This window comes from Pezoporus occidentalis, unplaced genomic scaffold (assembly GCF_034315485.1).
Source record: "Pezoporus occidentalis ecotype Australia unplaced genomic scaffold, CSIRO_AGI_Poc_V1 ctg163, whole genome shotgun sequence".
In the NCBI taxonomy this organism is placed as follows: domain Eukaryota; kingdom Metazoa; phylum Chordata; class Aves; order Psittaciformes; family Psittacidae; genus Pezoporus; species Pezoporus occidentalis.
The window spans coordinates 1388001-1458379 of record NW_026913457.1 but is presented as its reverse complement, the minus strand read 5'-3'; the positions used below and the strand labels follow the sequence as shown (position 1 = coordinate 1458379).

The following is a 70379-nucleotide window of genomic DNA, read 5'->3' as shown; positions in this document are numbered from 1 at the left end:
ACAAAGCACGGTAAAAGTTTCTTCCCCTACAGAGGCGTTCAAGTAGAATGAATAAAGAAGAGAAATTGTCTTTTAGAATGGTGGGAGGGTTTCCAATATGCACAACAACCATTATGGCTTTATGTCAAGCAGTACTGGGGGCAAAGAAAGAGTTCTCTTCTGTGAGATCTTTTCTTAAAGGATATGATAGATGAGTAAGGTGCACAGAAAGCTTCAATAGGATATACGTGAAAGTTCTCCCTGCAAGGGTTCATTGTAAAACAAATGTGCTGCTTTAAGGATAATGGCATGGTATTATTTATATAGACAGTTCCAACAGTTCCCAAAGAGGAGTAAATGCTGTAATCATACCCATAAAGGCCTGCCTGCTTGCTTGCACATTATTTGGCATTAGTTTTAGTACAGAATAATTATCAAAGGAACATTTGGATTTATTATCTGTAAAGGCAATTTTAAATGAGGTATGAATTCAATACAGTAAGCATTCGCTCAGCAGTGTGAATCCAAAACAGAGTCGTTGTCTTTCACCCCTAAGTGATGCTGTGCCTGAGCATATGGAGATTTCATCACACATTCTGTTCAGGGGTTGGAAAGCAGTAAATATTTGTGAAAGTGATAATCAGCTGCGAGCAGCGCTGATGGTCTGAAGATTTGGAAGTGAGTGCTAAAGTCAGCAATCCTGCATTGGATGCTGAAACCTTGGCTTGGCTCTAAGGTGTTTTGGAGGGCCAAATGAGGCAGGAGGGTGGGATGTTCACCACTGGGAGCCTGAGTTACTGCTGCTCAGAACAGTGATCACCTGCAGTGAAATGTTCACCTAAAATTCCAGGGCTGCCATTTTTCAGCTTTTAAAAGTAAATGGCTTAGGAGATGACACAAGGCATCTGTACTGCTGCAGACCATAGGTTTTATTGGGCTATTTTTGATCTCACTGGACTAAAGTCTGCGCCTGGTGTGCTAGACAGCGGTGAAAAGAAGTGTCCTTTTCCATCTGCCCAAGCCAAGTCATTTATTTTGCCATTCAGGATTGAAATACGCTTTATGCCCTCAACACATGAGGCTTGGCAGTGCTGTAATGGGCATTACACAAAGCTAACCAGAAAAGCCGTAGCCAGAATCAATCCAGGTCACCCCACTTTCAGATAAGAGCAAGCCAGCAGAAGCGTAACATCTCCTTGCCTCACACACCGGTATTTGCTGGCACTCACACAGGAACCCATGTGCACTAAGGAGATGCTGTAAGTGTTTAGTGTTTTCAAATGCCTTTCAGATGATTTTTCAGCAATTGTTTCTCCTTCAGCAATCCCCAGGGCTTTGGGAAGATCTGTAGAGAGAGACAGTGAAGCCTGCTCTCCTCTTCCTCCTGCCACTGGCTGTCAGGTCATGAATCGGGGTGGTTTTGAACAAGACCAGATACTCTTCTGCCTGTGCAACTTCTGTATTTATTTACCTAGGTATATATTTATTCAATAAGAGTGGTAGATGGGCTGGGCTGGCAAACTTTGCCCCCTCAGGGTGAAAAGGGCCAGCACACTTGTAAAAGTAAAGAATGGTGTTGAGCAAATCAAAACTGGCAAGCGCTTGGGACCCAAATCCCGTTTGGAACTTCTTGTAGTGATAGAATTACCTTTAAAACCCCATGGGGCATTGTAAGTTCTTAGGTAGGAGAAGAGCAGTATAGCAGTTCTGAACAGCAGTGAGCAGCACTGCCAGCCACGGACTGTGCTTTGAGGAGTTTCTCCTGAATGCGGAAGCAGAGGCAGGGATGTACCTGACCCCCCTGAACAGCACTTTTGTTCCATGTCTTGAAATTACTGCTTAAGAGACAAACCTTGAAAACTGAGGGTTGTGGTGCTCACACAGCAGAGTGATTGGCAGAGGATCAGCTAACTCACCCCTTTTCTCTGTTCATGACTGCTTACAAGCAGTGAGGCACTTCCCAAGGGGGTGGTCCTCTCTGGGAAAATGTCTGCTCATCTGGAGCTTCTCTTTGTCACTGGTGACCTCTGGGAGGCAAGAGCTAGGAGAAGTAGCTGAAACAAAGGCAAATCAGCAGAGACCCTTCTGTAGATGGTGCTGTCATGAGCAAGATATTGTCATCTGTCCCTAAAAAGCAGAGTCAACAGGTGGATTTGGTCAACCAGCACAGAAATAATGTGACCACGAAAGGGGAAGGGCTGAGGACAGTTTGCAGAGAGGATAGGGAAAGCGATAGCTACAGAGCTTCATGGGATGGAAAGGTAAGAGCAAAAGGAAAGCTTAGAGAGAAGGACCAAGCAGAGAAAGCACGAGAACAGAGCTGCTTCAGTGAAGAGAACAGGACTCATGGCACCGCAAAAAGAGAAGGTGTCAGGCCAGGGTTACCATGGTGCTCTGGCCATTCTGAGTTGCACCAGGGGAGACCTTATCTCAGCTCTTGCAGAGGAGTGGCTGGACTGGGCTGGCTGTAGTGTCCCTGTGGTCAGCAAGCAGCAGTACCTGAGGCAGGAGGCTCAGCGGGTCCAGTCTCCAGCTCTGTGCTGGAGGTCACAATTAGAGGGTCATCATTTTTCCTTCTGGCTTTAAAATCTATTAACAGCTATTTTATGATGCTGATCATTTATCATTGCACCGCAGACTGCAAGACCAGGACCACCGCGATATACTTCATAGTTAATTTATTTCCATTAGTTCACAGCTAAACTTAATTTAAAAGAATCTCTAAAAATTTGATTAGAAAGCAGAAAACCAACATACTTTCCATTGTAGAACTACTTGGGGGGTGGGAGGAATTTCTGGAGCAGTGAGTTGGTGTGGGGTCTTGGGTGCAGCAGTTTGACACGTGGTTGTGGCACTGGTACCCTGTCCATGCTGGGGCTTGGCCTACAGAGCCCTGTTCAACACTATCCAGTGCCTTCAAAGGGAAAAGATGTCTCTGGATCTGATGGCAAAGCAACAGACAACACAGCTACTCCAACTCCAAATACAGCAGCTACACCAACCCCAGTGACAAGTACAGCAGCTACTCAAACTCTGACTACAACAGATACTGCAGCCACTCCTACCACAGTGATAATCACTGCAGCTAAACCAGAGGACCAATTCATGTCAATATGGGTTGCCCCTGTATGCAAGGGGAAAAGCAAAAAAAAAAAAAAAAGGCACAAAAAGCAACCTGTACAGTGAAGAAAGAAGAAGAACCAATGCACTTAGTACACAGGACAGCATCTGAACAAGACTTATTATGTGGGTCAGAGGAACAGGAAGAAGAAGAGGTGACTTCTCAACCCTGGACCTCAACCAAGCTATGGAATATGCGAAAAGATTTCACCCATCATCCAGGGGAGCATATCATCACCTGACCCAAACTAGCCAAAGGAGTATCCCATACTGCAGCACATCATGCCCAGTATATAAATTGGAGGCAGTTACCCAGAAGGGCTAGATCACTGCTCAGGTCAGGCTGGGTATTGGTCAGTGGGTGGTGAGTAGTTGTATTTTCTTCCCTTGTTATTTCCCTTATCATTATTATTATTGGTGGTAGCAGCAGTGGTTTGTGTTATACCTTAGTTATGGACTGGTCTTATCTCAACCCCTGGGAGTGGCATTCTTTCCATTCTCCTCCCCATCCCTCTGGGAGCCGGGGGAGGAAGAAGGCAGGGGAGTGAGCGAGTGGCTGCATGGTTCTGGGTTACTGGCTGGGCTTAAACCACAACAGTTCTTTGGGGAATGCACCACATCTCCCAGGAAATTATAGGGAAGATTAACACATGTGCCCAGGCAGAGATATGCTAAAGTCGTCTTCAGCACAGCTGTCCTGATGGTTGGAGCTTTGCTAATGAAACTCCTTTTGCAGGAAGGACTGGTTGGCAGTTCAGTTTTTCTTTGTCCTTCTGATGGGAAATATTAACTGTTCCTGAAAACAAAGCGTGTCCTGCCTCTTGTGCAGAGCTGTCAGTGCTGTGACACACTGTCCGTTGGTCCACATCATCCCTTGTGTGCAGAGACAGCGTGCTGCTGATGTAAATGAGAAGGGTGACTTGCTCTGGAACAGTGTGGAGGGGGGATGGAGGCAGGCTTGGTGGAGGACAATGGAATAGTTGCACCATTTTCCTGTATTGGTTCTACAGTTCAGTCTCTTTCTGCCCTTTTTACCCTTTCTCTTGTCATGACCTTGCTGCAACATGGGGAAAGGGATCCTTGGGGAAGTGGCCTGGTCACTTCTCCAGCTTAGCTGTTCTTCTCCGAGTGCTTCCAGGAACTGGGTGGTTTTAGCTCCAGGTCAAATCTCACTGCACAGACATGGCAGGATTGTCTCAAAGAGGATGGGGGACTTCTGATGATGATAAAGGAAGAAGTTAACATTTTTTCCATTTGTGTACATTACAGTGATTCTTTTTTCCTGAGAACTTAATCATCTATAAAAATTAAGTCAAATAATCCTCTTGTCACTAGAAAAATAATTACCATAGCTTTTTGAAAAGAACATAGGAAATAAAAGATTTTTAACCCCCAAACCCTCAGCTTTTCTTTTCAGCATTATTTTAATGAGCACAAATAGTGTTAGATTTAAAACTGCAATTAAGATGAAAGTACAGAAATTACCAGCTTTATTTTTGTACTGTATACGGTGGTGGTGCTGCTGCTAATATGTTCCACAGGCACTAGGACTAATTGATCTCACACCAGATAAAATTAGGTTTTCTGTTAGGCAGATATTTTTTTAAAAAGGTAGAAATCAGTGAATAAAACCTTCTTGTTTTTCAAGCCTAAGAACTCCAGAGACGAGGAATCAGCTCCTCCAGGTCTTGTCTCATCACTGAATATCCTCCCCTGCTCTGTTACCCACCGAGGCTCTGTCTCCAGCCCCAGCTAGCTGCCTGCATGATACACTAGGCACAGGAAGAGTCCCACTGGAGAGGAGGCAGTGACCCTCACTCAGCAGAACACCTTTGCCTCTGTCAGGAGCAGCAGCACTGGGTTTAGCAGTTTTTCTTGTCAGAATTACTTATATTCTTGTGCTTTTTGACACAGAGCCGTTAACCAAACGTACTTCATGTCAGCTTGTGGCTGTTACAAAACACAAACTGAGCTAACCTGACCAGGTTACTGATTGCCAGGGCACACAAGGCCAATCCCTGATGGATAGATGGAACTACTCCCTCTGCATAGGCATTTTCTGCATCGGGACCATAAGCCTTAACAGAGCTTCCCAGCACAACCCCCAGTGGGAACAGATAGGGCTTATACAGCTGTTACAGGCACCAGTCAAGCAAGGACTCGCTTTCCAGTGTCAGGATGTCTTGGCTTATTCCCCAGCCATGGCTAATGATGTCTGCAGCACTGCCTGTGCAGCTCTGGGATTTGTTAGCCTGCTTGTTTGTTCCTAGCAGGAGCTTCAGCAGGAGCCGGGAGCATGAAGCATCATGCAGATATGTAAAGGGAGCCAGAGCCTTTTGTAATCTCTTGTAGCTCTTTCCAGTACATCCATTTGCTTGACACTGATGCTGTTGTATATTTTGACCAAACACACACACACAGAGAACCCTGTCCTGAAGACTTCACTTATTAAGTGTCTGGAAAAGAAATTCCAGATGTTCTTTGTAGGCATTTGAACTCTTCTGATGTAAATTTGAATTTTGGATCTGAAATCAGAGAGTGTAGCTCCCTGATCTGGAGGAAGAAGTTTAATGATCATATTGATGCCAGCTAGCAGAAGCTCTCCTGAAATATTTTCACATCCAGGAGATGATGCCAGCTTTGTACTCCAATTACTTTTAAGATATTCCTAAGCCTCACTCTGCAGATTTATTAAAGTGAAGGATGAGTGACAATATCCACATTGCTTTTGTGGAGAAAATTCTCTAAATTTAGAAGCAAGTTTTCCTGCTTCTTATGCCATCATCTAGCATTTCATATGATTTCCTGTTTGTGTGGTATCGCTGATTTGGTGACCTGAAAGCCCTTTTATACCATTCCCACCCACCACAAACTCGAAACATTATGCTTGTGTGTGTGTTTTACTCCTTTATGTTTTAACTAGACTTACATAAATGAATACTGACTTCAGGTCTAATGCCCGATTTACACAGATGCAGATGGGTCATTATGCCTTTAATCTTCAAGCATGGTCAGTATAATTAAAGGCATTTGTGCTTTTTAGCCACACAATTGCATATGGCTTTTAAAAAGAATGATCCTCTGGAAGGATTTTTCCCCACTAATGAACATAATGATTGAACATCGTGTACAGAGCTGCCCTGCAGGCGAGGGAGTCATATTCTTGTAAGGGGAGGTCGCTCAGATGGGTTGGTAGCGCACGAGGTGAACATAGCCTTGTTACCAGACAGACCTGGGTTCTGCTGACTGTTCTGACATGCAGCCTTTTCTTTTGGGTGATGGAGGGAATGTGCAGAAGGACAGATGTATAATAGTCAATAAATAGAACACTCCTCATTTGTGTAATCTCTTCCAAAAGTACAAACTTTCCTAAAAAATACTTTAATGCCATATAAAGTGTTCCACTTCCTGGGTAAAAGCAGAAGCAGCTTTAAAATGTCAATAATTTTTCGTAAAATATTCTAAGTCATTTGTATGCTGGCTTTCCACTTGATGCACTGTGACACTGCAAGGTACCTTGTCATGCTCAAAAGCTGACATAAGGCTCTACTGAAAACACTGCAGGGCTCTGCACAGAGAAGAACAGTCACCCAAGTAGCTAGTGAGGGTCCTGTGGGTTCAAACACAGGCACCTTTGGTGCTTCAATACTATTAGAGTTTCAGAAGACAAGAATCTAGCCCATAATATTCATATCCTCTATAAGTATCGTGGAGGAAAAAAGAACCAAAGCTGAAGGAACGAAAGGTGCCCCTAAGGGACAGAGGGGTGCTGGGCAGCACACACGTGCTGGGTACCAGCCTGGCTGCTCACGCTGGACCACGGGAGCAGGGTCCTGTGCACAGGGACAGGCTGAGCCCTGCTGGCTCCTGTGGTCTCCTGTCGCAGGCAGTGGCTTGTGACAGGGTCACTCACAGTGTAGAAATGCACGCAGGACACTGCAAAGTACCCCAAGTGCAGCCTGCCAGTGCCTCGGGTAGCGCAGAGGGAAAAGCTCACCGTAGCACTACTGGCACCAGATCTGTCAGAGCATGCAGCAAGACGAAATGAGGGATAATCCTTAAAAACAACAAGTTTTTGATATAAGAAGTGGGGTGGTTTTGAGGTTTTATCTTCCTGCTTTGTGCAAAATTTGGTATCTAAATTGTGACTTCATCAGGGAAGACTGTACTTTCAGATACTGCCTTTTGTTTTCAAACAAGATCGCAACATTTCCTGACTGGCTTTTCAGAAGCTTTTGAAATTGGATCTGAATTTCACATGGAATCAGAAATAGTGCTTATGTAGATTTAAAAAAAAAAAAAAAAAAAAAGGGTTTAAAACATCTCCCAGTGGCTAAATCCCTTGCTTCCTTTGATAAGGAAACATTTCTTTTTGCTAGCAGTTTACTGCTGTTTTCATGCTTTGTAAATCTAAGCTTTAGTTTATCTCCCCATTTGTGCTTTTGTCCAAAGGTGTTAAAGTTGAACCACTGTAAAATTAATTGAGTCAGGCAACACAACACTATTTTTCTTCCATCCTTGGTGTTTGCATTGCTACTGAGGGAGGGAAAGAGATGGAAGAGGAGGTGTCTGAATGCTGTGGTAGTCAAGCTGCTTGTTTCCTTCACTGATAGAAAGAGTGATTCTTTCTATTTCGAAGTGGAGCAGGAGTGGCTTGGAGCTTTTGCTGTGAATAACAGCACACACGGCTGCACTAGGACTGGAGTGAGCACTGCACTTTGTGAGCACCAAGTCTGGGAATTGGTGCTTTATGATCCTGTTTAGGGGAGGCTGGGCCAAATCTAAATAAGCAAACCTTTGGAGAATCTTATACATTCTGTGCTAATAAGAAGTGCAGTAAAAAATGACTCTGAAGATTTACACAGACACATAAACACATGTAGATGCAAATCAGTGGAATAGGGGAGGTAGATTTATATGTGAATACAAGAAGGAAAATCTAAACACAGTTGGACTGCTATAGCCAGAAAATTAATTGTTACTCTATTTTTCTGCCAAACACAGAATGTGCATCTCATTTTTACTTGTCTCCTGAGCCATGGATATACAGGTAAATAGATGTGATAAGAGGTCAGGGGTTTAAGCTCCACACTGAAACAATAAAACAGACAGAACTAATTGTCCTGAGACCTTCTGCATCTCTTAAGGACAAATAAGACAACTTTACTGTGGTAATTGAGATTTGATTCGGCCTCATGGAGTTCAGAACATCCTGCCCTTTCCCTGCCCCATGGAGGACCAGATTTCTTCCTCCCCCAAACATTGATGAACTCTTGGCTCAAGCACTTACCAGCCAGGACAGGAGGGTAGAGCACACCATTGCCGACAATGACGCTGGTAAACCTCAGATGATTTACAGATCTATCCATCTTAATTAACAGTCTCCAAACTTTTATTTCTCTCTGGAGGCCTGCTGTTCTCTCGAAATCTAATCTAATAAATCCTATTCCTCTGTCAGAAATGACAAAACCACAGGGAGAAAAGGCAGTGCTGTGAAAAGAGTAAAGGACCAAATCTCATGAGAGTATCCGGGGCTGTGAGAGCCTGCCCTCCCTGCAGACAGACTCACCCCATCTGCAGAGGCTCCAGAGACGACTTCTGAAAACATCATCTCACTCTTCCACTGCCCTGCCGAGGGCCCCAGCTCCTTTCCCTCGGTGACCACCCCGAGCTCTCGTGGCTGCTGCCTTGTGCCAGCCTGCCCAGTGACTTCCACTTCTCCATGAGCTCTCCCCCAGCCACAGCTCCCCACGGGGGCTCTCTGCCCCCGGCCCTGTGCACCCTTCCCCAGCCACAAGCACCGGTCACTGTGGATCCCGGCACCGGGGCAGGCCAGTGGTGTGCTGCGGGGCTGGATATCTGTTGGTGCTGCCGAGGAAGGGTGGTTTGGGGGTAGCTCCATGGCAGCAATCCAGCGGGTTCTGCTCCACACCTAGCGACAGCGGTTTAGGAGGGGAATCTCTTCCCAAGATGGTTTGGAAGAAATGACTCCGGTATTGGTAATTATGTGTTTATGGATGGACACGGATACAAAAAGCAGGGATTTATGTATATGTATGTCTATATATAGTTCATATATAGTTTTTTCATCAATTCCCCAGGATAAAAGGAAGGACCCTAAAAAGGCTAGGTGGATTTGGCAGGTTAATAAATGGTTAAAAGGGTGGTGCCATAGTCAGGGGTTTGGGTATTTAGAACATGGGACTCAATCTGGGAGGCCAGATCTACTGGAGGTTGGTGAAGCTGCTCTAAAGGGGAAGAGCTTGTTTTGGTAGGAGTCTTGCCAGGCTGGTCAAGGCAGCTTTAAACTAGATGTGTTGGGGAGGGGGGCATCATTCCATCCCAGCATTCCCAGTCAGCTGCCAGCACCTATAATAAATGCTCGGGACAATGTAGAGATATCCCAGCCACTCCAGCCAATGAGCCGGCTTCATTTGGAGCTCGGCTCAGATGCCTCCATACAAACGCCCGTAGCATGGGGAACAAACAAGAGGAATTAGAGATGTGTGCACGTCTACGGGGGTATGATGTAATGGGCATCACGGAAACATGGTGGGATGGCTCCTATGACTGGAGTGTTGGAATGGAAGGTTACAGGCTCTTTAGAAAAGACAGGCCTGGCAGGCAGGGAGGGGGAGTTGCTCTTGATGTTAGGGATGGGCTGGAGAGGTGTGGAACTCTGTCTGGGGACAGGTGAGCAGTCAACAGAGAGTTTGTGGGTCAGGGTTAAAGGGAGAACAGCGATGGGAGACATTACTGTGGGGATCTGTTACAGACCGCCTGATCAAGAGGAATCTGTGGATGAAGAGCTTTATAGACAGATAGGAACAGCCCCACGCTCACAGGCCCTTGTCCTCATGGGGGACTTCAACCACCCTGACATCTGTTGGAAGGACGGTACAGCCCAGCACAAGCCATCCAGGAGGTTCCTCGATTGTGTGGAAGACAACTTCCTTCTGCAAGTAATAGAGGAGCCAACAAGGAGAGGTGCCATGCTTGACCTCGTGCTCACCAACAGGGAAGGGCTCGTTGGAAATGTGACGCTCCAGGGCAGCCTTGGATGCAGCGATCATGAGATGCTCGAATTTGAGATCCTCAGGACAGCGAGAAGAGTGTGCAGCAAGCTCACTGCCCTGGACTGCAAGAGAGCAGACTTTGGCCTCTTCAGGAACCTGCTCAGTAAGGTTCCATGGGATACAGCCCTAGAGGGCAGGGGGGCCCAACACTGTTGGATGATACTCCTGCTACAAGCTCAGGAGTGTTGCATCCCAACCAGAAGGAAGTGCAGCAGGAGGGCCAGGAGACCTCCTTGGGTGGATAAGGAGCTGCTGAGGAAAATTCAGTGGAAAAAAAAGAGGCTTATAAAAGGTGGAAGCAAGGACAGGTGGCCTGACAAGAATACAGGGATGTTGTCCGGGAAGCTGGGGACCAGGTTAGGAAAGCTAAGGCCCAGTTAGAATTAAACTTGGCTAGGGATGTGAAAGGTAACAGGAAGGGATTCTATAGGTACGTAGTGAATAAAAGACAGACTAGGAACAAGGTGGGCCCCCTCCAGAAGCTATCAGGAGAACTGGCTACACAGGATTTGGAGAAGGCTGAGGTTCTCAATGACTTCTTTGCAAATGCTCTGACCACACCACGCAAGTCTTGGAAGGCAGATGCAGGGACTGTGAGAATGAAGACCTGAGGCCCACTGTAGGACAGGAACTGGTTCGAGACCATCTTAAGAACCTGAACATACACAAGTCCATGGGACCTGATGAGATCCATCTGCAGGTCCTGAAGGAGCTGGTGAATGAAGTTGCTAAGCCACTGTCCATCATATTTGAGAAATCATGGCAGTCAGGGGAAGTTCCCCATGACTGGAAAAAGGGAAATATAACCCCCATTTTCAAGAAGGGGAAAATGGATGACCCGGGGAATTACAGCCCAGTCAGTCTCACCTCTGGCCTGGCAACATCTTGCAGCAGATTCTCCTGGAAGGCATGCTAAGGCACATGAAAATCAACAAGGTGCTTGGTGACAGCCAGCATGGGTTCACTAAGGGGAAATCCTGCCTGACCAATTTGGTGGCCTTCTATGATGAGGCTACAGAACTGATGGACAGGGGTAGAGCAGTTGATGTCATCTACCTGGACTTGTGCAAAGCGTTCGACACTGTCCCACACGACATCCTTGTCTCTACATTGGAGAGACATCAATTTGATGGATGGACCACTCGGTGGATAAAGAACTGGCTGGATGGCCACACACAAAGAGTTGTGGTCAATGGCTCAATGTCTGGCTGGAGACCAGTAACGAGTGGTGTCCCTCAGGGATCGGGGTTGGGACCGGTCTTGTTCAACATCTTTGTCGCTGACATGGACAGTGGGATTGAGTGCGCCCTCAGCAAGTTTGCCGATGACACCAAGATGTGTGGTTCGGTTGATACCCTGGAGGGAAGGAATGCCATCCAGAGGGACCTCGACACGCTTGTGAGGTGGGCTGATGATGCCAACCTCATGAAGTTTAACCATGCCAAGTGCAAGGTCCTACACCTGGGTGGGAGCAATCCCAGGCACAGCTACAGGTTGGGCAGAGAAGAGATTCAGAGCAGCCCAAGGAGAAGGACTTGGGGGTGTTGGTTGATGAGGAAATGAACATGAGCCAGCTTCAGTGTGCGCTCACAGCCCAGAAAGCAACCGTATCCTGGGCTGCATCAAAAGGAGCGTGACCAGCAGGTCGAAGGAGGTGATCCTGCCCCTCTGCTCTGCTCTCGTGAGACCTCACCTGGAGCATTGTGTGCAGTTCTGGTGTCCTCAACATAAAAAGGACATGGAACTCTTGGAACAAGTCCAGAGGAGGCCACGAGGATCATCAGGGACTGGAGCACCTCCCGTATGAAGACAGGCTGAGAAAGTTGGGGCTGTTCAGCCTGGAGAAGAGAAGGCTGCATGGAGACCTCATAGCAGCCTTCCAGTATCTGAAGGGGGCCTATAGGGATGCTGGGGAGGGACTCTTCATTAGGGACTGTAGTGATAGGACAAAGGGTAATGGGTTAAAACTTAAACAGGGGAAGTTTAGACTGGATCTAAGGAGGAAATTCTTTCCTGTGAGGGTGGTGAGGCACTGGTTGCCCAGGGAGGTTGTGAATGCTCCATCCCTGGCAGTGCTCAAGGCCAGGCTGGACAAAGCCTTGGGTGACATGGTTTAGTGTGAGGTGTCCCTGTTGGAACTTGATGATCTTAAGGTCGTTTCCAACCCTAACTATTGTCTTATTCCATGATTCTATGAGATATGTGTTTGTGTGTGTATATATATACATATATATATATATATACAACATCTCTGTGTAACAAACACAAAATTTCTCCTTTTATCCCTTTCCATTTTCTTTTCCCTTGTGGTCATATTCTTTAAATTTCAGCATTATCATACAGCATTTCACTTACTCTGTTTAGTGTTGGAGTGGTGCAATACTGAGATAAAGTTACAGGGATCTGAAGTCAAGAAGCTTTTTATCCATTTTGAGAGCTGCTCAGCCTCATCCTGAAGTTGGGAATCATGCAGAAGGTATACCCTTTGGAAAAGGAGCAGACATTTCACTGCAGTCCATTTATTCCTCTTTCTTTGTAAGTAAGTCCTCCTTTCACCATAATAAATAGAAGAATTAATGAAAGCTTTTTTTGGCACCATGGCTATTACTTTTATACAGCCATCAAAAGGAAATGTGAACAGGATTGACAATTTCATTTATCTTTGTGATCAAAATGCAAAGTAAAGAATTTGTACCAAGTTGTGTGCACATCATAATAAAAGGGCAGCAAGAAGCCCTTTGCCAGCCAGTGCAATATATTTACTTCTTTTCAAAATCAACCTCTCATTGTGTGCCTACAAACGTGCCTGCTCTGAATATGCATTCAAAGAGAAAGAAAACAGGACAGCTTTGAAAGGGTATTGCACAGAAATTGCGAAGAGTACTTATAATAATTTGGAAGCTTTGTCACATTGGGCACAGTCTGTCTGTGCATTTCAATAGAGTGTAAAAAGCCCCCAGTCGATGGCCATGCAGAAGGGATGCCCGTGTGGGACCCGCGAGGTCCCCTCTTGCTCAGAGCAGTACTTATATGTGTGTGTTGGCCAAGGGAAGGCAGTGCTGCCCTCAGAGCTGGTAGCTCTATAGCGTGCTACTCACGGAACAGGTCCCACAGAACACCACTGCTGTTCTTTTCCCCAGAGATAAGACAGTCTCTGCACAGAAGACTATTAAACTGAAGGCTCACAAACCTGCTGTCCAAAGACAGGGGTAAAACCAAAATCATTGCAGAGTCCAAGATAAAAAGGGGTTTTGGCATTCAGCTTAGCAGCATCAGCAAATGCTGTCACAACGCCTTCCTTCCCTCTGCCTCTCAACAACAGCACAGGCAAATATAGGAACAGCACCAGCCCTTCAGTAGACACATGCTGTGTTTCCTGTGCTTTCTGTCTGGTGTTTCACTGAATGTACAAAAACCTGGCAAATGTAACAACCATTAAAGTGTGTAATAACAGCAACAACAAAAGCACGTGCTCTGTGCTAGAGCACACACGTACATGCAGCCAGTGAAGAAACACCAATACAGTTTCTGACTCATGAGACAGAGACCGAATAATCTGGTCAGAGTTCAGTTCTTCATCGTTTCCTCATTAACTGCACTGCAACATCAGCTCCCGTTCAGCTGGAGTACAATGGCAAAGCACAGGGCACAGGCCAAGGGCTCGCTGGAGGACAGATTTAGCACAGGTCGTTACCTTCATAAACTAGGAAGGTGGGGGTAAGTCTGTGTGGAATATTACAAAAACATTTATGTGCAGTACAACTGAACAGTGTACGTGGTTACAGCCCAAACACAGGCACAGTGGTCTGGAAGCAAATCTGTGTCAAAAGGGCAGCTTGTTTTTAATACCCAAGTAAGCCACAAGTTCAAGAGCACCCGTGTGAACATTTTAGTCTTAGCTTAACCTCACCCCCTAGTCGAGGAGTCTGGAAAGCTATCAGCTATTGCTCAAGGAAAGGTCAAAGACAACTGCCCAAAAGACTGAACTTTTGTTGCTGGATATACAGGGAGATCCAAGTATAGCCAAAATGACAACCAAAAATAGCCTGCACGAAAAGCTAAATAAAGATGACAGGTTCTTCCTTCCCACAGCACCTGTGCCCTTTCTGCAGGGCCATGCTGTAACATGGGAATTACTTAAAACATTAATTAGCATGGTTTCTTTTAGCCATGACTGCCATCATCAACTTCAGACCTCTGTTTTCCAGAGATCTGCTTTTAACCTAATGGTATCACATTGACAGAGAAATTATAGATAACTGAAGTGTTTCCTAATATGAGAAACATTGCTTGTTGTAGCCAGGGATTTCAATAATCATCAGTTGATCTCTGATTCAGTGCAAGGCACTTCACCAGTCCTGCCTGTTTAACTTGGCATTTGTCATCCACAAAACAAGGCCATGAAGTTGGACTTCAAAAGACACCCTCCCTGACAGCAGAAAGTATTTCGTACTTCATAAGCATAACGCATAACATCATAAGCAGCAGTGAGGAATCACAGAATCCCAGAGTGGTTTGAATTGGAAGGGACCTTAAAGCTCATCCAGTCCCAACCCCTGCCACGGGCAGGGACCCCTTCCACTAGAGCAGCTTGCTCCAAGCCCCTGTGTCCAACCTGGCCTTGAACACTGCCAGGGATGGGGCAGCCACAGCTTCTCTGGGCACCCTGTGCCAGCGCCTCAGCACCCTCACAGGGAACAACTGCTGCCTAAGATCTAACCTGAACTTGCTCTGTTTCAGTTTGAACCTGTTACCCCTTGTCCTATCACTCCAGTCCCTGATGAAGAGTCCCTCTCCAGCATCCTTGTAGGCTCCCTTCAGATACTGGAAGCTGCTCCGAGGTCTTCCTCTTCTCCTCACCCATAAGATAAAATGATACTCTATCAAGCAGATAATGTAATGCTGATCATCAGTATGAGATTAGCCATGGTAAATTACACTTTGGAGTTTCCCATTCAAAGTCGTCTTTGTAATTTTGGGGGTGGTGATGGTAGCAAAAGCCACATGTGCCACTCAAGAAAAAAACACAACATTTTGGTGAGGTTTTGGCTTTCAGGAGCAGGTGTCAGGCACAGCCAGGTCAGGAGGGTGACGCAGGCTCCGTCCAGTGCAGCCATCATCCCTGCAGGGTGGCTTTGTCTCTGTTGTCCTAGTGCCAAGAAAGCCAGGGGTGCTCAGCCCCGTGTGCCACAGGCTGCAGGGTTGGTGCAAACGTGCCCAGGGGTGCACACGTGCTTCTGGCACTTCTCCCCATTTGTCAGAGCAACCATCTGGGCAATGGCTTGTTCTGAGGTGCAAAGCACAGCTCAGAGAGGCTTTATTGCTAAGAAAGATGCAATAAAAGTAGACAAACAGAAACACCACCTGTAGAGCTTTCAAACACAGAATAATAATGCTGTGAAAACAAAGCAGAACTTCCACATGGGGAGGTTTAAGTTGGAAGCGCTGGAGCAGATCAGGAGTGCACACACAGCGGTGAGGAAGATACTGATTTTGGTGGGGTAGAAAACACTAATCAGTGCTTAGTGTTCGTGTGCCGACAGTACTGTGTCTGAATCCATTCTGGTTATCCCTGCAGTTAATGTTTTCACAACTACTTCCTGTTTTCCTCCTGAAAACCTAACCTCCACAGTAGAAAACAGTGAGTGGCAGCAGGATAGCTGCTGAACGCCAAGAGCTCTAAGGGAGAACATGTACTGTAGTCAACTTACTGCAGGATTATGAGGATTATTTCCTAAAAAAAAAAGGTCAAAATAAAGCAGACCTGAACTGTGGAAATGCCAATGTCTAACTAGCAGTGTGGTCAATTTATTTAAACAAATATCTGTTTTTACACAGCAGATTAATCTCAGATTAGTGAATTAAAAGCCTTAATGTTGAAGTATCTGTAAATAGTGGAATTCTAGCTTTTATATTGAGTTGTTACTGTTCATTTCAAATACCTTTCTGCTTAGTGATATTATTTATTCTGTGGCTTTACCTTCTACCTGTTGGTTGCAGGATGATGAGGGCATGTGCTGCCCTGAGGTGTGTGTCCCTGGGGTTGGGATGGAGCCTTGGCTCAGATGGGTGAGACCTGTGGTCCTCCAGCACCAAAGACTGCTCAGCCTACTGAAGGGTGCTCAACTACTGAAATACCCACAGATGGCATCTGGCAGACTGGTTCCTGGAGACACAACTTCACCCGGTGAAGCCTGTCCCTTCACCTGGATACCTGCCATGGTGTTTGCATGTCTGCCTGCACTGAAATGGGCATGGCTGAATTACAGCTTCAGAAATGTTCAGCCTGCTCGAAAATGTTCACCATGGGGAAGGCTTAAATGAGAGCACAGTCACAGCTGGGGATCAGGACTCTTACCCACATCAGAGACAAAGAAGGGAGAAACGTATTTATGTGTCCAAGTTTTGTTATCTACAGATTATCACCAAAATTAACCTTCTGGCGGTCGGTCGAGCATTCAGAGGGAAGCATCTAAGTCAGACACATGCTTTCCCTAAGAGGAGCCATTTTGAACAAAGGTGTGTTGCAATTTTTTTTTTTTTTGAAAACTCTGCAAATAGAACCATTTGTGCCTGAAACACTTTCTGTGTACTTGCTCACTTCTAAGGATTCAGTTTGTGAAGATCTTTTGTCTCAAACTCTTTTCCAGGATGCTTTTGCAACAGATAGGGAATCAAGAGCAATCTGCCTTTCACTTCCCATCTTCTCTCTTTGGCTTGTAGCGACATCTCCCCAGGTCTTCTGGTGCCACAATCTCTTTAGGAGAATAGGAGAGGCTCCTATTCTTGGGCCATTTGCAACAAAGCAAGTGGCGGAAATCCCATCAGTTCTTGAAATGTTATTGGTCCTTTGGGGTTCTGCAATGCTTTGCCTTTGGGGAAAAATTATTTTAGGCTTGTGCACTACAGGAAAATGACCCAAGAGAAAATTCATCCTGGCAGGAATGGGCTCTGACCTTCCCAGCCACAAGTCTGGCCCCATGTTTCTCTTTATTTCAGATAAAGAAAAGTAATATCAACAGTTAAGTCAGAGCATCTAATTCATCTGTACAGCATGAGGTCAGGTGTTTCAGCTGATAAATGAAGACAGCAAGTTATTAGCCTAGTTTTGGCAGAATTATTAAGAGCATGTTTACATTCAGGCTCATTAAGGGAGACATCTAAAACCAGAAGCATCCAAAATTAATGGATGCTTTTTGAAACTGTTGGCTTCGCTGAGCTGTGTTGCATTGTTGTGTTAAGTGGGAAGGTTTCAGTGGTTTAGGCACAGAGCAGCTGCAGATAATTCCTTAAGAAATAAAAATAGTCTTGATCTGTAAAGGAAAATTAATTGAATACTCAGCAGCCTTCCTGCGCGTCAGCCATCAGTATGGTGAGTTTTAGGCACATGGTGTTTGTGCCTAATATGATTTTCCATTCTCTGTGTGTTTTATATAAGGCATAACATTCTGTTCTACTTGAACTTTTTCTTGCATGCTGTTCTTTTATTTTTTAGTATGAACTGGAAAGGCAGAGTTCCTGTGCACTTGCTGGTTGCACTGATTTAACAAAGGTCCTGATTTTGGCTATATCAACAGCAGATTCACACTGTCAACACCTATTCTCCTGCTACCTCTCTCACTGGCGTGCTAAGTACTTAAATCCCTAACTGACTGCTGCAGTAACTAGTGTCTGTTGGGAGTATTCCTCTATGTTCTCACAGCTTAAGTGGCATTTATAAAGGTATTTAGTATAGAAAAATCATATGAAATATTTAAAGCACAACCCTGAATATTGACTATCTGTATATACAGAAAAATAGATCTATATAAAATAAAAATTTATTTTATGTTAAACTGTTATTAAAACAATTAGTCCTAGCAAAAGGCCCACAGGTGGGTTCAGGAAGAAGGAAAAGGAGTAGAAAAAGAGAAAGAAAAACTGAAAGAAAAAGGAAAAATAAATCAATGCTTTGTAAGAAAATAAAATTAATTTCCCCACCTCTAGTTAACCAGGCTTTATTTGCTTAGTGTCTGTGATGTTGCAGTAATTATACTAATTCTCCAGTCATTCACTGAGTCTCTCTTGAAAAACTGGATAGATGTGACTTGAATTTGTAATCCTTTTGACTTTCTAGCCTGTATTAGTGGAGAGCCCAGCATGACGTGACCCTGGCAGTGCATAAGAGGAGAAAGGAAAGGAGAAACCACCTCAGCTCTTTTGAAAAGCCAAGTAAACTCCCCGGTTCCACACATGGAAAACGTGTCTTTTTCTCCAGCATCTTGCACATTGGCTCATCTCCTGGTCCTCTGCACGAGGAGGGGGCAGACACTGAGGCACTTGCAGTGCAGCGCACACAGAAGCACTTGAGGCCTGAGTGTTTGAGAGGCTGCTGCAGACCTTGTCTGACTGTTGGTTTCTTACATGGATTGTTTTCCATCTGAGGTGCTGGGAGTTCTTGAACATCAGTATATGTTAGTTTGCTGCGGGGGTATTACTGGTTCTGGAGCTCAGTGGGAAACACAAAGTGCTGCCCCACTCAGTGGTGTTCTCTCTTGGACTACATGTTCCTTCATTCAGTAACAGTTTTATTAGCATTCCTTTTAAGTCTTATTGATAATATATTGGCTTTGATTCCCCATTAATTATACTGCCTTAAGAAGGTGATGAATTGTTGGGAAACAATTGTTAAAATTATTTGGTAGACCCAAATGGGAAGTGTTCAGAGTTTTGTCAAGGTGTTTATCTCTTTCAAAGAATGTCTATATTACTTTTTCCCCAGAATGTGTTCATTTATAATCTATAATATATTATTTTAACAATTATCTTTACATTATAAGATATTACAAGATAGTGATCTAATATAGATTATGAAGATTCTGGTGTAAGTTAAATGCAAACATGTTACTCTGAAGGAGTAACAACAGCATGTAGGTAGGAACACTTGGAGGCAAGCAATTGTCAGACGACAACTTGCACGTTACCTTCTCTTGCCATCCTACACTTCTGTCCAACTGCTGGGCAGCCAGCATCGTGTCTGTCGTTAAAACAAGCTCTATGCCCTAAAATTCAGGTAGATTTTACAGTGTGAAGTAATCTGATTTCCTGACTGCTTTTGATTTTGTTGTAAGCACGGTGTGCTAGAAGATGAGCTATTGCTGCATTATTGTGAATACATGTTGCCTTCTCCTTCCTTACATTCTTGTACAAGTGTCTCATACGGTTAGACAGCTTAACAGGGAGTACTGGATAAGCAAACTAGATAAAATACAAACCAAGGCAATCAAAAAGGCATTTGCTGCATAAAGTGAGAGTTGTGCCCAGCTCTGCACCTTAGCCAGAGTCATGGAAAGTAAAATGAAGTGTTTTGGCAGCAGTATCACCTATCCAGAGTAAGGCTCAGCAACAAAAGGCTAGCACAGTCCAACTGTTTGAACCTGGATTTCCTAATGTAAGTCCAGACACTTCTTTCACAAACACTGTGTCAGACTTCTACCCATCACGTGGAGCCAGGAACAATTTCTAGGCAGCACAGCCCCTGCTTGCAGAGGGGAAATGGAAGTCACCATGTACATGGAGAACAATCCGGGTTCTCAACTGGCAGCATTCCTGACCTTTTACAGCCTTCTTGAGGGAACACAAAGGCAGCGTGGTTTGGGGCTGACTGGGATTAGAAATTGGAGGTGGGGAGAAGGGAGGAAAAACTCAATTATACCTCTTGAATAGATGTTAAACCAGTGACATTTTAGAGGCACCCTGGCTGGCAGTTACCAGCCTGTTCTTAAGAGCTACTCTGAGGCAGAAGCTCCACAGTGAAGGTCAATGTGCTGGAAGCAGAGATATGAACATTTAGCATCTCTCTCTTTTGCTTTCTCTAGATTTGTGAGCTCCACTTTCACAGGAGTCCTTTGCAAAAGCATTTACTTCTTATCAGTAGGAGCAAAACTGGCCACTCTGACTATGAAAACACGTCAGGGTAATGAGAAACATAAGAAGAAAAACCTTGACAAAAATCTAAGAGTAGTGTTGAACAGGGCTTATTTCTGCCAGAGGATTTAGGGCAGAGGTGAAGGTTGCTAAAATACAGTAGGAACACCACATCACATGGAGCATGTTGCGGGATGTTCACACCAGCTCAAGGTAGATGTCTCATCACATACACTTTGTGTGTGTGAAATTGGGTGGTTTTGCAGCTTTCTCCTTTCCAAAGGTGACCTGTGCTGGTTTAATTTCTGAATGAATTAACTCCAAGCAGCAGGCTATGAATTAAAGGCTCCTCAAGCAGCCATTAGAAAGAATTTTGGCTATTCAAATAAAGGGGTTACCAGTCATTTAAAAAAAGTGCAGGGAGAAATGTTCTTAAATGTCATCAGCTCCACAGAGCTGGAATCACTTCAGGGATTTCATGAGTTGCCATAAAGCATGGTGCAGAGTAGCACCAGCACCAGCACTGTGCCACCCCTAGTCCTGCCAGCCCCAGTGCCCGTGCGAGCTCCAGGCCCTCACCCCTGTCAGTGGGCACCCCTCGATCTCAGTGATGCTCCCACTCTTCACATCAGAGGGTGATTGGGGCTGACAATGGAATATGAGAGCAGGACTGATGACAAAGGTGACTGTCCCTTCAGGAGGAATTCGGCTGGTTTCATCCAATGGCTCCTTCAGGCTCCTCCTGGCTTCCCTGGAAAGGTGCTCAGGAGCAAGGAAGAGGACTTCAGAGCTTCCTCCTGCCACCATCTCCTTGGGCATGGCTTTGGGACAAAGCCATGTGGATAAAGTGATGAAGAGTCCTGTTGCCAGAACAAATGCTCTTGCATTTTGGCTTGTCCTACAGCGGAGAGAATACTCTCCACATAAATCTGGAAGCGGAAAGCTATGGAAATGGCATGGGATTTCTCCATAAAGACAGCCAGTTTCAGTTTGCCTGGGTGTAAAATAGTTACCCCCCGCTATGCAGCTTAATGTGACATCTGGGGCAGTTACAGTACAAAATACAGTCACCACCAAAACACGGTCTTTGCTTTAAGCACCAAAACAGTCTCCCTGATCACACCGAGTGATGTGTGGATGGTGCTGGTGTGAATGGTGCTGGTGTGGGTGATACTGGTGTGGATATTGCTGCAATATCAGTGACTACAAAGGGAGCTTCTCCCAGTGGTATTCCAAACATTCCTCACCTGTGGAGGCAGTGACAGCTCCTGCACTCTGAAGTCCCTTTTGCAGACAGGACTGAATCAATAAATGACTTAAATGTTGTTATGATCCTAAGAGCAAAATGATTTGCACAGAGTACTTGCCAGCCAATGTAGAGCACAATAGCCCCCCATTACAGTGTTAGTAGAAGAGAAGAACATAAAAAGAGTGTTATTAGTTTAACTTCAGCCTGTGGAAAACACTCTTGTGTTCCTAATGCCTTACTTTAATTGAACACAGAGATGTCAGTGCTTCAGTGTTCAGCTGCTACATATAAAATCAGATTTGGTGGGCAGTAAATACAGTAGAACTGAAGGTTTAATGTTATAAATTGAGGGATGCATTCAAGATAAAACTGTCTTCACTTCAGCAACGCTATTACTATAATAACAACCTTAGATTTATTAAAACAGAACTAAGTTTAAATGCATTTGACTTTCCTTCTCGTTTTTATTACTCACTTTTTATATCTAGGAAACAAAACTGACTTCACATGAGCTGTCTATTTTTACATCCCCAGCCTTTATGAATTTTCACAATGCAGCAATTTCAGAAGAAATTTTTAAACATCAATTTTAATAACAACTTAAGTAACAGTTTTTCAAATATGATATGTCACTAGTAATTTGATATAAAAATTGATTGTGTTTTGATTCTCTTTATCCATCTGGAGTTTTCTAATCAATCCTGCTGCAGAGGGCACCAAGTCTTGGATTCGCCTCACTAGCAGGGACCCAGTGGAGCTGTTCCTGAGGTTGACTGGAAATCTTGTGCTGCTGGACCTACCCCAGCTACCCCCAGGCACCCCACAGCTACCCCCCAGTACATCTTTCCCTGTGTGGGGCCTAGAAGGAGAAGCACAACACGGGGACTCTGGCAAGCGCTCATAGAACTGACTGCAGCGCTAGGGGACTTGAGGCCATGTCGGAAAAGCAACACTGACCGTAGAATCATAGAATAATTACGGTTGGAAAGGAGTTAAGGTGTTGCCTACTGTGTGAGGTTTTGGGTGGAAAAGCAAAGTCTAAGTGATTATTAGGCTATTTGATTGAATAGTTATTACAATAAAGACTTTTATGATTGGTGGGGTTGCTGCAGCTGCCCAGTGAGCTGGGCCCTGCAGCCTCCCAGTAAAGACTGGAGAAGGGCCAGGCGCTGTCGCGGACCTGCCAGAGGCCTGTCACAGGATTTAAATCACAGAACCAGAGAATTCCAAAGTGGGTTGGGCTGGAAGGGACCTTAAAGCTTCTCCAGCTCCAACCCTGCCACGGGCAGGGACCCCTTCCACTGGAGCAGCTTGCTCCAAGCCCCTGTGTCCAACCTGCCCTTGAACACTGCCAGGGATGGGGCAGCCACAGCTTCTCTGGGCACCCTGTGCCAGCGCCTCAGCACCCTCACAGGGAGAAGCTTCTGCCTAAGAGCTCACCTCGATCTAAAACTACCCTCTCAGTTTAAAACCATGATACCATCAGTTTTAAAATTCAGTTTAAAACCGTGATACCATCAGCAGGAGCGGCTGAAAATGCTCTGAAGAAAAAAAAAAAAATCCAACGGGAAAACTGATTTGGTGCAGTTTCAGCCCTGTTCAGAACCACACAAATTTTCCTGAAACTCCCGGGTGGAAGCCGTGCCGCGGTTTTCCTGGTGGGAGCTGCCAAAGCCTCCAGGCGTCTCCCCACCGGGCAGGGGTTAGCTGGGAATGTGGCTGTAGCACCCATCTGAGAGCGGGTCCTACTGAGCTACTTGGAAAGAGAAATTTTCCAAGTAATGTGCTCCCTGCAGACCTTCGCGTCCCCAGCTTTGCACCCCGGTGCAGAACGGAACCACTGAAGGCACAGAGGAAGCTTCCTGCAGGCCAGGACCCGCACCGCCGGGGCGCGGGGCCTTTCGGAGCTGGGCCTGCACCGCACGGTGACGTCTGGCGGCGTTTCAGCGCGGAACCCGCGAACCTCTCAGGGCGGCCCCAGGCTCCCGGCAGCGCAGACGCCGAGCGCCGCGGCTGCAGCTCCCGCCCGTGCCTGCGCCTGGGAGCGCCTCCGGCTTTTAACCACGACGCTCCCGGGTCCTGCCCGCGCGGGGCAGCTGCGGAGCGGGCCCGGGGCCCCCCGGGGGTGCGGGGGGGAGCGGGCGGCGACTCGCGACGGAGGCGGGGCTCGGGGCGGTCCCTGCCGCCGCTCGGGAGGTGCCGGCGCCGGGAGCGGAGCGTGGTCACGGTCCGGAGCCGGTTCCCCGCGAGCGCCGAGCGCCGCCCCGCAGCGCGATGGGTGCCGGGGCACAGCCCGGCTTCGCCTGCCCGCCTGTGGGCAGCGGGAGCGCCCGCGCGGCGCGGGGCAGCTGAACCCCGCGGCGGCGGAGCGGGGAACGGGACGGGTTTGTCGCTGCCTTCCCGGGAACGCCGCGAGTGAGCCCGAGCGGCCGCTGTGGATTTTACGTTCGCTTCCCCGCAACCCGGGGCCGGTCGGGCGGCTTTCCGGGAAGGAGCCCAGGCGCTGTGCGATGGATTGAGCCCGGCCGCGCCCGCAGCACACGCAGGTGCGATGGGCAATCGGGGGCTCCGGGGCACCCTCCGCTGCCTGCTGCTCGGCGCGCCGCTGCTGCTCCTCGTCACCGGTGAGTCCGCGACTTCTGCCTCTTCCCGCGGGGAGCCGCCGCTCCGGGCGCCGCTCGGTAGCGGGGACCGTCGGGGCTCGGGGAGCCGTCGGGGCTCCGGTGCCGGCAGCCGCCGCAGGCCCGTCCCCGCGGGAGGGGGCAGGGCGCGCAGAACAAGGTGTCTCTGTTGCGGCCGCAGCTGCCGACAGCGCGGGGCCGTCCCCGCGCCGGATGTGGGGAGCGGGCGGCGGGACCCGGGTGTCCCCGCACCAGCCGAGGGCTCTCCCGGCAGGAGCAGGGGCTCAAGGGCTTCTTCAAACGTCCCCTTTCCGCCGCAGGGGGCAGGGTGGCGGGGGCCGGCCCGGCGCTGGCCCCAGTGCGCTTATCCTGCGGTCGCCAAACTACGGGGAAGACGTGTGTCGGTGGGCACCCAGCCCTGAGCTGGAGCAGCTTGCGTTGCCCTGGAAAGGACTGATCTGCCTCTTAATCCCTCCCGTTAACTAGCCCTTGTAACTCTCTTCCCCTCCCAGCTACCTTTACCGAAGTTCCCAAAGATGTGACGGTTAGGGAGGGAGATGATATTGAGATGCCTTGTGCTTTCCGAGCCAGCGGATCCACTTCTTACTCCTTGGAAATCCAGTGGTGGTACCTTAAAGAACCAGCCAGAGAACTTGCACACGAATTAGCCATCAGTGTCCCTGGCAGCAGGAGCAAGGTAATGCAGTGCTATGGAGATCTCTCTCCATCGCGTGCAGCGTGGTCGGAGGGTGAGCAGATGAACTCTGCAGTCCCAGAGATCAGAGCACTTCCCTGCCCAGTGCCTGAAAGCAGGTGGAGGCACCGGGATCCCTGGCATTCCATGGGATGGAGGAGGACAGGGTATGCACCAAGGGCAGCTTAATTTCAGGAAACTGCATCAGTGCTTTAAGCATTGTAAATAGAAAATTATAAATGTCCTGCTGCAAGATCAGCAGTGAGGACCCGTGAGAGGCAGTCAAAAATAGATGAGCATGAAGTGGGGATAAGGAAAATCCTGTGCTTTTGTGGACTAAGCTTGTGAAAGGTGGGAGAGCCTCTGTTTGCTCCTTGATAGAGCAGAGGGAAGCATGAGGGATGATCCTTTCCTGTTGGCATGTTAAGTACATATCAATCTGCATAGACAAACGCACAGTTTCTTGGGGTGCCTGTACACTCTCTATATCTGGAGCTCAGCAAGACATTTTGAGACAGTCGGATGTGGCAATTAAAATGCATGAAGCGCAGTTAAATCCTGCATTCCCTTTCCCCTCCCCCTAGCAAGCCGCCTGGCTTGAGGGTAGGCTCTAGTCTAAATTCTTCAGCTGCATTTCCCCAGCATAAGCCCGTCCATTCTGCAGCTCCCCCAGTTCAAGACACCTTGTTGTGCAAAACGGGGCTGTACAAGGGGTGGGGTGAAGCAGGACTTGAAGCCTTGCCACCCCCTGCTCAGGCCATGTCATCTCCATCCCTGCGCAGCCCCCCTGCCAGCTCCCCTCTCTGTGGCTTGTTTTCCTGCAGAGCTCAAATAGAGATGCAAAGCAGAGATGCTGAGCTCACGCGATGCCGCCTAGCTGAGGAAAGTGTAAGTCAGTTGTCAGACAGGGAAGTAAATCGCTTGGATTTAAATGTCTTCTTTAACCTTATATAAAACCCCTGAGTTGCTTTCACAATAAACGATGGCAGGGCATGCCTGGAGAATAATGGCATCTTGCTGGGAGGTGCATCGCCGGGATCCCAGGCATCGCTTGGGTTTACAGTAGTTGGCTGGAGATAAAAAATAACCAAGTATTAGGTGATCTGGCAGTAACATGCAGAGAGTGATAAGAGCTCCCAGGGTGTTTCAGGACTGAAACTCTCCCTGAGCAGTGTGGGATCCTGCTTGCCCGAGCTCTGCGCTGCTGGGCTAACACTGCTGGTAAAGTGTCTCCCTCGGTGTTTGTCAGCAATGGGAGCAGCACAGCTTGCAACAAGCGTTCCCCTGGCTGCTGTTCTCACCCTTGGTGAAGGCAACACTTCCGTGGGTGCTGCAGGCACTTTACCAGGACTGTCCCCCAGGCTGAGCACCGGTTTGGTGCCTTCCCATCACCTAGGGAGCTCCACAGCCACACACGGGTTGTGTTTATGGTGAGCAGAGTCCACGTCCTGTCCTTAAACTGGGCTGGGAATATGAGCATCTTGATGTGCTGGCAGAGCTAAGTCTCATCACGCTTTTTTTCTGTCCCTTTAGGTGACAAGTAAGGATGCGACCAAAATCAGTGTAAGTGCAGCTCTAAGCGGGGCAGTGCACCCTCCTCCTCCCGCGCGTGGGGTTCCTGCGGGCCCCTCCTGCCCCGACACACGGGTGCCGCCGGGCTCGCGGCAGCCCCGCTCCTGGGGCACGGTTTTTCTCTCGTTCTCAATCCGCTGCTGCTTTCGCAGTCAGGTCTCATTCCTCACAAACCGGGAGGTGATGCTTGCCTTGCAGCCCGAGCTTAGCCACGCTTGGAAGAGACAGTGGGGTGGATCAGGGGAGAAGTTTGCTTTTTGTCCCTGTCCTCTGCAAACCTCCGGCGCCTTCGCTGCCGATCCTGCAGGACATGGGTGCAGCTGCGGTGGGGCATGGCCTGCACAGCGGTTGCGGGGGGGGGGGGGGGGGTTGCAGCCCGCCCGGCTTTTGGGGGCGCTGCGGGACTCGGTGCGGGACTGGGCGAGGAGGAGGGAGCAGGGGCTGGTTCTGGACGGGGCTGCAGCAGCGAGGTGCTGGGCGGGAGCGTCCGGTGCGCTCAGTCCGGTGCGCTCAGCCCAGGCTCGGGGTTCTTGACCGCGGAAGACTCGTCCGTGGGGCAAGAGCGATCGCTGCGGGGCCAGCGGGGTGGCTGCGGGGAGGGCCAGGGCTGAGCCGCCCGCTCTTTTACAGACCGTCCGCGTCCAGGGCAACGACATCTCGCACCGGCTGCGGCTGTCGGGCGTGCGGCGGCAGGACGAGGGCGTCTACCAGTGCCGCGTGGCGGACTACAGCGACGACGAGACGCGGGAGCACCGGGCCCAGGCGCTGCTGCGCGTCCTGTCCCGCTTCGCGCCGCCCGACGTGCAGGCGGCGGAGGCCGTCTCGCACATCCAGAGCGGGGCGGCCCCGCGGCGGCACGGCCACAACGACCGCCCCACGCCGCCGCCGCCGCCGCCAGGGCCCGGCAAGCGCCCGGCCCCACGGGATGGCGCCGCTTCCGCCACCGCCCCGGCCGCCGCAGCAGCCACCTCGGCCTCGCCGGCCCCCGGACAGGCTGCGATCCTCCGCCAGCAGCACGGGTCAGGTAGGGGAGGCGCGGGGCACCGTGGGGCGGTTCGGGTGGGACGGGACCTTAAAGCTCGTCCACAGGGAGGGACCCCTTCCACCGGAGCAGGGTGCGGCAAGACCCGTCCAGCCGGGCCTTGAACTCTGCCAGGGATGGGGCATTTACCACTTCTGTGGGCACTGGAGCTGCTCTAAGGGCTCCCCTTGAGGAGCCTTCTCTTCTCCGGGCTGAACCAGCCCAGCTCTGTCTGTAGAGCAGTGATGCTCGAGGCCTCACAGCATCTCCATGGCCCACCACTCAGCTTAGGGCTGAGCACCACAACCCTCTCGGTCGCAGGTGGGGCTATCACTGTGATGCTAAAGCTGAACAACTAAGTAAATGTCCTTCCTTCACCCGAAAGCTCATTCCTGCCTCACCAGCTGGCAGGAGGGTGTCGGGGGGGGGGGGGGAGGTGGGTGCTGAGTCCTCTCAGTGGGAGCTGTGGGGTGGAGGCCCCACTTTCACAACTCACACACAGCTTTTTGGATGTTATTTGAACATGAGCTGCAGCCTCAGGCGAGAGAAAAGCCAGGGCTGATGTGCAGGGGACTGAAACCCACTGATCAGCCTCAGCAGGCCTGGGCCATGCATCAAGGCCAGGTGTGGATGGCAAGTGCTAAACGCTGTGTAGTGAGCTCCGTCCACCTTTGCGTTACTGGCAGGGTAAGATTTGAAGATTCTGTGCTCTGTAATGGTTTGCAAATGTAAAAGTTGCACTAATGCTGATTGTCTGTCGGTTAATGCTGTGTTAAGTTGTTATCTCCACGTTACCGTGTTACAGCTAGATAGAGAAGGCTGTGGTAAACCCTCCTTTACCTTATGACAAAGGCTGGCTCAGAGAAGACAGTCTTAAATCTGCACTGCGAAGGTGTGCCACACTGCAGAGCTGTGGTGCTGCTCCGGCTGGGCTTCAGCTCCCCGCTCAGCTGCTGTCCCTTGGCTCATGTTGAGCAGAGGTCCCTGCCAAGCTGCCTGAGGGAGAAGGGAAACAATTTTATGCCAGTGGCTGTGCAGGGAAGGCCCTGAGCTCCCCTCCGCAGATTCATAATCCTCACTTGGAGTATTCACGCTTCTTTCTTCCTGATACCTCTTCACACTCACAGGGCTCATAGTGATGGGAATCAGGTGTCGATGGATCACTGTGACCTGTGGGTGCTGCACAAGTGCTGGGTTTTATCTGGCCACTACCTTTAGCTATTTCTGAATAATTTAGTTTCTTTCTCATGTGGAAATAAACGTGTGAAAACTCGGGTTTACTCAAGCTAGCTGTTCATTGGTGTCTTGTGGAAGACAAAGTGATAATTCGTGAGGTTTAACTGCAGGTGCCTGTGGGCATATAAAAACGTTCAGTTTTTTGAATTCACTAGCCTCAAGAAATTAAATTGGACGCTGTAATGCTCATGATCTGCAGTTTTCCTGTTGGGTAGATCTTCTTTCCTTGTAGGAGCCTGGGGTTGGTCGTTGTTTCCATGTTTCCTCCTTCCACACACACCCTAGTGAGAATTCTTGCAATGCTTTCCATGCTGACAGTAAGTTAGGTTGAGGATTCACAGCTTTGCACCCTGCTGACCGAACCAGAGCTGATGTCGTGCCCATGAACTAAAACCAGGGTGGTGGAAGTGCAGTGGGCTCTGTTCCATCTCAACAGATGGGTGTGAATGTGTGCGCCAGGGCAGCCTGTCACATATGGCTGTTAGGGCAAGACCTCCTGCCCAGATCATCTAAACTTCAGTCTGTCCTGATTTTATCTATGTCTGTGGTCTGGGGATATGGCACTGCCGCATCATTTCTAGGCTGGATTAAATTCTGATAATAAATCACGAGCACTGTGGCCAGCAGTGGGGATAATGGAATGACTTAAATCGGTGGAAAAGGTACTGGAATGCAGAAAAATATTTTGTGGGGATCTCCAGATGGAGACTGATGCTAAGAGGGCTATGGAGCAGGCTAAATCAGAGTTTCCAGCTGTGCCATCCCTCCTGTGCACAGTGTTGTCTGTGAACCGTGCCACACTGGGACAGGTCCCATGCCAGCAAAAGGCTTAAGTCAGTGGAGAGGACAGAGAACTCCTGTTGTGCACAGCACTGACTTAGTCAGGTATACACCACATAAATACTAACATGGAAGTTGATGTCGTATGGACTTGCAGGGACATCACCTGGTTTTGTGAGAAAATGGGAAGCTGGGGTCTGCAGTGCTGTCACTCATGTTTGATAAGCAGTAGGAAGCAGTAAACTTGCTTCAGAATGTCTTAAAAGACAATTACATTCTCAAGCTTCAGAGTTTCCCATTTATATGTTAGTGTTCTTCAGAGCTATTTTAGGTACAGTAATTATTTTTAATTTTTATTTTTAATAATGCAGTGTCTTTATAGGGAATACTTCGGTTTAACTCTTCTTTCACCTCTGAAACTAGAAGCCTTTCGGAGTTTGGAGTCCACCCCTTCCAAGCAGTGTCATAGCTGGTTTTCCACACAGTAGAGTCATCAAATCAAACTAAACCGTTGTTCACATGAATGTAGCAGACTGCAGGACCTAAACCTGTGTTGCTGGTTGAGTTATGGATATACATAGTAGCGTAACACGTGTGCTTCATTAATCTATTTTGAGCTCTGCAACACACGTGCAGATAAGTACTTGCACCAAATCTGCATGTAGTCATTGAATCATCCAGTACATTTACTCTCAAGTCTTCAGTGTCTGTAAGTCTTTTCATTGTACCTGGGGATATTTCCTCTGTATAAAAGTACAAATGTGCTCAAACAATGGATTTGCCGTCAGTGGTTAACACCTTCATTTATATGCTGGAGAGCTCTGCCTAAAGGATGGTGGCATGGCACAGCCATAGTGTCCTGCATGAGCTGGGTTCTAATCCTACTTTCCTTGCAATAGAAATCTTCCCAATATGTCCAGTGCAATAGGTTAGGGCCTCTCCGTGTTTGCAGTCCAGTAAATGTGTTTGTAGGTTAAATGGTGCTTCTGGACATGCCCACAATTCTCTTGTTGACTTCTATTGGGGTCCCAGCCATGCACCTTGGAAAAACATTATTCTTTCCATCTCCAGGTTGAACTGAATCATGGACTTACTGAAATAACTGTGTTTGTTACTGAGATTCTGTAAAAGCACAGAGTTAAATCTGACAAACCAGGTAAAATCGAAATCCATAGTTTTGGAGAAGTCATCTGAAATTGTGGTTAGTATAAATTTGTGATCAACATTATAGCATGTACAGGAATGGATCCAGTGTAATGGAAAAATTGCCCACTGTGCCAGAAATGCTGGCTAATTATACAGAATTTTATCTGCAGTGTTTAAACCTCAGTGCTGTGGTCTCAGGAGAGTCGCATTGATTCCTGCTGTCTGCTGGTGAGGTACACTGACTTGGAAACTGAGAACGTGTCACTTAGGCTGCAGGGAGGCAAAGATCTGCTGTTAAGATCGTTGGGTTTAATGGTGTCAGTGAAGGAGCCCTTGTCCATTTGGTTCTAAAGGAAAATAGTCTTTTCCTGGCTTTCATTTTAAATATTTACACACAAATGGAATCTTTTGCTTTAGAAGAAAATTGGGGTTAGCAAATGGAAGACTGCATGTACTGTTACTGTGTTTGGAAGTGGTCCTGGTTTGTATTGGATAAGTAGGGGTGTAGGAGCATCCCTGAGCAAGACTTACAGTATCTCTGTCCCAGGAGGTCTGGGATGGATGAGGTGGACAAATGGCAGTAAGAGCAGTGCCCAGCTTTGTTGAGTGTGCGGCAGCTGTGAAATTAAATCCCAAAATTTAGTTTCAGCTCTCTTAAATTCAAGTCCAGCCTTGGTTATGAGACTTAACTTTGTCACCTAGTAGGTGAAGTAATAAACAAGGATCTTTGTGCTGACCTTTGGAGAGGCAGATTGCCTGTGTTAGATAATACCAGACTGTCTCCAAAACGGGCACTGTGTATTGGCTTGGGGGCAGTTTTTAAGTTCTGAGCAGAATCTAGATGAGACATTGCAGCTTCCAAATTCCCTCTTGTTTGTTTGATCTCTAGCCTCAAAGCTCTGAAGTGAAACCTTTAAATAAAATAAACAAGGATGGGAGTGTGAAACAAGAAACTGTGCTTCATTATGCTTAGAGTGCTCTAGGAAGGACACAGGCTTGTGTGTTATGCAGAGATGAAGTGCACACAGCAAGGAAGAACATAAGTCTTCACTTCACGCCTGTTCCCTTCTCCCCCCACCAAGCCTTTCATGTCTGAGGCAGAAGCATGTCTGCTTGTGGGCTACACAGCCTGAGATAACAAAGCACCAGGTCGTAGTTTTGCAGTCTCTGTGCGTGCACAGCTCCTGTGATGCTCCTAAGAGCAGTACATGCCCAGGGTCAGGCTGTGGCAGGCTGCCTTGAGGCAGGAGACCACATGGGAGAGAGTTACCTCCATTGAGCACTGGGAAGCAAAAGGTATGCTTCTGCAGCCTGGAGACAGGAAAGCAAACACACACTCTTTTCTCTGGGGTACGAGCTGGGCTGTCGGAGGGGCTGTGGTTGAGTTTGAATTAACTTTGGGTGAGGGCTCTCCTGGTTTTGTCAGAACTGGAATGACTCTGCAGGCTCGCGGGAGGAGCAGCCCATGCAGCTCATTAGTCTTTGATAGATGAACAGGGCACAAAATAGCAGGACAGGGAAGTCCCTGTGTTGCTGCTCAGCCTCCCTGCCTTTCCACTCAGAGTGCCTGGGTCTGCTTCACCCCTCTGTGCTTCTAACGAGACCATGTATGAGCTTGTGAGCTGTTGTTATTTGTAGTTATATGCAACCTGGGTCACATCCCATTTTCCTTTACTTTAAAAGTAGCAAGACAGAGGCCATAACTGAATTAGCAGGCTGACCTCCTAAATGTCACTGGATAATAAACATGCAAAAAGAATTCCCATTAAATACACATCAGTAGCACTTTAATATCTAGGCAAATTAGACTGCTTTGGGGACAAGTGAGGTCAAATACCTTCTTTTCTGTGTGTGCAATATGGATTATTTCCCAAACTGCATAGAAGCACAAATGGCAGCACCACGTCACCTCATTACCTAGGATAGAAACAAGCAGTGCTAGGGTGGGTTTGTACTGTTTAAATGGAGTTGATCTGAGTAGCACCTTTCAGTGTTCTTGCTTGTTCCCAGAGGACAGACAAAACTGTGCTAACCTATGCCAGAGCCTGCGCAGTGTCCTGTATGAATTCTGAATATTATTTGAACTTCTTTAATACCTTCAAGTTATAAATGGAAAATTGGTTTAAAGAAATACTACTGAACACAATGAAAGGGGTATTCCAGGTCTTCCTTAATGAATGTGGAAGCTGTACCTGACATTGGTCTTGATTTCTATGTAAGATGGATTCATTAGTGAGTGAAAATCTGGCATTTGTATGAGGAAAGGCTGAGTGTGCCCATGTGTCTCGTTGCATGAACAAACAGCATTTGGGGCAGGAATATATGTATAATGCCAGCCCTTTATGTGTGGTTTCAAGAGATACATTACAAAATGGGTGTTTACTAATCACTAACTTGGTCTGTGTCCTTCACAAGAGGTGGGTAACTGTTACACTTTCCCCACCTCTGCTGTACTGGTGCAGCTTTACAGATGTAAAGTAATGTTTGAGCTGTGTTGTGGACTATAAAGGCCCCTAATACTTGCCGTGGTGTGCTCAGCAGTCACAGAAGAGAGTTTGTCCAGGCAAACTGGGGCTGGTTTTGAGAAGGTATCAGCAGTGGTGGTCAGTGATTGCAGAGCAGACGTAAGGCAGGATGTGCTCAGAAATGCCTCTTGCAGCAGTCCTGCCAGGAAGGCGTTTCTTGTTTTCATATCAGGGAATTCTTGACAAGAGAGAGCCTGGCAGGGCTGTGCTGGCAGTAAAGGGGGGTTGGTTTGGGCTGTGACTGAGCTTTGCTAAAGCAGTTGGAATGCTGGCAGGTCCTGCACTGCTGTTTGCGGGTTGTTTCTAAATGAGGTAGCAGCGGAGCCACCCCGTGTGTCAGTAATGGGCAGCTCTGGGGGGCTTGTGTTGGGAAAAATGGGCTGTTGGGGAACGCGTCTGTCACAACAGCAACGAGCCAACAGCCGAGGCCCTGGTGGCTGCTGCCGGCAGGAGCAGCCCTGCCCGCGCTGGGGCTGGAGCTGGGGGCACAGGACCCACGCATGTGCCTGGTGTTACCTGGACCCATGGCCCGGGCCGGGACGTGGAGTGGCCACACGTGCGCTGGAGCTGACGGGTGAAGACGATGCAGCCGGGGTAGTTAGAACTGCTTCACTGCTGCATCGGTGATGAGGTCGGTGTTCTGACCCACTCGCACTGTGCAGCAGGAATCCCACACGTGAGAGGACCCAGAGGAATGTCCATGTCCATGGTTTCTCCAAATAGCCCCTCGCTGGCTTATCCTGAGGAGTTCGGTGCAGGGCAGTGCCTTCACTCAGCTGACATCTACCAAATATCTGCCACTGGGGAGGTGTGGAGGGTCTGTGGATTTGTGGGTCACTCCCAACTTGTCACTGTTTGTTAGAGAAAAAATCCCATGCAAACCCCAGCCCCTGCCGCTTTGCCCGGCACAGGCTCTCCCTGCAGCCGTTTCCATGTGTCCTGCCCATGCTCTCAGCTCTGTTCTTTAAGTGTGGACGGGATAGGGTTATTTATCTAAGAAAAATCCTTAGATAATCTGCAGTCAGATCTGCTTAACTTCGGTAATTCTGGTTGGAGTGATGATTACAACTACATTGGCAGCTTCCTCCTAATCCCAACCAAGTCAAAAACACTCTAGAAGACACTGAAGTGAGATCTATGATGTCTTGGTCTCTGTTTCTGGGTTGCAAACATTTGCAGCTTTTGTACCAGTTACAGAAGGGGAAATCTGTGGTTCCTTCCAGTGTGGCTTTTATTACAAGTCTGTTCCTGAAGTGTCGGCTTAGGGAGCGGTGTGCTCTTTGCAGTGTGGCTTTAGTCCTCCTGCTTACAGCAAAAAACTCGAGGGTATGGCCCAGACCCACCTCAGCCACCAGGATTCTTCATTGCCTCATGGTGGGGGTGGTCTGAGTTGTGCTATTTGCTGTTTGTGCAGGTCCATATGCCGTGGCCTTGCTCACACAGTGCTCCTGAGGAAAGACGTGTGGGGCTGGATGCACATTTACCACCTGAACCACCGCTAATTTAGTTACTTTTCTGTAAGTGTTAGTTCAAAATTCATTTTCCACCAAATCGCATTACAGATGATTTTGTATCTCTCATTATTCAGGTGTCAAGGAGTGAAATAATGATGCTCAGTCTTGTGAAGTGAGTCTTAGATCATGGAGCTGCGGAAAATTCTGGAAATGAAATTAATCCAGAGTTGCATCTTTTGGGTCTCTTGAATAAGATACTTGGTGAGAAGAGATCATCTCATAGATACCAAAGCAGAAATCTGTTGATGGGAATGTCTTGAAAGAGGGAAGTTCCTGGCTTATTTAAATGCAGAGCAGTGTGAAGTATTTAAGCTGTTGTTGGGGTTTGTATGACAGCTGTATAATCCTTCTGTAGTGAATGACTCTAAGTATCCAGGGTGCATTCCTGTGCACCAGCACCTCAGAGCAACCGTTTTCACAGCCCAGTGTAGCACTTGTAGCACTTGGAGGAGGTGGAGCAAGGCTCTGAGCTTCTCTGGCTTTCACAGGGGAACTGGGACTGTTGAGGGGAAATGAACCAACTGTTCCATATTGTGTGTCCCTGCTTCTTGTAACTTGGGTGAAATGAGTTTTTACCAGCCTGTTGACAACAAACTGCTTTTTTATCTGGTAACCTAAAAAAGTAGATACATTTTTGATAAAGGTCTAAGTATTTATTGCTCTTTACGTAATACGCACTTCCAAACATTAATCAAACCCACCAGTTTAGCTGTCCCTCTTTCTGTATGACAGCAGCTGTGTTTGATACAAGATTGTCTTGCCATACAGACCTGCAGCAACTGTAGAACTGGAGCAGGTCCATTATCCATCTAATCATTTAGCTTTTGTCTAGTAATGTCCTTATGACCCAGGAGGAAAAGGAAGAGCCCCCATGGAGGAGAGTTGAGGACTGGGCTGCTCCATGCACTGTGTGTGTGTTTGGGAGGGATTGTCCATCCTAACGTTTTGAGAACAGCTTGGCCTTAATGAGTCCTGGTTGAAATGAGCCCTGATGAGACCCAGAATCCATCTCAGGGGCTGTGCAAGTCCTCAGGAGCACCCCTGAGTCCCCTCCGCCTCTGCCCATCCTGTCCTGGGCACTCACACACATCAACTCCCTGCAGAGCACTGCAGCGCTTGAGGGAGCAGAGCTGCAGAAGGAACCCTTATCTTTGCTGGCCCTCCTGTCAGAACAGCCTTTCCTGTCTGCATTGTTCCCCTGTGTGACTGCACCTCCCGCCCCTTGCCAGCCAAGTTGTTTTCTGATCTGTCCATAGCCCCATGGTGTATGTGACCCGTTGTTCATAGTATATGCTCAGACAGGGGCTGCACGGTGCTCCAGGGCTCTTGGCCATGCTGTAGTTTACTGTCTCAAAGTGGAGATTAAGCACTTTAAAACCCTTGCTGGCATGGGTGAAGGAAGCAAGCAGGATCACTGGCTCATACCTGCGTGGTTGTGTAGAAATGTGTGCTGGCTTCTATGAGGCGTATTTTTGAGATGGGTTATGGAAAGCTGCTCCAAAATCCAGTGAATCATAAATAAAAATGTGTGATGGGTGGAAAACTAATCCTGCATCGTGCCTTGTAGGTGCTCAGTGGTGAGCAGAACCCACGCAGTCACCAAACATCTGGGAAGTCATCATGGCCAAAAAGAGCAACACCAGAGGGCAGCTCTGGAGCTGTATCTGGTTGTGCCTGGGCATGATGGCACATGCCCAGCAATGGGGTGGCCAGGAGCAATGGGCGCAGCGCAGTTGTGTAGTTTTGTATAGAACTCCATAGTCCTGTCTTCTCCTTTCAAAAGGATGACGCTGTGTACTGCAGTGCTCCCGGGTTTGGCTGGGAGGGTGTCGAGGTTAGTGCAGGCTCCTCAAGAACCAGCAATGGGTGAGGAGCAGTTACAGCCCTTAAACCCAACAGCAAAACTGCGGCACTGGGTTGTGCTGTATTTCCGAGTGGAAGAAGGATTTATACAGCTTATAAGATGATGTCTCAGACCGTGGAGTAATGCTAATGTGGTGGAGCTTATTACCTCTTCAGTAAGTGTAGAGTGACTTTAATGATGGTGTCTTTTTAATTAAAAACTTCTAAGAAGATCTTAGATCTGAGGTTTGCTAAATTCCCTTCAGTTCGGGGGAAGCGCTCCAGTGTGTGGCACTGAGAATTTGTTTTGTCTGAGACATTATTGCCTGTAATGAACCTTGACCAACAGCCCGTATAAAACCCTGGTTTTGCCGTACGTATGAGGCTGCCAGAGCATTTTATCCAAGAGTGTGTCTCAAGCAGAGTCTGAAGTTTCTGTTCTGAGAGGCTGAACCCGTGAGGTTAATTGGTTAGTTGGATCCTTCACCTCTTGGTGAAACACCAGGTTTAAAAATGTGTTTTACAGAACGCTGCTCTCTGGGGATTGGGCTGAGGCTGCCGAAAGGCTGCACAGAGAAATGCCCATTGCGGCGCCAGCCGGGTCCCTGCTCCCACAGCGACCAGGCTGTGGCTGTTATCCCGTCTCCCAAGGAAAAACAGGCCACTGATGTCTTTTACCTTTTGATATATACGGGCCACTGCATTTTACCACCACCTCAGAAAGAGACATCAAGGGACTTCTCAGATTCTTTCTAGGAAGAAAAATAGGCAACTGCTGGAAACTGGGGGTTTGGCCATTGGTTAGATATAGCTTGTAAAAGAATCCTCCCATTTTCTCTATGTGTCACAAGTCTCTTGTTTTTTAATTTTTGTTTTCAATTAGATGAACTGTTTTAAGTCAGACTTTGATGTATGCTTGCACAAAACAAATTACTAAATAGAAAACTACAGTAAAACATTATGTTGTAAATTGAAAAGAAGGATGAGTGATGCCAGAGAGCAATTCACCATCCAGGAACAGAACAGTCTGTTACTGTTCTGCTTAGTGGCAGAGCTTCCCTTATAGCCACATACATATCAATAACCTAAAAGCAAAACTGGAAATCTCTGTTGTGATAAGTAAGCTTGCAATAACAAAATGAATATTCAAAGTATAAATGAAATGTTTTCTTGTAAGCATCTGTAAGGAACTGTGTGCTGCTGGTCCAGAGTCTCTGGATAGAAACTCCCTGATCTCAGATGGAGGTTGGGGACACATCAGGATCCTGGGGGTCAGCACCACGTGCTGTTTGTTCGTATCTACAGGGGGGAGCAATTCCTTCAGTGAACGTCAAGACCAGACTAAGTCCAGCTTGTTTATAAATACTACAGATAATGAGAAGGGTTTGGGTTAACTAAACAAGGAGAAGTCACTGGAAATTACAGTCCTGGTCTAATTATATTCAGAGGGAGAATTCTGAAGGTCTGTGTGTCTGCTTCTACTGCCTGAGGTCTTGGAGGAGAATAACACTGAGTAAGCGCAGGGAAAAAAAAGAAGCTTGCATTTGGTGTTCAGTAAGAATAATTGCTTTCAAGTAAGTTTGTAAAAATATTTTTTTTAACTGTTGAGATTGTTAACAGAGTCTGAACTCACGTTCTGCTGTCACATTAAGAATTTGGAGAATGTAGGTTAAAAACCATGGCAATTTCTAGAAAAGAGAAAAACTTTGGACTGTTGCATTAATTCCCAGTTCTGCACTGAGATTTAAACTAAAACTGGCACCTGAAGGTGAACCTGGCATGGGGGTGGTGTTGGTAATGAGGCACACAGCTCCTGCATGGAGCTGACTAACGCTGCTTCCCATTCAGAACAGAAACAACCCCGACCCAGCATCCGCAGCAGCCTGTCAGCGTGATGGGCGTAAGAGCACTTGAGCCCCAGGAGCCCGTTTCTGCAGGTTTTGTTCCTCAGCGTTCCCAGGGCTTCCCCCGCAGAAAAGCGCAGTTTTGTTTCAGTAGCGGCATCTCCCCAGCGCCAGTCCTGGTCACTGAGAGAGCAAGGTCAGGGGCACAGAGGCTCTCGCTGCCCTCGGGTTCGAGCATAGTAAATATGCGGGGTGCGATCATTGCTGCGGTGCTGGGCAGGTGTGGAACGGGCACAGCTCCTGCCATTCCCACCCTGGGCTGTGCCATGTCCCGGGAGCGAGAGGAGCCGTCTCACAGCTTGGGAACGGGGATGCGCTGACAGGAAGCATGGGTCGTTGTGCGGGTACTGCCGTTTGTGAGCAAGCAGCCTCCCACCGAGCGCACACAGCCCGGCAGACACAGGAGGGGGGTTTCACCTTCATCCTGCTCAGTGAGGAAGCTGTTCTCTCTTGCTGGTGTAGCTGGATACGTTGCTGGGGTTACCCTTGTGGAAAGGACCGGGTACCATGTGTTTGTGAACCGGCTGTTTCTGACGGAGGAGGGAGGTCCCTGAGGCTGGGGAATGGCTGTCACAGCCCCCTTTGCTCCCAGGCTGGCAGAGGCAGACGCAGAGTTGGCATCAGCACGGGCAGGGCTCCTGCTGCCCTCACCCACCCTCCCGGCACAGGGAGGGGATGCAGGGACAGACCCCCCGTGCACCCCGGCTCCGCAGGGCCGGGTCCTGGGGCAGGGAGGATGAGCAGAGCTTTTTGAGCGCCCCGGGCTGGTGATGCTCCGTCCCGTGTTCTGGCCGGACCCTGAGCTCCAGCAGCTGTGGTGAACCTCCCTGCACACACTTCTGCTGTCCTTATGGCAAGACTTTAACGAGTTACTCCTTCAGTTACACGAGTTAATTGTGTTTGTTAATGATCTTCAGCTTTAAGAAGAAAAATCCTGCATCCGTCTTAATGCCTTGCTGTGGCTACATAGGCAGCCCTTAGCCACGTGTCTGTGCACGTGAGGATTTAATTAAAACCTTAATAACTAAATAATCTCCACACAGTCTAGGCATGTGAGATAGCGCTGTGGGGACATTTTGGGAGTTCCTCAGTTGCCCACCACATTAATATCAAGTATTTTTTATGCTGGATAACAATACGCCAGCTTTGCTGGTGAGGCATGTATAGAGGCTGGGGCAGGTGGAACAGCCAGCCCAGGAGCAGCGGGTTACTTGGGAGCTGCTCGAGGCATGTCCTTTGGTCATGCCACAGCTGAGGGAGGCGCACAGCTCCAGAGACCAACTGAAGTATTCACATCAGGGTGCCTGAAGAGAGTTGCCTCAGTAGACGTGGCCCAGTTCCTTTCTCAGAGATGCCGAGCACAAAATGCTTTCACACTTGACACCAGCAGTCACTTTGCTGGTGGCTGTCAGTACTGCAGGCACCAGTTCCTGCTGCAAGCAGGGGTGAGGGCTGGGCCATGGTGACACACAGTAAATGCCTCTCCTGGTGAACAAGTATCTCGGTGTGTCTGTGAGGCAGGGACAGCCTTAGCTGCAGTATGGCCACGGAGGCCAGTCTGTGCCAGACAACCTCACCTCGAGGGAGCTGGAGCCGTTTCGCCCCTCATGGATGTGGACGTTGACTCCCTGCTGTGTCCCACTGTGCTCTTGTCCTGCAGCTCCTATGCGCATTTTTAATGTAAAATTCTGCTCTTTCCTGTGAAAGGTAAAGAAGATGTCAAGGTCTTCCTGTTCCTGTTCCAAATGAAATGGGCTCATGTCCTGTTAATCAAGGAGTATAGCTGCAGCATTTGTCATTTCCCTTTGAACTAGTGGGTGGTTGATACCTGCCATTTCTCAAGAAACTGTATACCAGATTAAGGTGTATTTATAGAAATCTCTATTGCTAGTAACTTGGCTGAAGCCAAGTTTAGGCGTACCATTAGTAATGCATAATGAGATGGCCTAAGCGGAGTGAGATTTGGGAGGGGGAAGAAAAAGCTATTTGAGTTGGATAGCTTGAGGATGCTGTTTTACTATTAAAATTACGCTTCTGACCCCTGGCTCTGAAGTGATATAAAAATAAATCTTTCTATATTTCTCTTCTGCATTTAATCTTTTATATTAGACAAGATAAAGAATAAAATCTTTCTTTCTCCCTTGTCTCTTTCTGTTCTAGGTACAGGACCTATTTATGCTACAGATCCACTCCTCTATATGGCCCTCTTACTACTGCATCAGCTTGTACATTTGTTAGTAAACCACTGATCGACTGCTTCCTCCATTCCTCTGCAGCCAAGAACCTATTTAAATCTGAACAAACTCCTGACAAACAATACCTACGGTTTTAAAGATAGACAGAAAGAGACTGCAAGCAGCATGATCAGTTCTCTGTAGGGGATAAACATATTTTTGGGGATGTCACAGAAAATAAACCACTTAGAATAATGCATCTAGTTTCCAGACTCTCTGGTGTAAAGCCCTGCTCTGTGCATGGCACTTTTGATTTCTCTATTTTAATGTAATGTTTTTTCTTTTCTAAACCTTCCCTCTGACTCTTCATTTTGCACGAACTGTTGAGCAGTTATTACAATATGTAAAGATGTTGGGTCAAAGCCTTTCCTAAAAAAGGAAATATTTTTAGTAGATTGTTGTGTTTAGGTTTTTTGGATTTCTTTTTTCTTTTTTAATTAAATTATTTCTTTTGGAGACATTTTAATTAAAAAGGTACATCTTACCATAATTAATATTCACTGTCAATAATATTTATTTTTAAATGAAGATGATTGGAAACAAGGTAAGACATTTGTTTATAAACTGTATTGTATATTGCTGGATAACAGTTGAATAAAAAGATTTTGAAATAAAGTTTCTGCAGATGCATGTCCCCTTCCTTGTGCCTGGAGCTCCCTGAGGGCATCAGGGCTGTGTCCCTTCCCTGCCTTGGCTCAGGACAGGCAAGTGAGGAAAGATGCATCACAAACCAATCTGAAGTGAAACCAGTTCTTTATTGCACCCCTCTACACTCTGCCAAACCCTGCCCACACCAGTTGTCTCTGGGCTGTGAGTGCCAGATGTGGTCAGATGGACAGGGGCACGGTGCAGAGCACTCAAGGTTAAGTTGCTGTGGTTTTCCTCAGGCCTCCTGAAGAAAGGTGAATCAAGCCTTGAAAAAATAAAAGAGAAATGAATCAAGCCGGAGTGTTTTATTCCCTAGGGCTGGATCCAGTGTGTGGTTGTAATGTGATATTCAGAATTACATAGTTGTCATTTGTGTTACCAAGTGAGCTGGGGAGAAAGGCTTATTTTACAGTAAATACAGGAGTTATTTTCCTGTTCCAGAATGCTTGGGGTTCAAGTGAGATAATGGGATAACTTGGTAAAGAAACATGACCTTCTTCAGCTGAATTTAGTGAAGTACTTTGAAATATTCTCTGCTACCTGTGATTCTTATCATTTGTGTAGCATTTCAGAAAGGGCCTTGATGTGCAAATGGTGAGGGGGCAGGTGCTGCACCAGCAGGACTCTGCTGGCAGAAGCTGTGGAGCAGAAGCAGGGCATGCCACTGCATCACCTCATACCCAAGTTCTTCTCTAGGAGGAGCGCAGGAAAGGAATTTCCATTCCTCAGTCAGAATTTGCTTTTCTAGGACTGCCAGTAACAGTGAGGGACTTGTGCCTCTCACGTCACACTGGGTGTCAACCAGAAGGCATCTGTCTTCCATACCTGCTACTACACTGTAGTAATAGAAGTCCTCTTGTGCTGAGGCAGACTCACCAAAGGTGTTAAAATCTTCGTAAGGATGTTCACCCCATAACGGCAGCTGTAGCATCCCGTGGATTGAGGAATAATCCATAATCATCCCACAAAAAGAGGAACTGCTCTTCATAAAGCTTGGGGAGGTGGTGGCTGCAAACCTGGAAGAGCATCAGAGGTGAGACACTGAAGAACCATGGTCCTTGGCTTCCGTGTGCTTGGGAGGGTGAGTCTTCAGTAACCTGAAAAGACAGGTGGAAAACAAGATTTCCGTGTAGGACCGTGCGTGAATCAGCTCCAGCGTTCATGTCTGGGAACAGGCTCAAGGGCAGCTACTCTAGCAGTGCTACACGTGGAGTGTGGAACATCACCAGAGCTCTCATCCTTCGAGTCGTGAGAGTGAAACCCACCTGGGTTTGAACTGTGCCTCATCAGCTGCTGCCTTTCCCCAAGGGCAGTGAATATTTCTCTGTGTCTTGTCTTCCTCCTAAGGAAGGGAACCCAAACACATTTTTCCACAAGAGGAAGAAGAAAATCTGCCTGAATTTACCTACAGAAAATGCTGATGTCTGAAGCAGTGCAGTGTGTCTGTGGTTTACCTGCAGCCCTCCCCAGCATGGTCTCTTAGTAAACAGACATCTTTTGCTCTGATACTTGTGTTTCATCACTTACAGAGTACATAATGTCTTGAATTGCATACAGAAACCAGGGAAGGAAATACATCATCCTGCACTTGTCCTTCCCTTGGTGCTGTAGCCTGTTACCTGCACAGGGACGTGGCAGCAACTGGGACTTGTGTGTGCAGTGGCAAGAGCAGAATTATCAAGGTTTTTTAGACTTTCATTACATTAAAGGTGAAAAAATACTAAATCTGCAACTAAAAATAACTTTTTTTCTTATCCTTTTTGAGATCAGAATTAAGTACACCACAGTAGCAATAACAGTTCTTACACTCTAATTCACTATAAAACCTCACAACTACTAAACAATAATCTGAGGATTTGGTTAAAAAAAACCCAAACCTAACGAGCAATAGGCATCTTTTCCATCCAGGAAAGACCTGTACACATGCACACTCATTCCCAGCACACACAGGATAACTTCAGCAAGGGAGCAGCCATAACTTGGCTGTACCTTCACTTTGCTATATTTCAGCCTTCAGAAACAGCATAATGAGTTCTCCAAGTTTTGGGTCCTAGTTTCCACATCTGGACCAGCATTTTTTGCAAAACACACAGCGAGTGGTTGGCCCCATATTTGTGTAGTGCAGAGGAAATAACTGGCTAAAGAGGAGGCTGCAGCTCTTGGTACCCCAATGGGTCTTTACAAAGCACTGAAAGGAATGAGAAACATTTTGATGGAAAAAAGTAGAGAATTTGGAGGCTTATTGCTTGTGAGTGCGTTAAGGACTTCTGCTGAAACATCTGTCCTTGAGAGTGCTAGCTCTTCTGAAAAGGGCAACTGCCTCTCTGCTGCTGATTGTATTTACAGAGGGCAAAGTGAGGTTTTGCTGTACCCTTAATGGACAGAGGCTAGTGGCAAATCTTGCTCTTTCATAAATCTCCGCATTCCTTGTGGTGTCTGCTGTCAGAATCAATTAGGAGTAAGTGCTCAGCCTGCAGAGGCAGGGGAAGGCAGCAAGTCTCCTGCAGTTCTGTGTGGAGCTGGGCAGAGAGTGCCATGGCTGGGGGCCCTGGGGACACAGCTCTTGCCCTGCATGGGGCCAGCACACCAGCAAAGCTGCAGCCCTGGGCTGGGAAGTGAGTGATGGCAGTTGGGGCCAGAGCTGAGACGTCTATAATATAGTCATAAGGAAACACACATTGTTCCTGAGAGAAAATCAATAGAACTTTGCACTTTCCCTTGTAATATTTCCAGCGTGTGCCATCAGCCACATTTGCTCACAGTTACACTGCTATAAATTCACTGCCTGCTACAAAAACAAATGGATTTACAGTGGTGTAACAGCGCCGGTGCTAAAGCCATGTACATGTGAAAATACACGGCACAAAAGTAGTTGTACGGCACTGGTGACCTTCAAAGTACCAAGACTCGGCAAGTAAAAAGCAAACTTACCTAGTTCCCTGTGTGCTCCCTGGAAGAGGACACGTGTGGTCCCCACAGCATCCCTGTGTGTGGCACAGCGCCAGGGCCCCACTGAAGGGAAGGCGGGCGAGCAGCTTCTCGCTGTGATGGAGCACACAGGAGACTGTCTGACCATGGCAGTTTTCACTGCCTGCATAAACCATGCAGGAGCCTAGCCTCACTCAGAATTAGTGAGTAAATAATGTGCTCCCAAACTCTGTGACAAAACTGGGTTGGTTAATGCATGAGCTGCCTCTGTTCCATTTGTTACTGCACAGTAAATTTCATGCTTAGCCAGAGGCTGGCAAAGTTAATTTATTCATTATCCCCAAACTTCGGGCAGTTACTATTCAAACTCCCCTAGTACATCTATTTAATAAGAAGAGAACAGAAAATTGATGGGATCAAAAATGTTAAAGTCTTAATTAATGCTTTTAGCAAAGACTGATTAGAGGGGGGTTGTTGTGAGAATATTAATTTGTAGCAAGAACTAGGGCTGCAAGAAATGGGAGAGTGCTCAAATACCAACACACACAGATGCTGCTGGTGAATAACAAGTGCTCAGATGGCAAAACCTGCACCCGCTGCCTTGGGGCTTCTGTGGTGTGCTGTCCTCTGGCAGCCTGGCAGTGCTGCAGGTCCCTGGGCAGCGAGGCAGAGCAAAGCAGGGCTGTGGCCATGCAGACGACGAGGCTGGGTTTTGTTCACACAGGAACAGGTACAGTTACTCCAAAGGAAAAGCAGCTGGCCCTAAATCAAAGGCAGCAAGATGAAAGCTGTGAGGGATGCTGCATCCCCCATCCTGCCCCAGAGCAGCGTCAGCCCATCCTCTGTGCACAGCCCCGTGGTTTGGCAGGGAAGGGGAAGAGCAGGGGAGGGTCTGTTGCTGTTTTTAGACCCTGTTTCTAAAACCCAGCAATTTCTGCTGAGTGCAGATGGGTGCTACTGAAAATGGGGAAGAAAGATCTATGGTTCAGCTCTGCAGCAACAACAATCCAGAGTTTAGCACTGAGCAAGACTGGGCTTCTAAGGATCCATGCGAGTGTCAATGAATGGACTGAAACCTCCTGTTTTTTCTCTGATGAATGACAGCCTTTTAATTACAGCAATTATGGACAGTCCAAGCAAATCAGTTACAGTAACAATCTACTTGCACAGTGCTGCAGAGTTTGTTACTGGATTTCTCTATTTGTTGCCTATAGATGTGGCTTCCTGTTACTGTTAAAATGTTTCTTAAACCCCATCTGTAGTTCAATGCAAATTAAACGACCACGGTCTTAGTAACTCCAGAATGCTTACAGTTCAATTTTACTTCAATTTACTTTTCCAGTAAGATATTTTTGAATGGACTCTGAGGAAGATGGGGAAGGGACTGTGAAGGTATTTCAGGTTTTTTTCTATTCCATTACAAGATCTGCCAAACACTTTAATTCATCTCTATGTTATTACCCTTGAAACAGGAAGCAACAGGTAAGACTTCAGGAATGCTATCCAGGGTAACAAACAGATGACCACACAAAATGGTTTCTTATTTTTGGATTTTCTTGTCATTTTCCTTGAGAATCTGAAGCAATTGTTTTTTGTTTTTTTTTTCCCTAGAATAGGAATTCTTTATTACTAAATATTTTCCAGGCTTATAAGTTACTCTAACCCACTGAGTATCATGACTCATTTTGACTTTAGGGTGATCTACACATATCTAGGCAGGCGATGATATTTAGGCTGTCAGCTGAAGTCAGCTGTTTTGGCAAAAATTAGGATAGTTCTGATTTTAAAGTGCTGTGGGTTTTGTAATAGCTTTTAATGTCCTTGTTTGTTTTTAACAGACTGGTTCTGCATTCATAGTCTATGGCAAACATGAGATTTAGCTCGAATTACCCATGGCAGAGTCTCTTTTTAATGCATATGCTGTAATTTATTTACTTACTCTTTTGAACAGTTGTACTTTAGTGCTTCCAGAGTTGTCAGAATTGATCCAAGTGACTGATACCTGTCAGTATGTCATTAATCAACTGTCCCTGCAGTTTTAGAAACATGTCCAAATGTCTCCCATGGGGAGAGCTTCTGACTGCTGTGATGGGTGTGAGGAAGGTTGATGTCAGCACTTTGACACCTGCCTTGGTTTGCCTCATCCTCCCCTCCCAAGAGCAGCACAGGGGGCTGCCATGACACGGATAGGAGCAGCCTGGCCAGACACCAGTGAAGGGGCTCGTAACTCAATTTCCCTGTGCGACTCATGTCCTCCCATGGCATCGGGCGGCCCTAGGCTGGGGGACAGTCTGTGCTCTGAGACAGACTCAGACCACCAGTCCTCAGGGCCCGGAGCAGCATCACTGACGTGGTGGTGAGGGCTCTGTTTCTCTGCTTCCTGGGATCCCCTCGAAAGCCCTGACAGCAGACGCAGGGGCTGCAGTGCCATGCTCCCAGAACTGCGCCCAGTGCAGCTCTGGAATCCTCTTGCTCAGTGTCCCAGCACACGGCTCAGCCTCACACGCTCTGCTCCAGCAGGACACTGGGGACAAGGAGAAGCCACCCATCGGTTCCTGAAGGGACCCTCATGTGCCTCAGGATTCAAAAGCCTGCTTTCCCCAGTTAAGCTAATCTTGTGAGCGTCCAACAGGAATAAGGATGGTGTTGAAACACCCCACATTGTTCCACTGAACCTACATTGCTCTGAGCTGTGGAAAGCTGCAGTACCTCGTCAGGGTGCCTTGACACAGCTAAGCCAAGTGCTGTGTGAGCACTGGGAATGTTGATAAACCTTTGTACAAGGACATGGTGCAAACATCTAAATTCAGGCCAGGCCAAGGAGTAACGGTACTGAGCAAGGATCTAGACCAAACCATGTCTGTCAGTGATACCTGTTACTCCGAGAGGAATGCCGGACTCAATAAAATCTGCAGGAAAAGCTAAACGCCAGCAAATCAAATGAGGTTACTAAAATGTACAGTCTGATTAAGGAAACATCAGTTACTTTATGACCTTTACCAAATACACTCATGTTTGTGATTCATTTATGGTAATGCAGTGGAAGACGGTAAAAATACAACCATTCAGTGCTACAGATAATGATAATAGTGTAATCCATTTACTCTCAACTCATATAATCTCAGCTTTATAGTATAGTGGTATAAAAGTCTCAAGTTAGTTAAACGCACAGCAAGGTGCTACTTGCAATCTTGGTTAAAATGAACCTCAGCTTATGGTTAAGTTGCTGGTTGAGCGAATGATTTTGTATCCAAGTGAGCGAGGTCCACTGAAGTGGGCAGCCAAATTCCTCATATAGTGAAATACTGTAATAATTAGTAAGGCTGGCATTTTGGCCTCCAGAGAAGTAAGATAAGACAGACGAGCAAAACTGTGTACGGACCTGTGCACTGACCCTGCTGTGGGTTTGCTGATGTGGCCGCCTTGCAGCATTTCAGCATGCCCGGAGTCAGGAGGATTGCTCGCCTTGTTGCTGCCAGCACTGGGGGCTCAAACCCAACCAAACAGCAGTTAACAGCCACCAGGCACCTGCCGAAGCTGAACTGTAACATGATTTAATAAACCCAGCTTGCCGCTTGTCAAATGTGAGAAGCTGAACTTTCTGCAGATTTTTCTAGAACATAAAATCTCTTTATTAACCCAAGAGTTAATTATATTAAAACCAGAGAGGTCTTATGCTACTTATGCCAGACTAAAGCATTTCACTAAAGCAAACCAGCTCAAATACAAATGTGCGGAGCTTTGCTGGATTCAGGAAGTGTTTGTCAACCTGGTCATAAATGTGCATGGAGAAGTCACCCAGATTCAGGCGCACCACCTGGGTAACCCTGACCTTGCCAGTGCTGGGGTTTGGAGCAGAGCAACACCAGAGAGAGCACTGCTCGTGTGTGGGGCCCCAGACATGGCACGTGTTCACACACCGTGTTCCTCTTCAGTCAGCTGCTGCTGGTATTTACGGGGCTTGGGAAGGTTTGCTGTTTACAGCTGGGAATGTGAGTGCAAACTGGCGAGGGAGGAAGGGAGGCAGCCACAGGGATGCTTACCTGGATGTTGCACACCTCACCTGCCATGGTCTCTCAGGAGCAGGAGACAGAGGTGCTGCCATCATGCTGAAGCCATTTACTCTTAAGCAACACTTCACATTCCCAAACCAGCCAGATGGAGCTCAGGGAGACAGGTGAATAAGCAGGAGCAGCAGGATTTGCCACGGCTTGAAGTTTCCCTCTGCTATAAAACAAGCTTTTCTCAGTGGAGAAAAAGGGTATGTGGTTTTTCTTCTTCACATGCTAAACCATGTGAAGAAGCGAAATAAGGTGTTTTCCCCAATAATGTCACTGATCATGATTTTCACCATGCATCCCTACCTAATTGGGGTGCGTGCTTATCAAGTGCTTAATTTGAGTGCTATCTAGCCTGAGGGTTTAAAGAAAAGCTTAACTCTGCCTGCAAAGTGGAGATCACTGATGTGACATCTGCCTACCAGCAGGCTGCAGGCAACCTCCTGCAGTGGGTGCACCGTCTGACTGCAGCTTAACTTCTGTCCACAGCCCTGCCTGTGTGGTTCAGCAGTTACTCGATGGCCAAAAAGGCATTAAGGAGTCACAATGCAGAGTTTATTTCAGGAGAAAATACTTCAACAGCCCAGGTGACTGCCACGCATGCATTAAGAAAACCAGGACACAGCACACCAGATTTAGTTTAGCTACAGTAAAATAACTGTAGTCGTAGTGAAGCAATGCTGACCCCCAGCTACTAGATGCTGACACCTGGCTTTTGCTGCATAAGAGAGATCAGGTTTCTCTGGTTTGTTTCCTCCCTGTCTCTTTATATATATTTCAAGTATATAGCATAGATTTAGTATTCAGATGTTTAAGACAAACCCCCAACATTTTAGAGAAAGAAGCCCAGCAAGCACAATCCATGGGCTCATGAAATAGCAACTGCAAGTGGAAATGAGCCCATGCAGTGCAACCCCTTCACTTTGTTATATTGCAATGTATTTTCTGATTTTTCATGAGCCTGGTTTGTGTGACCCTGCCAGTATCTAAATTGGTTGTTGAAGTTCCTCTGCTTTTGTCTTATTATAATGTAATTTATGGGATGCTGGAAGTCTGCAAGTTACTTGTACTTGACTGACATTTCTCTGAGAGTCAAAAAAAGGCTGTGTGTACTTGACTGAGATTAAAATTGGTAGACTGCATCTAGCTGTATCCTGCTATCAAAGTGCAGGATTGGAAGACTTCCATTAAATTGTTATTTTCAGTTATTACTAGCTCCTAAATCAGTTCATATAATTTCTTTCCCATAATGAATGCACTGCATTGTAAGCCTAAATGCCATATTTTCTATTGATCTATTTCCACAACCTGTTTAGTGAAATAATTAAAATGATTTACAAGGCTGACCCAGTATCTCAGTGGTTTAGTAAATCATGTGCCTTGTGGGAGGCTCAGAGAGTTTTAAACCCACAGCTCCCAGCAGCAGCAGGACTCAGTGCTGCTGCAGCGCATCCTGGGCTGCATCTTATGGTGCATACAAAGCCAGCCTCCAAAAGACTGTCTTCCAGTGCTCAGGTGGAACAAGGGCTCCAGTTGGTTTGTTCCTTCATCACCCCTGTTCAAAGCAGGAACACTTCTTGGTGCTACCAAGCTGGAGCAGAACTCGAGCTGCAGCCTACAGGTAACGTGTCTTCACTTGAACATCTTCAACTTGAACACCCCTGTTTTCCATCCTCAGAGTCAACCCCACATTATCTGTGACGGCAGCAAAAGATGGCAGCAACTGTGGAGCTTAGTATTTTTGCATGCAAGACAATGTGGGAAATGATTCTTTCTATCTTCTTCTGGTTAGTTTAAGTCATAAGAGGACAACTGTAAACACAATCTCTATTTAAAGGCCAGGGTTATGGAAGGGCTCTGTAGCATTCAGCAGTGTCAGAACAGACATACACCAAGGTATGCCCCAAAGTCTCTTCGAATCTCCCAGGTTTCTTTCTAGCTCACCTCCTGGTCTTACACAAACAGGAGCCCTCGGAGCAGGGTCAGACAGACACTGCAGCAATGCCTGGGAGGAGACACAGCAGCCAGTCCCTGTAGCAAGAGTGGGAAGAGCAAACAATATTTAAAGTACTATTGTGAAAAGCTGCCAGTAATGCTTTTTTCCCATGAAAAATGAGCATTTTGACAGCTGCGGTCTGGAACAAAAGGTATTGAGCTGACTTCTGTGCGATGAGGGCAATGGCTACGAAGGAGAGTACAGCCAGGGTCAGCCCCACCAGCCCTGCAGGGAGGACACCCCTGGGGACACACAGCGGGCAAGGAGGTCACAGACCTCCATCCACAGGAAGGACAGAGCCCATCGCTCTAAAATCCATCAGCATCTGAGACACTATTTATAATGTCTCCACTTACAACCCCCGAGCAAGGCTCAACCTTGCTTTCAGCATCTGCTGCATTTTTTATAGTTCTATTCTTTTGCGTAATTATACAAAGAGAAGAAAAACATCCTATAAAAACTTAAATATTTGCAGACAGTTGCTGGACGCACTTTGCTGCGGATGTTATTATCCTCCTTCCCCGACACTAACCTACCACCATCTCTGCTTTGATTCAAATGGGCCTGTAATTTCACAATATGAATTCAGCTGGAACTACTATTTTTCTTAAGTGAACTTTGCCAGAGCAGCGACTGCTCCAGGCTCTGAAAAGGAACACATCTTGCGAATGTTCCAAAGCATGTGTCTGAAATTCAAAACAAGTGTTGGTAAATGGGCTGTAATCACACTGAAGGGCAAGCAAGTATTCCTCCTCTAAGGCAGAAAACAACAAAGGGAAATCCGCTTTGCTTCTGCTGCCTCAATGCTGATAATTTACAGATCAGAAGACTTCTTTAGAAAGAAGCCTGCTGTGCTGCAGTGTGTGTTTCACAGCTGAAATACCTACAGTCATGCCTTTAATGCCACACCTGAGGTGTAAATCAGAGCCTTACCTCTACAAGCACCATGCACCCAGCAGGAGCTCATGCTGCCTGCAGCAGAGGGTCTGTGTGGAGGCACACACCAGCAGCAAGCCCTGACGACCCCAGAGTCACCATGGCACAGTGTGCTGTGTTAACAGCATCCATCCTCCAACACAGGCAGCTGCATGTACGAGAGCTTGGCAGCCGTGACCCGTACGACTGAAACTGGACACAAGGGTCAAAAAATGACCTCAGAGAGGGACTGTAACACACAAACATGCTCTGCTCGTGTGCACAGTGGGTAACAGTCCCCTCACTGCCTCCCACATCAGGCAAAAGTCCCTCACTTTGGTGTCTGTCCGGCCTCAGAATCAATTTTCTGCAGAACATGAGAGCCACAAACCAGGCGCGGGGCAGCTCTGTCAGGGGTAGGTGCCACATCACTGACAGGGTCCTGAGCAGAGACTTGCTCACTGTGCCACCCCAGACAGCACACGAGGTTCTGTTAGTGCTTCTGTGCCAAATGGTCCTCCCCTGCACCTCCCCTGTGCCCCCACCAAAGCCCCTTTGAGTTTACTGTAGTCTCAAATAAGCACTGTAGGTAAAACCCACCACTGCAGCACTCCTAATTTCACACTCAGGTAACTCTTAGAAATCCCTTTAACCCACGCCAACACCGAGTGACTCAAGCCATTTGCTAACTAGGGCTCTGTACTAACTGAGCTGTGGCAAAGCAGAGGATCCCCTGGCAGCTGCCTGCAAATGTGGTTCAGGCCAGTTTTAAATCTGTGACCAGTTAATTCTGTTTAGAGGATCTGCTTTTCTCTCTCCCTCATTCTCACCCACTATTCAGTTTTTAAGAAGGTGCTTAATACCACTTGAACTCATCACTGGCAGGATGAAAGCTCCTCCTTCTCCTTCCCCTGATGTTTTGTCCCACTGTAAAATACATAAATTAATTTTATGCTAAAATTAACATATATTGCTGAGGCAAATGAACTGGCATCTCCATGTATACCTATTAGCTTCCAGCATTTCCTGAGAGGGGCTTTATTTAATTACCAGCCTGAGAGGCTAGCTCACTCCAGAACTGCAGCCGCATTTATTAGTTATCTCCTTGGACACCTGCCTCTCTGCTGTTTATCAGATTTCCACTGGAGATGGATAAAATATTTTCTACTGCACCAGATTATTGTTTCTTTAAAAGGTACTTACTAGAGCACTGACCTCAAACAGGGTTTTTCTGCTTGGCTTTGGATGGGTTGGGCTTTTTTATGCAATTATCAAAGCAATCCAGCAGCATTAAGCCCCTCACGGCCCCACCACATACTGGCAGCTCAGAAGAAATCACAGTATGGAAAGGGAGCTGAAAGCCTGAACACCCTGCACAGAAAGACCCTGCCTGCAGTGGCAGCCAACCTCAGGTGCTGTGACTTCTTTTCATCCTCCCATGTATGAAAATATCAAGTGGCAAAGCCAAGAGACTCCCGAGCACATGGCTCAGTGCCCTTCACTGCAGTCCAGCCAGAGGGATCTGCCCAAATTGCTCGTGATGGTTTGGGCCACGCTTTACATGACAATGATGCCTCTATAACTGGTTGATAAAAAACTAATGTAGACACAATTATAAAATGCTGCCTACATGCATTACCAACATAGTCACAGCCAGTGTTATGGGTGCTAAGAAACCTAAGCGACCAGGGAGGGTAAAGCAGCTCTCAGCTCCTCTGCAGGACAATGCTAGTCAGGTGTAGACTGTAGCCATGGGTCTCCTTCAGCCCAGCTTCAACAGAGTAAGAGTTTCCACTTGTTTTCCTCTGGGTTGCACTCCTGAGTTTGTAGAGACACACATTTAAACCAGTGTGACCTGATGCTTCAGGGTGCCTCAGCAGACAAGGCCTTTATGTGTATGTACTCAGCAACACATCTCTTTGGAGATGCACGAGCTGACTCCTGCTGAAGAGAATGGTTCAGTCCTGATAGCCTACGCATGTTACTGAGAAAGAGTGTGGCAGGAACAGGGTCATGCTGATAGCGATGCCTTTGAGAAAGGTGACTCATTACAGAGGAAAAATGAGAAAGTGTATTTGTTTAATTAATGAACCTTTTCAACTTTCTCAGGATTTCACCCCAGTTTGTAACTCCAGGCATGTTTGGCATGAAGCACCGGCTGGCTGCGAGCTGTGCAGGAGGCAGCAGAGCTGCAGACACTGCTCCCCCATGAGTGAGAGCCCCTTAGCCGGAGCGTGCCACGTTCCCAGCTCTTCAGCACCTGCTGGGAATGGAGCAAAAGATGCTGTAGTGAAACATACGCTGTTTTAACAGGAGCCTTGTGCAAAACGTGCCTCTTCTCTCCTGCCACTTCAGTCGTAGTCAGCACCACTTCACCTCACACCAGAGCCCCAAGGTGGAGATACACACAAACACCTTGTTTATGTTATGTTGATGTCCAAGATAACTGGGGTTTGAACCCAAAAGCTCTTGATTTGTATTATTTTTAAATGTTAATGAATTATGCTAATTGTATGTAGTTTAACCAAAACCAAATGAAATACATTCTACGGGCTGGTCTGCTGTAACTCCAGTGACTATTATTACTCCATAATTTATCATTTTTAATACTCATTTTGCATCACACATGACTACCACTAGTCAATGCTAATTTTGTTTTAAAATGAAATATTCAACAAGATCTAAATGTGATTCAAAGCACAGCAACAGTAATGGCTGGGAGACAGACTGATGGAATAATACATGAATGCAGAACGTTGCTATTAATTAGTAAATACAAGCTGTTCAGGAAAGCAGCAGTGGATGTTGCCCTGAGGTGGGTTTGGATCATATGTGATCTCAGCATGCTGGGGAACCAAATGTCTGCTGCCAAAGCCTCAGCTTATGGACTCCCCATACAGAGAATGTAGTGGTTTTTTACTGTTGCTCTGCATGGCAAAGCTGGGCAACTCTAGTTTGCAGCAGTTATCTCCAGGTATTCCAGGGTCCCTCATATTTTTAATATTTAAAGATGGACTTAGCTTCTTATTCTGATGTAAGGCTATACTGGTATTTAGAAGAGTGCCCTCCTAAACTCGTGGGGAAATTGAATTCCTTCAAAATCCTCTTTCCACTGATAATTGTACCGTGATGCAGAAGAACTGGAACTGGATACCTGTATGCAAAAAAAAAGCTGCAAACAAGCAAATTTCTTCCAAAACAGGAAACCATTTTAAAGCTTTTTTTATTATTATTTTTAGACTTGAAGCAGGCAGGAACAGGTAGAGAGAACACATACAGGAGCCTGTGGCTGCGACCCCGGTCTCGGGCTGCCCTCTAGTGAGATCAGCCTCCGCGATGGGTGCTGCAGCCGGCCTCCCAAACAGCTCCCTTCTTTTGTTTTTGTTTTAAACCCCAGCTTTTAAATCCTTGACATTTTCTGGAAGCATTTTGGGATTACTATTTGCGTTCTGATTTCTGTGCCACTAGGATATATTTGGACTGGGTTTCCAGGCACTTTCTGTTTTCCTTGCACACAGAAAAGCCAGTCTCTTATTTACCCTGAGGTAGTACCTGCAATCTGAGGTAACAGGAGCCAGGACTCTAAGGATAAAAATGAACCTTACGATGGAAAGAGCAGTTAGTCAGCTGAGGGGTAAGACGACACACGGGATGGACAACTGGAGACACCCATCTCATCCTAACCCATGAGTCATACATGAGCTGAAAAAGCAGAAAAACTTACAGGAAAATAAATAGAAAAGAAACACTCAAGGAAAACAGGGTACATCAAAAGATGATGCTCATTAATGAAACACAGCCATCTAAAAGCAGTCAGCCAAGCCCATAATGCAAGAGTCTGGGTTTCCATACACAGCACCTCCAAACTTCCCTCTAGCAAACCTACACTGACATGAAAACGCAGGCTACTAATACCAATACTCCATCTACCCGCCTTGCTAAGTGGCAGCTCTGCCCCATGACCCTTTCCTAGACCGGTTTCTGCAGGGAGCCGCAAGTCCCAGATCCCTGGAAGTGCATGCACGGCACATGGCACACCAGCACTGCCCAGGTGCTGCACGGTGGAGCCAGGGGAAACTGGGGCGTGCAGGGTACCGGCAGCCACAGGGCCCGGGAAACATGGGCACAGAGCACCCAGGCCAAAAGAAGATGTCAGCACAGGGAGGAAAAGGCAAAAGCGATGGTGAGATGCACGCAGGAGGTGGAGGGACGGCCACGGGACCCACGCAGGCTGGATGCATGTGGGAAATTGGCTGGCAGTTGTATTAGCAGCTGGATATTTGGATAGAGGGAATCAGTTCAGAAGAGCTTAAATGGAAATTACTTTCACCAGTACAGATATCTCTAAGGACCACATTTAGCTGCTAATAAAATGTGGCCAAGAGGAATAAATTATATTGATCTTGAGAGCTCACATGCTTGCTGAGACAGTCCTTCTGGAGAAGGATGGTATTCTCGTACCAGTGACAATCTGCAAAGGTTAACTGTGATTATAGCCCAGTCACTTTTTACACACACCACTTCACTTCTCATACTTCTGCTCATCTCTCTTCAGCTCACAGTGACTCTTTGTAAAAAAATCACTGGTCTTCTATTCTTGTGTCACACAAATATCCTTAATTGTGGTTTTATTATCTTTAATTATCTTTGCTTAGCCTGCATCTTGCCTCTTAGTTCTCTGTGAGCGCCAACATAAAGCTCTTTCTGTGACTGCTCTCCCATCGCAGCCCTCCCGCAGGACTTCGGTGCAGCAACACTGCCCCCTAGTGCTCACGGTCAGATCACCCAGCGCTGGGCTTGTGCGTGGTTCGGGGTTTCAGACTGGTTTTTAGAAAGCAATAAATAAAGCCATACCCAGACTTAGCAGACTCGGATATGCCAGTGTTGGCACCTGTAACTTGGTATTAATAATATATATTAGGGATTTACATCACTATAAACCTATTCCAAGGTGATTTACTTGAAGTAAAAAGCTTGAGAAGTCTGAGGCACTAAGACATGCAGAGCAGTTGATGACGCACATTTGGAAACACGCATTATAATTATTTTGTTTGAATATTTCCACTTCAGTTTCTATTCACATTTTACCCATCTCTCCTCATTTATGAGCCTTCTTTTTCTTATTTACAAATTGTCTTTGCCTATTCAGTGGTTTCTCAGTTTCTTCACTTATCCTTTTTCACATTTATTTGATGGGACTCTCAACTCCTGACACAGAGCCTTCTTGCTGGGACACACACTTAATGCACTCACCTCACTCCCTCAGACATTATATCTGAAGATAAATTGAGAAATGAAGACGTAGAGCTGTTGGAAGAGACTGGTTTCCCCAGGCACTAGTTTAGCCTGGATCACTGGATTTACAACACCAGCATCGCCACCACTGATTTGACTATTAATCCCTGAAGTGCCCTAGGAATTGCAGCATAAATCCAGTGAAGGAGCACTCATATGGCCCTAAAGACCCATAGCACTTATCCTGGTACTCCACTCATGAAAATTGATGTTTTTTTAGTAGCAATGACAACTCAAGGAGTCCATGCTTTGTAAAACCAAGCAATCTGCTTGCTGTAGCATATACTTAACTGCCAGGAGGTCTGTGATACAAACCAGCTGGTGCTCACACTTAATACCCTGCAGAGACTGGCCCTTTCTTTACACACATGCAGAGATCCACAATTTCACTCCCTGTTAGGGATCACTTTATTGCCTTTGTGCTTCACAGCAGCACTTAAAAACCCACCATTTCCTATATCCTGCCTGAAGTAACTTGTTCCCTAAGTATTCTTCACCAAGCAGTGATAATTACCTGCTAAGCCAATACGCCTCCATGACATGCATATAGAATCACAGAATAATAGAATCGTTAGGGTTGGAAAGGACCTTAAGATCACTCAGCTCCAACCCCCCTGCCATGGCCAGGGACACCTTACGCTAAATCATATCACCCAAGGCCCCGTCCAACCTGGTCTTGAACACTGCCAGGGATGGAGCATTCACAATTTCCCTGGGCAACCCATTCCAGTGCCTCACCACCCTCACAGGAAAGAATTTCCTTCTTATATCCAATCTAAACTTCCCCTGTTTAAGTTTTAACCCGTTACCCCTTGTCCTGTCACTACAGTCCCTAATGAAGAGTCCCTCCCCAGCATCCCTATAGGCCCCCTTCAGATACTGGAAGGCTGCTATGAGGTCTTCACTCAGCCTTCTCTCCAGGCTGAACAGCCCCAACTTTCTCAGCCTATCTCCATACAGGAGGTGCTCCAGTCCCTGATTATCCTCGTGGCCTCCTCTGGACTTGTTCCAGCAGTTCCATGTCCTTTTTATGTTGAGGACACCAGAACTGCACACAATGCTCCAGGTGAGGTCTCACGAGAGCAGAGCAGAGGGGCAGGATCACCTCCTTCTACCTGCTGGTCACGCTTCTTTTGATGCAGCCCAGGTTACGGTTGCTTTCTGGGCTGTGAGCGCACACTGAAGCCGGCTCATGTTCATTTTCTCATCAACCAACACCTCCAAGTCCTTCTCCGCAGGGCTGCTCTGAATCTCTTCTCTGCCCAACCTGTAGCTGTGCCTGGGATTGCTCCGACCCAGGTGTAGGACCTTGCACTTGGCATGGTTAAACTTCATGAGGTTGGCATATAAATCCCTTCTGTATTTGGAGAACCATCATGTATGAGCAGGTGGCAGCATGGGTTGGGACTAGGCTGGCAAGGAAAAGGAATTGGCTGCTCTGGTTTAAAGGTACCTCTATGTTGTACAGTGAGCAAGACTTTGACTTACCCCAGAAGGAAAGAGGCAGTGAGGTATCAGAGGTAGTAAACTCCACAGCCAGCAGCATCTCCCTGATTTTTTGACCTTTGTTGCTAGAAACATAAGGACAGATTTTAAACAAAGATACAAATCAATACTCAAACAACAGACTTGTCTACTCCAACTGTATGCAACCCTACTGAAGTGGTAGGTGACTAGAGAAAATGAGGTGGCCTACGTTACAGAATATATGACTGGCAAGACTTTTAACAGAAGTAACTGGGTTATCTGGTGCTCAGCTTACTCTCCCAAGTCAGAGAATTTTTAGTATAAAAGAGATCAACAATAGATTTCAGTTTGTAAGACAATCTCTTTGACAGCTGAAAATTAATGTTAATTTTGCATCACAAACTCTACTGAAATAAACCTGTGACTTGAGTAATAATAGTAACGCTACTGTTTGGACATGTAACAAAAATTAAAGGTATTGAAAGTATCAAACTGACCCTATCTAGCTTAATCTAAATGGCTAATCTAACAACCTACATCGGCCACAGCTTCCCCCTTTGCAGAACCTCATGGCTGAGATAAGCAATGGCACTTCCCTGTTTTACATGTGGATTTTGGTCTCAGTGATGGTTTCCCTCTAAACCCGAGCTTAGCACAGCTTGTGATTTATGAGGGACACCGAGCTCCTGGGGACCCTGGTGCCAGCCGTTAAACAACCCAGAAACACGGCTGCTTGTGGGGGCTCCTCTTCCTGGGACACCTTAAACAGAGAAGCCTCTGAAATCTGAGGTTAAGGGTGGGATTTACTACCCGAACCAGCAGTAGAGATGGTACCAAGATGGTATTTATTCTGACATTCCATATACTACAAACTCTTTTAGCAAGCAGAATGTAAGAGTTTCCTTCCCACCCCCCGTTTTCTGGCTCCTTGTTCTAATAAAGTTTTGACATCCCTTCCCGTTTGTCCCATGCGACTGTCAGACACCAGGCAAGGCCAAGGGAGCAGCCGGGCTCACCATGCCCAGGGCCTCCCGTAGGGCCCACACAGCTCGCGAAGAGAGCCAAGGCTGGTGCGCTGTATGCCTGTGCGGGGCTGCGCTGTGAGCCGGGTCGGTTGTACCCGAGCTCAGCCGGTGCCGCAGCGTCCGAGCCGGGCAGCGGTTCCTCGCAGGCCCGCTCCAGGCTCATGCAGCTCCGCGGGGCCCGGGAGCTCGGCACCTCCGGGCCCTGCTGCGAGGCGCGTTCAGCGCACACAGCGCACACGGCGCACACAACGCACACGGCGCACACAACGCACACGGCGCACACGGCGCACACAACGCACACAACGCACACGGCGCACACAACGCACACAACGCACACGGCGCACAGAGCGCACACGGCGCACACAACGCACACGGCGCACAGAGCGCACACGGCGCACACAACGCACACGGCGCACACGGCGCACACAACGCACACGGCGCACACAACGCACACGGCGCACACAACGCACACGGCGCACACAACGCACACGGCGCACACAACGCACACGGCGCACACAACGCACACGGCGCACACAACGCACACGGCGCACACAACGCACACGGCGCACACAACGCACACGGCGCACAGAGCGCACACGACGCACACAACGCACACGACGCACACGGCGCACACGGCGCACACGGCGCACAGAGCGCACACGGCGCACACAACGCACACGGCGCACACAACGCACACGGCGCACACAACGCACACGGCGCACACAACGCACACGGCGCACAGAGCGCACACGACGCACACAACGCACACAACGCACACGGCGCACACGGCGCACACGACGCACCCGCCGCACCCGCCCGGTGCGGCTCCGCTCACCCCCGCCCCGCGGCCCGCCCCGCCCCACCCGCGGCCCTCCGAGCAGCCGCGCGTCGCCTTCGTCGCCGTCACCGTCACCACCCGCGCCGGAAGCGCCAGCCGCCGCCGCCGCGATGGAGGGTGAGTGCCGCTGGGGAGCGGGGCCGCGCGGAGGTGGGGAGCGGGGCCGCCCCTGACGCGCTGTCCCGCTCCGCCTGCAGTGCAGCTGTACCGACGCCTGCCGCCCCAGGAGACCAAGGATCTGCGCCTCCAGGTACCCCCGGCCGGACGCCCGGCGAGGTGTCCGGGAGCGGCGCGGGCTCTGCTCTTCGTGCACGCCGCCGTATAAAAACCCTGCTGGGAACCGGAGGTACCGGTTGTCCCCGCTGGGGGCCACGCAGCCGTTCCCCTCCCAGACGCGTTAGTGACAGTGGCGTCGGGTAACGCGGCTGGTGTGAGCTGAGGTGCACGAGGGTGCCGCATGTGAGCGTTCTCGGGTAACTGTTACTGTGCGTGGCACCGCGATAGAACCGGTCAGCAGCAAGTCAGTAACATTCAATTAACATTTCGTATTTTAAAGTATCTTTTAAAATACCTTTAGCCTCAGAGCTCAGAAGAGGCCAAAGCATTTGTAAACGCCTTCCTGAAGCTTAGCATGCCAAAAAAGAAAGACCAAGCTATCCAGGACATGCTCACTCGGAAAGCCGTGGTTCTTGAGCATTATGCCAAGAAAAAGACGAAGCAAAAGGGGAAGAAAACCAAAGGTTTTACTGCCAAACAGAGGCGAGAAATGCATCTTTTTGAAATTGAACCCAAGCAGCAAAGGTAAGAGCTGAACTATTTTCTTCGTGTAATAGTACATCAGTTGTATGTAAAAGCAGCGGCACACACAAGTGAGTACGAGCCCTTCAGTATGTACAGTCAGTGTGACTTCTGTCCTGTCTCTGAAGCTGGTAAATTAATTCTCCACCTGGTCTCTCTCCTTTTACGTACCCAGCTATGAGATCAGACCCAAATACAATCACCCCTGATTTCAGGTTTTCATTAGAGTGCCTGTGACCAGAGAGCCAAAGCTCTGCAGTAAGGTTCCTCAAACCACTGGCTAAAGCCCCAGCTGTTGTTAATGACAAATGGGGAAAGAACTGAGGAGCAATTTCAAACCTTAGATACAGCCTAATCCTCTAAAACACATCACCATTTTGGGTTGACAGCAAAGAGCATGGTTTGTGCTTTTTTATAAAGCAACTGTGGTGTTCAGAGCAGGCTATGAAAACAGATTACAAAACTTAACAAATGGTAGTCTTAAATCTGTTGTAAATATGGATTATTTCAGTAACAAGCCAAGAGAGGTTTTGATCATTAAGTTCATGTGTAATACTTTTTTGTGTCTTTTACTACAGGTATGCCATCTTTCTACCACTACATCAACTCTGGAAACAGTATATCAGAGACCTGTGCCATGGCCTTAGACCAGAATCGTAAGTTGAAGTATTTGTGGGTGGGCATGTTTGGGTCTCAGCAGACATTTCCAGGTTTACTGAACTACTGCTTGAAACATCACAGTTACTTGATAAGGTTATGTACTGTTTCTGTGAGGTTTACAAAACATGACTGTGACTACTAAAATCATGCTCAAAGCTAACTTTCCATATAACTTTCCCTCTTCTCTGATCCAACCCTCTTCTTCAAGGCAACCGTATATTGTGCAGGCCAAACTGCTCAAAGCTGATCTCCATGGAGCAATCATTACAGGTATTCCATTTGGTCTCTTTTACAAAATCATCTGGAGTTGATGAGTAGACACTCCTGTGTTTCAGATGCTTATTTTTAAATTTGTTCAGTGTCATCTACTCTAGAATCACATAGTTGAAATTCCCTGTGGAGGGATTCTTTCTCTACTTAGCAATGCTAATTACTTTTCAACTGCTCTTGAAAACCATGTTGTTAGCTGCAAACATTAACTGCAAATTTTACTACTGCTTACAGTAAAACAGCATTATTTCAGAATATTGTTAACCAGTTCTTAAAATCAGGGGTGGAAGAGAAAATAACGTGTCTGCATCTGAAATTTTCAAATACCTACATATTTCTGTTCTTTCAGTTGCAAAATCAAAATGCCCCTCTTATGTGGGGATAACGGGAATCGTTCTACAGGAATTTAAACGTGTGTTCAAAATTATCACCAAAGAGGACAAATTAAAAGGTACGTAAGATTTTTTTTTAGTGCTTTTCACAATTTGAATAGTCAGAACTTTTTTAAACCCACTATTCCTCTTACACCTCTGAGTGCATTGTTTTGTATCAGTGTGTTTAGCTTTTTCCATAGAGTCCCAGAGGTCAATGTCTTTGACCACGCAACAACCCAAAAGCTTACAAAAAATATCTCAGAATTGAGCGGTTCTTAAAAAGGTATTTTCGGTGAACACAACATGGTCATGCACAGGGCTCATTCATCTGCTTCACATTAGATATTCCTTGCAACACTGCATGCTCCTGAAAGAGGACTAACTTTACTAATTCCAGTTTAAAAACTTAGAGGGTTTGGTTATTTTTTTCTTTTCTTGCTAAAGCATGAACTCCTTGAAATGGGGCACACCTCAAGTCTGTGAACAATGTGAATAATATCCCTGGGTACTTCTGTTTATTTTCATAACAGGGATTTACATTAGTCTACTCTTGTTAATTTCTTTCCTTTTACTTTTCAGTTGTTCCCAAATTTAACAATGTATTTAGTTTTGAGATTGATGGATTCATTTCCTACATCTATGGAAACAAGTTCCAGCTTAGAGCAAGTGAGCGATCTGCAAAAAAATTCAAGTTCAGAGGATCTATTGACCTCTGACTTCATGGAAAATCAAAAGTATTACTGCAAAGGTCTCCTGGTTTCCTGCAGTTTAAAGACCAGGTTTTCTGGCAGACTGAAAACGGAATGGCTATGTGAAGTATTTCTAAAGCATTTCTGCTTAATGAAGAATGACTAGTGTTGGTTGTCTTTAAACCAGTCTCTCAGACTTTTGGAATTCGAATGGTTTATTATTTGTATATAACATTCTGCCTTTTATTAAACTTTTATGATTAGTGTCAAATACCTGTGTTTCAATTTATAATCATAAATTTGCACAATGAAAACTGTATCTTGTAACTGATGAATGTTATTGCTTTCTGTGTAAACTGGACTTTTATCTACCTGTTAAATACTTACAGTGCAACTGCAGGTGCTGACAGCTCTCACAGTCATTGCTCCTGGGCCATCTTTAACATAGAAGCATAGAATAGTTAGAGTTGGAAAGGACCTTAAGATCATCCAGCTCCAACCCCCCTGCCATGGCCAGGGACATCTCACACTAAACCATCTCACCCAAGGCTCTGTCCAGCCTGGCCTTGAACACTGCCAGGGATGGAGCATTCTCAACTTCCCTGGGCAACCCATTCCAGTGCCTCACCACCCTTGCAGTAAAGAACTTTCTCCTTATATCCAATCTAAACTTCCCCTGTTTAAGTTTTAACCCGTTTCCCCTTGTCCTATCACTACAGTCCCTAATGAAGAGTCCCTCCCCAGCATCCCTATAGGCCCCCTTCAGATACTGGAAGGCTGCTATGAGGTCTCCACGCAGCCTTCTCTTCTCCAGGCTGAACAACCCCAACTTTCTCAGCCTTTCTTCATACGGGAGGTGCTCCAGTCCCCTGATCATCCTCGTGGCCTCCTCTGGACTTGTTCCAACAGTTCCATGTCCTTTTTATGTTGAGGACACCAGAACTGCACACAATGCTCCAGGTGAGGTCTCACAAGAGCAGAGTAGAGGGGCAGGATCACCTCCTTCAACCTGCTGGTCACGCTCCTTTTGATGCAGCCCAGGATACGGTTGCTTTCTGGGCTGTGAGCGCACACTGAAGCCGGCTCATGTTCATTTTCTCATCAACCAACACCCCCAAGTCCTTCTCCTTGGGCTGCTCTGAATCTCTTCTCTGCCCAACCTGTAGCTGTGCCTGGGGTGGCCCTGACCCAGGGGTAGGACCTTGCACTTGGCATGGTTAAACTTCATAAGGTTGGCATCAGCCCACCTCACAACATCTTTGCCTGGTATAAGTATGTGCAAGTAGGTTCTTTCAACTGATAGGTTTCACCTTGAATTTCTCCTTTGTGGTTAATATTGCTACAGATAATACAAGCAAGCATGCAGAGACATGTTTTCTAAGTAATAAAATGTTCTGGTCACCTTATTATTCCTGCTGCAGTTACTCATACTCTTCCACTGAATACCACTGGATGGCTAATTCCCAGCTCTGGTATTTACAATCCTCTCTCAGCACACACTACAGTTTCCCTAATTAATCTCCCTTTGCCTCAACCAAGGGAGGCCTTACCTTAAGTAATCAAAGTACAAGGCTTCAACAGTCCACAGCCTCTCCTTTTGGGCTCCAACAGATCCATCTTCTTCAGCCTACACATCATATGATGTTGCAGCAGCATCTGCAGGACAGAAGATCCCTAACAGCCAGTAGCAGCTATAACAGCCCAGTCTCCTGCAACCACCAGAGATTACGCAAATGCCCAACTGGCCTCTAAGAACACCCAAACTCCAAATGATATGGAAAATACTTCAGTAAAGACTAACCCCTATCAGCTGTGCCTCCCACCCCAGATGTACTGCCTCCGCACCCAGAGTGAGCTCCTTAACATGCAAAGCCTCCCTGAGTAAAGCACATTACAGAACAAATACCCATCCCCATTCATTCTGTTAGATAAAAACTGGATTGACAGAGCTTACAACATTCACCAAACCATGGTCCTACATACTGCGTCAGATTATTTGTTGACAATGGACAATTCCATGGAATTTCACAGAGGTTTGACTCATCTTTGTCTCACGCTCCCCTTCTTTAATTCTGTCATTCCTATGGTAACTAACTCCAGTTCTGAGTCACCCTTCCCCACAGCCTGTGATGAAAATGTATGCTTCTGGTAAGGCAGTGTCCTGGGCTCAGCAGTAGCAGTCATTTTTCTCCTTCTTAGTAGCTGGTGCAGTGCTGTGCTTTTGACTTTCAGCCTGGGAACAGCGCTGATAACACCGATGCTTTTAGTTGTTGCTCAGTAATGTTTACCCTGACCAAGGACTTTGTGAGCCTCATGCTCTGCCAGGGAGATGGGGAAGCTGGGAGGAAGCAGAGACAGGACACCTGACCCAAACTGACCAAAGAGGTATTCCATACCACAGCATGTCATGCCCAGTATATAAACTGGGGGCAGTTACCCGGAAAGGCTAGATCACTCCTCAGGTCAGGCTGGGTATCGGTCGGCTGGTGGTGAGCAGTTATATTCTCTTCCCTTGTTATTTCCCTTATCATTATTATTATTGGTGGTAGCAGCAGTGGTTTGTGTCATACCTTAGTTACTGGACAGTTCTTATCTCAACCTGTGGGAGTTACATTCTTTCCATTCTCCTCCCCATCCCTCTGGGAGCAGGGGGAGGAAGAAGGGGCACAGGGGGAGTAAGCTGCTCTGTGGTTCTGAGTTACCAGCTGGGCTTAAACCACGACCCTAATCTTAAAATATACAAAAATATATAATAAGATAGAACAAAAACTATAATATTCATATAATAGTTTCTGGGAAGTATGATATTACCAGAAATGCCAAAGGACTTCAGCTTGACCTCACACATTTTAAAACAATAACCAAAATGGAATATAAATGCCGAAGTCCTCATATGCTTGTTAAAGGCAAAAGTTAAAACTTCAAAACCAAAACCTCCAGCATGACTGCACCCACTGGTCTGTCAGCCATGTGGCTCCAGAGCCCCATGACTGGGACAGAAGGTTTAGAAACATGCTTCTTGTGTATCTGACTCCAACAGCCAGGATAGACCTCTAACTACCAACTCCTTGGCCGCCCTCTAGTGTACATACAGTATCTGCCCCAAAACGACTCCACTTAACAGCACCGTTGTTCTGGGAGGGGAGGAAAAATAGGTTTATGCACTTCTTGTAAATGTTAAAATAACCCCATAAATCTGAATTATTTCTCAGAAAGAAATTGCCTGCAACGCTCTGCTCTGCATATTCTTCCTCTAAAAGTTTATTTCAAAATTACAGGCTCAGAAATGTTCAGCTGAATAGTTAGTTCTTCAGTGGCTGAGGTGCTCACAGAAGAATTTAAATTATGTAATAGCTATTGAACACCCCATTGTATGGCTGCCTAATTAATGTGAATGGTAGTTATGTCTCAGTCACAGAGGATTATTTTACACGGAGGAAAATCTACTCATTGCCACAGTAGCCATTTCAATAGTTTTTACAGGAGCAGTTGCATCATGGATTCATCGAGTAGAATGCAACTAGCCATCCTAAATAATGAAGATTGAAAGTTTTACAGTCCCAATAAAGAATCCTGCAGGTTTTTTATTTCAAAAATTAGAGTCTGATTGCAAGTGTATGATAATAAGAGGGAAAAGAGCACTGGCACATGGAATCCGCCTGCAGCCCAGGCTCCTGGGGAGCCTCCACTTATTTCATGCAGAAGTATAGAAGAATAAGGACAGAAAAGAAAGAAAATAAGATCTTTAGTTTCCAAGCCTCTCCCTGTGGCAACATTTCAGTGGATACGGACATACTGGCTTGTACCTATTACACGCAGAAGGCTGACACTACTGAAACAGCTGCATACAGCTGATCAGATACACAGAAATACTCTAAAATACTGTGAAGAGCCCAGCCCCATTTGATGATGGGACACATAAGCCAGCCTTGCAAACTTCTCTCACAGCTGTAGCCTATTACAGAAACTCTTTTTTGTGAGGCAATCATCAAGGTACTTGACATTTCTGTTATGAGGCCCTATTTGCAAGGTTATATATCAGAGATTATAACAGCTATAAAAAATTCAAATGAGATTTAAAACTTCACATTAACATTCTTTAAGCAAATCTTTGCAGAAGAAGATGAAATTACGCTTTTTCTGCTTGTTATTTTAGGTCCCTATTGTTACATAATTCTCAATCTAGATCCTTATACACTCCACATCACAGTATCAAGTAACCTCTTTTCTCAGCTGCATTTTCAGAATGGCAGTTCGGAGCTAGGATAACTTATTTGACATTTGTTTCTCAAAAAAATAAATTTCCAAGAAGGGGTTTTAAATGTTTAAGATATTTAGAAAACCTAAGGCTTACCCACAGAACAGTAACATCTTCTGGTTTTGAACAATGACTTTTTTTAAAAAACAAAATTAGTTATTAATGAGAACAGATTGAGTAATCAAGTTCAATTAAGCATGTGCAGTATGTACTATAACAACATTCACTGTGTGGTGACGTAATAAAGCAGGTTTATTTTCTTTAGACTTCTGGAAGTCTACCTCAGAAAACCATTCATTCCTACTTCTAGCCAGGCAGCACTTCCATGAAGATGTATCATGAATTTTAGCTACACTGTTGGGAAGGGGAAAACAAAATCCTACAGCTATTATCAGGAGACAGTATTAGCACCTACGTGGACATCAAGTTTTGCTGGTACAGTCCACGCTCTGATCAAGCATTGGTTTTGTATAGGAAGCCAAGCCACTCTGGGGACTACACACATCAGAGAATATTTCAAAGGACAGTTTTCTTCCCATGCAGCAGAATGGTGTGTAGCTTCAGGAAAACTACACTAGTAACTTGTGTGTTGTACCTGAGGGTCAGGTATTTTAATTTATTGTTGCTGCTGCTGGTTTAGTTGCAGCTAACATAAATCTCTAACAGAAATCACCTCACCTCCTCCTATGCCCAGAGCAATGCATTTTGCTTTGGTACCAGAAGATGGAGCCATATGCTCACAGTTTTAAAGTGATACCCCCCGCCCCCGTTCTCACAGAAGAACCACCCGTGAAGTAGACAGTGTCTACAAACTGCTCCCTTACCTTACACGAACTTGTCTTTCTACTGTGTCTGTGTACTGCTGATCTGATGCATGCCTTACCCTACGTCAGCTGCCTTTCTCAGATGTTTCCATTCCAACTGAATTTTCCTTACTGCAGCAGATTTTCCTAATTGCCTACTATGTTAAAATGCAATCAAGAAACAGAACCAAACTAAGCCATGCACTTCCAACTGCTAAAATTCTACACTTTACATATCCTTCATTAAAGGATTGATATCAGGAAAGCAAGTGCCCGGAAAACAAAGGGTTAAAATACTTTTAACTTAACTTAGGTCTAAGATAGAGAACAATGTTTATGTTGGAAGTCTGTGGTGTAATAACAGAATTTAGTAGTCTTACTAACGTGAGTGACCATCCTTCTAATGAGTGAATTATTTCTTACCATACTTCTAATTATCAGTTACTTTGGAGACAGCGACTCCCAAATATCTGCTAGCTTAGGATACTGCTTGTCTGCCCATCCTGTTTTGCTTGCAATAAATTTTGTACGAAGGTCACATTGTCCTAAATCTTTGCCAGCTATCAGAAACTTACACATATGGCTGGTTCCAGCTGGTTTTGTGATTCCTGGAGCATCCAACTGTGCCAAAGGTGGAAAGTGCACCACGAGGAAGATTGCTTACTTCATCTTGAAGACCCCTGTGCACAATCATCAGAGGGCAGTGCGCAAACACCAAAAGGGAAGAGACTTATAATAACGAGTACCTAAACTAATTGTCATATCCCCACTGCTCTCTCAGAACCTAATGAATATGCATGTTTGTGTGTAATAAATATCTGCTTGCTTAACTCCTCAGTGTGCAAGTTAGGAGGAGCGATCCTCCTTGCACCTGGCGCCGTAATAAACATACCTGCTTTGTAACTCTGAGTTGTAGAGTCTGATTCCATGCTTCAGGATATAGTCTTAAAGGAAGTCATATATGTCCCAGAACCATCAACTTCAGACTCTTAATTCTCATATTGTTAACAGGTCAGATAAATGCAGATAAATCATGTTTAGTGCGTACTAAAGCTTAAAAATACGCGCACAGATGAGAGAATAGGCTAAGCTTATACTTTGCAAACCTTCAGTGTCTCTGTTTAAACAGAACAGCAATAGCAAGAAAAGAGTTCAGATGAAGAACATGCACAGAATGATGTTATTCTGGAAGGAAAGCTAAGCTCACAAGATGCAGTCCTCTCTTCACAGCATGCTACAAAATGCTTTCAGCAGCTTTTCTTAGACACACCTCTTTTTTTCCACTTTAATTTCATGCATGCTTCCTTTAATACTATACCACTCTGCATATAATACCTGCACCTTCCCACAGTTCTGGCATTTCGTATTCTTACCCCACATCTTTCTCACCTTCCCCTTTCATGTTGTGACTAGAACCTGCTCCCACTACTGGGGAACACAGAAATAGTGGTATGGCAGCGTGCCAATCCTACTGCTGCTTTGTCAGTGTGTACTTACCCATCCTGCTCCTCAAAGAACAAACTTCTAAACTTCCTCCATGTATGTCCCTGTATTGGGCTCTTCTTGGGTGCAACCTGGAGACTCACAGTGACCAACCCACTTGGTCAATCCATGCAGAAAATGAATGTGAGGTTCATGCTGTTACGGATGAAAGCAAGCACATATTAATGGCACAGCCTGAAAAAACTGACAGCAGGCAACATGGCACATGGCAGTATTGCTCCAAGAGGCAGGGGAAGGGCCACCAGTGTGGGATCGAGGTGGTTCTGCACTCCTGGCAGCAGCAGCTTCCTAGGCCCAGCACCAGAAGTTCAGCAGTTCACACTGCACGGCCCCATGTGTCCTCCTGACGCCCACCACACTCTGCACATTCTCTGCTTGACCCCACAGGCATCAACTGGTGTAGCTGGTTTGCCAATGGTTTTAAGTTCCAGGTCTCACCATGTCCCCTGCTCACAGGGTACTCTTCTCATGCACACTGAGGACATCATGTAAAGAACGTTTCAGTGACAAAATGCCCTATTTTACAGTTAGGAAGGGGGATTCCTCTCTCCCACTGCACATTTCACCACTGTTGTTCACTGAAAATTAAGAAGGAACAGCAAAATACACGATGCCTTCACAGCACTGAGACCCACAGACAACTACTGAGCACTCACACCAGCATGCAGCCTTCCACAGTGCTAACCACACGCCTTTTACTGAGGAGCACACACCCCATTCCTTCCTTCTCCTAGGACCGAACCCAGAGCAAACATTTGTTGCATATTTACACAAAGCATTTCAGTTTAGCCTCTGCTGTTTACCTGCTTGGCCTCCACTGCCTGTTCAGCCCCACCTGAGGGCACGCGCAGCACCGCGCCTCCGCTATCACAGACCAGACCCGCGGCTCAGCCAGGCCCCGCCGGCTGCGCGTTGCCACCGGAGCTCGGGGCTCCTTCGCGCCGGCGACACGCGGCAGGGACCCCCCGAAGGGGCTGCCCCGGAGCGTCCCGGGGTGCCGGCCGAGGAGAGGCGGCCGGACCGGCCTCAGGGCCCGCTAGCAAACGCTGCCCCGGGGAACGGCCACCGGGTCCCGGCTGCCGGCGCCACAACCACCGCCCGCTCCCTCAGCTCGACAGCAGCGGGGAGGCGGCGCTGGGGCGCCCCCTGCCGGCGCCGCGCCCGTCCTGTCCGGTCCCTTCCGGTGCGTGCCCCAAAGCGGCGCGCTGGGCCGGGCCGGGCCGGGCCGCAGCCGGCGCTCGGGAACCGGGCGCGTTCCGACACTGCGGGTGCAAACCCGGAGCTGCTCTGCCAGCACCGGCGGCTGCCGTTGGCGTTCGCCGCTCGTCGGTATCGCAGGCGGACGTTTGCTGGTTTACGTCTGTTGTTACCTGGTGTTAAACCAACCAACCGCCCCGAAGCGGGCCTGCGAACTGCGCCCCACGAAGCTCGCTGC

At 47.1% G+C, this 70379-nt stretch overlaps 2 protein-coding genes and 2 long non-coding RNA genes across 8 annotated transcripts; 2 read left to right on the top strand and 2 right to left on the bottom strand.

Moving 5' to 3' along the window:
• The first annotated feature begins 23745 nt into the window (after positions 1-23745).
• On the top strand, positions 23746-41034 carry VSTM2B (V-set and transmembrane domain containing 2B). The gene is made up of 5 exons (XM_062613075.1): positions 23746-23954; positions 24464-24648; positions 26179-26208; positions 26848-27241; positions 40346-41034. The coding sequence occupies exons 1-5, from the start codon at positions 23882-23884 to the stop codon at positions 40432-40434; spliced, it is 771 nt and encodes a 256-aa protein (XP_062469059.1). The 5' UTR covers positions 23746-23881; the 3' UTR covers positions 40435-41034.
• A 176-nt stretch (positions 41035-41210) lies between these two features.
• On the bottom strand, positions 41211-55679 carry LOC134160759 (uncharacterized). Of its 4 annotated transcripts, none has more exons than XR_009963670.1 (5): positions 50684-55679; positions 48039-48234; positions 42333-44757; positions 41893-42164; positions 41211-41332 (listed from the first exon to the last, which is right to left on the bottom strand). It is a non-coding gene; the product is annotated as an uncharacterized LOC134160759 (long non-coding RNA). The 4 variants fall into 4 exon arrangements; XR_009963672.1 differs by lacking the exon at positions 50684-55679 and having other exon boundaries at positions 42333-42409; positions 43999-44757; positions 48039-48892; XR_009963669.1 differs by lacking the exon at positions 50684-55679 and having other exon boundaries at positions 48039-48892.
• A 3976-nt stretch (positions 55680-59655) lies between these two features.
• Positions 59656-62651, top strand: POP4 (POP4 homolog, ribonuclease P/MRP subunit). 2 transcript variants are annotated; one of them, XM_062613073.1, is made up of 7 exons: positions 59656-59706; positions 59787-59839; positions 60167-60390; positions 60966-61043; positions 61256-61317; positions 61667-61768; positions 62271-62651. In XM_062613073.1, the coding sequence occupies exons 1-7, from the start codon at positions 59700-59702 to the stop codon at positions 62405-62407; spliced, it is 663 nt and encodes a 220-aa protein (XP_062469057.1). In that variant the 5' UTR covers positions 59656-59699; the 3' UTR covers positions 62408-62651. The 2 variants fall into 2 exon arrangements, with proteins under 2 accessions (XP_062469057.1, XP_062469058.1); XM_062613074.1 differs by lacking the exon at positions 59787-59839 and having other exon boundaries at positions 59694-59706.
• Positions 62652-67835: 5184 nt separating this feature from the next.
• On the bottom strand, positions 67836-69831 carry LOC134160756 (uncharacterized). The gene is made up of 2 exons (XR_009963668.1): positions 69748-69831; positions 67836-69079 (listed from the first exon to the last, which is right to left on the bottom strand). It is a non-coding gene; the product is annotated as an uncharacterized LOC134160756 (long non-coding RNA).
• Between the last annotated feature and the right edge of the window lie 548 nt (positions 69832-70379).

What these genes read in the sequence shown, in the direction of transcription:
- VSTM2B (XM_062613075.1), top strand. Translation starts at nt 23,882, where the DNA reads ATGGGCAATCGGGGGCTCCGGGGCACCCTCCGCTGCCTGCTGCTCGGC. An exon ending in GCTGCTGCTCCTCGTCACCG is followed by an intron (nt 23,955 to 24,463) that starts GTGAGTCCGCGA and finishes TTCCCCTCCCAG; the next exon opens with CTACCTTTACCGAAGTTCCC. An exon ending in TCCCTGGCAGCAGGAGCAAG is followed by an intron (nt 24,649 to 26,178) that starts GTAATGCAGTGC and finishes CTGTCCCTTTAG; the next exon opens with GTGACAAGTAAGGATGCGAC.
- POP4 (XM_062613073.1), top strand. An exon ending in CCATGGAGCAATCATTACAG is followed by an intron (nt 61,318 to 61,666) that starts GTATTCCATTTG and finishes CTGTTCTTTCAG; the next exon opens with TTGCAAAATCAAAATGCCCC. An exon ending in CAAAGAGGACAAATTAAAAG is followed by an intron (nt 61,769 to 62,270) that starts GTACGTAAGATT and finishes TTTACTTTTCAG; the next exon opens with TTGTTCCCAAATTTAACAAT.